Raw genomic sequence first — 72,089 nt, 5'->3', positions numbered from 1 at the left:
AGAACCAGTGGATCTGCACATCACTCATTGTGAGGTATGTGTCCCAGCGAGATGCCCATTTCACTTCACTCTCCTGCACAGATGAATAGATCAGCCATTTATGAAACCAGACAAACTCAAATCAAACAGACTTTTTGATGACAGAGCTGAATCTCACCTCCCAGCGCACTGAGTAGGTGAAGAGAATGCTGTTCTCTTTGGATGGATCAATCTCCTGAGGGACCGGGGCAACGGTTTCAGGTAATGTACATGTGCCTCGCTCGTCAGCTTTTATATCTAGACAGAACACATCATGTAAATATTGTGTAGTAAACAAAACATAGGAAAATATGTGATTGTGAAAGAAACAGTTCTCATAAGCATGCTTAAGGTTATTAAAGACCTCTAATTCCTTATTGCTTCCATAACATTTTTACAACTAAATAAAAGAATTAAAGGACAAACATTTACATCTAAATGCCCTCCTTTCACCAGAAATAACAGAACGTTATTTTAACAACAAAAAAAATATCTGCTACGGGTGCTGGACCGTGATGTGGTAATAAGGTGTTTTGACATAGCTGAATGCTGTAATTACTAATCCGCATTCAAAATAGAAACAATCCATTTTGTAAAAGGTTTTTAAACCACAATGCTGTCCAAAAATGAGAGAGGACCAAAAGCAAAGCAGAAATGTCAGAGCATAATTGTCTTACCTTCTAATTTTACACTCTTTGGCATCACCTCAAAACGTACAACACGATAATTGTGTTCTTCCTCCTCCTCAACCTTTTCTTTGTGGTAGTACAGGATGAAGGACAGGTGGTTGTGCAAATAGAACTGCAAGGGCAGCATAATACAGCATACATCAACCAATTATTCCAAAGTAGGAGTGAGTGCAAACTATGACATCACCTAATCATAAAAAATTATATAAGTAATTAATTTCTTAAAAAACAAAAAACATAAATAAAAAAGTAGTGATTCTCTGCCAAGCCCACAGGAACAATTATGTGTTATTGGAAATCAATGTCCGTAAATACATCATTGTTGAAATGCAACTGAGAAAGAGGTAAAGGGTCGGAATAAAACTGTGTTAATAGGAAAAGATTATTTTAAGAAGTACCTTCTTGTTTTCAGTGAAGCCGATCCTGTAGCCGTGCTCAAACTGAATATCTTTCATGTTGTCTTTCCTCTGTTCCTCTTCTGTTCCTTCCTCTTTGTTTGGGTAAAGTTCAAGCCGAGTGGCCACAGGGAGATTATCTGCAATGCTGTTCATATGTACAGACTTGTTCATCAAAACAGTATCGAGAGCAACCGACTTCAAAAACAATGCATGTCCACATACTACCAGTTTAGGCACACTTGACTGAATTGGTTTCTCGTGATACTTTTTTTTTCTCCACAATTTGGAAAGCCCAATTCCCAATGCGCTCGAAGTCCCCGTGGTGTTGTAGTGAATCGCCTCAATCCAGGTGGCGAAGGATGAATCTCAGTTGCCTCCGCGTCTGAAATGTCAATCCACGCATCTTATCACGTGGCTTGTTGAGTGCATTACCGCATCTGGAGGCGTCACGCTATTGTCCACGGCATCCACACACAACTCACCACGTTCCCCACCGAGAGCAAGAACCACACATTATGTTAAATGGTCGGCACTTATATAGCACTTTTTTTAACCTTAGAGGTTACCAAAGTGCTTTACACTGTGTCCCAATCACCCATTCACACACACACACACACACACACACACACACTCATACACCAATGGCGGCAGAGCTGCCATGCAAGTTGGGGTTCACTTCACCAAGGACACTTCGGCATGTGGAGTCATGTGGGCCGGGAATCGAACCACCAACTCTGCGTTTAGCAGCCGACTTGCTCTGCCAACTGAGCCACAGCCGCCCAATTAAAGCGACCATAAGGAGGTTACCCCATGTGACTCTAACCTCCCTAGCAACCGGGCAAATTTGGTTGCTTAGGAGACCTGGTTGGAGTCACTCAGCACACATTGGATTTTAACTTGCGACTCCAGGGGTGGTAGTCAACGTCAATACTCGCTGAGGTACCCAGCCCCCCTAGGTTTCTCATGATTTTAAAAACTTCTAGTGTGTAAATGCTTTTTTCACTAATTATCACCTTTTCTTTTTTTTGGTCACCACAAACTTCCATTTGTAATATTTCATAGTTTTAAGACTTTACTATAATTCTGTTTATGTTTACCTGTAAAAATGTGTAATTAACTATTTGAAAAAAATAAATAAACATTTTAACAAGTATATATTTAAATAAAAGAAATGATGACTAACCAATTTCTTGCATGTTCTTTGAGACAAAGCATGATGTAAATATTTATGCTTATATTTTAATGTTTATTTGAACATACATTAATAGCGATTAATCACATGTGTGATTAAAAAGTTAACCTAAATAAACTTCAGCTAGAGTAAGGAAAGAAAAATAACGTTTTAAACATTTTATAAAATCAATTTTAAAACCTATCGGCCAATTAATCGGTTATCTGCCTTTTTCACCACCATAGTTATCAGTATCTGCAAAATCCACTCGGTTGACCTCTACTGAATATATAGAAATTTGTACTGCTTGTATATCATGAATGCATCCCATTCAGTGTTGAACAGTAGTAGAGGAACTCACAGGTGGACATAGTACTCTTCCTGGATGCGTTCAGCTAGCAGCTTGCTGTCATCTACGCTGAGTTTGATGGGGTCATCTGGCTTTTTACACAACACCTCACACTTCTTGTCCAGGTTCATGAGAACTGTGTACAGAGTGCTGACAATACGGTCTCCTCGCAAGACCTCACCTAAGTGAGAAAAAATTATTCACAGTAATAAGAAAACCCTCTCACAAAGGCCTTTGTTTTCCTCTATATAGTTTAGATTAAATATGTTAGAAGTAGGGTTGCAAAGGAATGAGATTTTCACCGTATGATAACGTCTCTGAAAATATCACGGTTTAACGGTATTTCACAATTAGTATTATCAGTGAAAACAGAAGGGTTATTTATTTATTTTTGAGCAAACACTTTATTATAATTGAAACCATTTATTTTATTGACGTATGTGTAAAAAAAAAGTCTCCCTTTTGAAAATAAATAAATAGAAAAAAATAAGAAAGCTAACAGAATTATAAACATGATACAAAATAGCATGTAACTGTAACATGTTATATAACTAAAGCATGTTAAATTAACTACTAAATGAAAATTAACATCAGCTGTGTGAGCTTTTGAAGTAGTCCAATGATTATTAACAGTTAACATGTACTGCTCCTGTCTGTACCTTTAACTCAGTGCTTCTCAACTGGATTTGCTTCAGGACAGATTTTACATTGGACATTAAGTGTCGACCTGCCATAGACATAACTACTGCACATAACCTGTATTTAATGTATCTTGGGTTACATTTCCTTTTATGTTGCATAGTTCATGGTTTTCCAGTACAAGGACATGCATCAAGTGACATTACTTTTGTTGATGTCAAAATCTACAGGAATTGTCTCTCCCCCTTTTAAAAATTGAAGAGCATACTTACTTATTATCCCATTTGTTACCTAATATTACATATTTATTACACCGAAGGAAAGGCTCCCCTTTACCATGGTTAGGTCAGTGTGCTAGTCTTAAATAATAGTAATAATAAATTAATTTATGAAAAATAAATACTAGCTGAAACACATCTTGAAACTTTAACTAAAACTACCACTGTTGATATAAAATGAGATCTAATAGATTCTACCTTTAGATTATTTCATATGAAACTATAAAAAAAAAATCAAAATATAACCGTTTCTTTTACTCACGTAAAATCTTGAAACAAGTTCGTAAAGGTGATGTGTGTACTTATTAATATTTGTAACTATTTTGGTAAAGGGGCCACATCGGGCTTTAAGTAGTGCATGGGGAGCCACATTGTATTCCTTTTGAGATATAATGTTCTGCATTGATTTGGTTTCTGTATCTTTTAAGCCCAGAAATAGTTGTGTACTCAATTTTATGAAGTTTATCTGTGACTAATGGGACTATTCTGCAATTGCCTAAAATATTGTATCTACAAAGATAGATACTTTTCTATCAAGCATTAAAAAACTGAATAAAGGCTGAGCTTATACATTTATTTGACCATCTCTACTTCCCTGTTAATTATTCAATTTAACAATCTATACATCCGGGGTCTGTTTTAATATATATATTTTTAAAAAAATAATTTATACAACTTTTAATGTTTGGGCAAAGCAGGCAAGTTTACTTATTTTTTTTCAAAAACTTCTCCTCGATGGATTGACTTTCAGCACACAACTGAATAACACCAGCTGCATGACTATGATAAATGATTACTGCAAGAGTTAGATTAACATACAGGCGTGAAGGGACTTCAACATTTCTAAATTGCACAAATAAAAAAATACATATATATATTCGTCTCTGGCTTGCTTTTGCTCGCATGTCAATGATGCCGAGATCTACTTTTATATTTAATTTAATCACTGAGAAGGTTTACCTGCAAAATTAGTAGCACCAAACATCACAAGCAGTCTCAAGAATGGACACAGAGTAGCCGTATAACACTTTTCCTTGAGCAGAATATTGCACTACAGATCGCCAAGTTTGTTCAAAGAGAGACAGAAAAAGTGCACTCACGTGCATGGTTGCCAGATTGCACAAGTATAACATTAGACAGAACATTTCCAATTTGCACAAGAAAAAAAATCTCAAACTGGGGGTGTTGCGTCTCTTATCTGGCAACCTTGAGCACATTAAACGCTTGTAGAAACGTGTTAGGTCCCAATGCAAGTTAACTGAAATATCCAATGAAAAAATGCTTTTACGACAAATGAGCTGCGGGCCACATTAAACCATGTGGAGGGACTGATACAGCCTGCGGGCCGTATGTTGCCCATGTCTGCTTTAGCTGTTTGCGAGATTATCATTAAATCTGCCTCGGCAGTCCTAAATGGTCTTTCACTTGGGCGGCCGCTGAATATCTTCAATGGGAGAACCATGGCATTGTTCTATCCCTGTTGTCCACGACCCAGTCCGAATAGACTGAGATGACAATAGATGAGAAACACTGCTTTAACACACACACACACACACACACACACACACACACACACTCACTCACTTATGACAGACCCCCTTGCCTTCTCTCTGACATTTTCTCCGCTGCATATGTGTGTGTCGCAAGTTGACGAGTCTGACAGGCAGACGAGGAAAGGAGATGCGCACGCGCATGTGAGATTCTCCGTCCGGTTGAAATTTTTTTTCTCAATACCGTATATAAGCAAAATGTACATGGTATGATAAGTAAATTTTCATACCGTGGTATACTGTGAAACCGATATACCACTGCAACCCTAGTTAGAAGTGTGACTGAATGCACAGCAATGATAATAGAATTACGACACATGGTCCTACAACTTACCAAGGTTCTCTGCTTTGTAGACAACGTTGTCAGGCTTACAGAAGGGGAGTGAATAGTACTCATAGGGCAGCTGGGTTCTAGAGCTTGTCAATTTCACAGCCTGATAATTGGAAAAAGGTAAATGTGTTAAACAACCTAGAACTACAGAGACCTCTAATGATAACTAGGGGAATCTGTAGAATGGGTGATTTGCATGATCAAGGTTTTGACGAAGCTAACTGATACAATTGTTTGAGGAAAATTGAGGGACAATACATCAGAAATCAGCCCCAAAATCTCCACAAATGTTTTCTGCATTTAAGTCTAACAAACACAAGCATAAATCTGTAATATTCTTTAGCATAAAATTGCTTTGAGCAAACAACAAACACTCTTTCTAAATAAAATAAAAAAGTCTCACCTTTATTTCAACAGGGCTGTTCTGATGGAAATTCATGGGCGCAACCCCTGGCACATAAAAGGGTGTTACTAAATGCAGCATGGACACTAGCAGCAGTGTCCACATCTCCTATAAAGACAAAGACACAAAACCACTATATATTGATATCCCAAAATTTTACATGAAAATATATACACTGTTGAAGAGGAGACCCTCACTTCCAAATTTAAACTCTACAGCTGTGGCCAAAAGGATTGGCAGTGACATTCATTTTGTGTTTTGCAAAGTTTGCTGCTTCAGTATTTGTTTTTTTACTATGATTTCTATGGTATACTGAAAAAGAATGATAAAGCATTTCACAAGTTTTTAAGGCTTTTATTGGCAAAAACATTCATTATATGCAAAGAGTCAATATTTACAGTGTTGACCCTTGTTCTTCATAACCTCTGTAATTCACTCTGGCATGCTGGATATCAGCTTCTGGGCCAAATCCTGACTGATGGCGATCCATTCTTGACCTATTAGTGCTCGGAGTTGATCACAATTTGTGGGCTTCTGCTTGTCCACTCCAGACTATCAATTTTTCAGATGTCCCAAACTGTCGCAAGGGGGCTTCATCAGAGAAAATAGCTTTGCAATGGTCTTCTGCAGTCCAATTCTTGTACTTCTTGCAGAATTTCAGTCTGTCCTTGATGTTTTTCTTGGAGAGAAGTGTCTTTGCTGCCCTTATTGACACCCGGCCATTGTCCAAAAGTCTTTGCCTCACTGTGCATGCAGACGCATTCATACCAACCTGCTGCCAATATCGAGCAAGCTCTGCACTGGTGGTGACACGATTCCGTAGCGGACTCCTCAGGAAGAGACAGTCCTGGTGCTTGTTGGACACTCTGGGACATCCTGAAGCCTTCTTCACTGCAGTTGAATCTCTCTCCTCAAAGTTGTTGGTGATCCGGTAAATGGTTCTTTCAGGTGCAATATTCTTTGCAGCAATTTCCTTGCATATGAGGCCATTTTGATGCAAAGAGAAAAAGGCTACACGTCTTTCTTTAGAGGCAACCATTGCTAACAAGAACACAATGATTGGAAGCACTTCTTCCCTCATTTTATAGCAATCAGTCTGCTCTTATAATCCAATCAGAATGATTTCACCTGACTAGTACTCGTTCACACTTTCCCAGGTGCTGTGATATGATTAGTAAAATTATGTTAGCTGGTCATTTTGTGCCAGGGTCAAAAAACTGTGAAATTCAGTTTTTTGTGATGTTAATTTTTTCAGCCAATTAAGCTTTTTGCAATTATTTAAAATGCATCTGATTACTCTGTACAATAATCTAGAAACAACGTGAATCATCATCACAACAACTGAAGCAGAAAACTACGAAACACAAAATGTATGTCACTGCCAATACTTTTGGACACGGCTGTAAATATAAGCAGATTTAAAACCAGGAAATTCCTGATCCCTAAACCACCTCAACAGCTAATACAAGTGAAACTCATATTGCTCAACAAACTGTTCCACTTCCACCCAAATGAGCAGTATGAGGTTTGGTTGTATCGAAAACGACATAAACAGTCCCCGGAACTCTCCTCAAATCTCCACGATGGTCAATTCCATTAGATACATAAGAGCAAAATATCGCGATAATCGTGACTTTAACTGTTATCCCCCCCCTTTTAATATATCATATTTGCATATATTACGAGTGGCACTGAATGCTAAATAAGCCCAAACACATTAGCCTGACTGATACGGTTTCTCAAGAGTGTCTGAAATCAATGTGATGAAGTTTGCTGTGAAACACGGTAGTGTACGTTAATAATGAGAGGTGTTTGCTTCAGGTGGTTTAGTTTTTAGTGTATTACGGACATTAATGCACTATCACTCTTAGCAAAAACTCGATAATTAGCTTCATGCTAACAGTTTAAGCTAGCCGGGGCGCTAAAAAAAGAAAGCACATCATATGGCACACTTGCAAAGAGCAATACAAAAGGTCATCATTTAACTATAGTCATCTCTGCTAATGTGGATTGAGACATCTCGTGAAATATTGAAATAGAAGAGACTTTAGCATCGGCACTCACCATCGACGCCGCCATCTTGAATCCACGTGTCATTGCTGACGTCACAGGAAGAATTTCAGTCTCAGTGCTTAATCAGGCTTCTGTCATTCACTTTCAATGCTCTCGTGGAAGTCAGGGCTTATGAATATTTACTCAACAGGGTGCGGGGGTGTCAACTGTAAACGTTCAAGAACTTCTAAAACCTATACCAAACATGTATGGAGTTTTAAAGTGTTTATAAACATAAATTATAAACATAAAATATTATGGGCATGCTTTTTTCCATAGTGTTAATTTTTCCTCACTTTGATGGCAACAGATCTAAGCATCTGTTAATCGGGTTTTTTAAATTCCAAAAATGGATTAAAAAATGCTAAATAATCATGTGATTTTAAAATGTTTCTCCCCATATTTAGAATACATTTGTGGATGAAACACTTAGAATTACAGACAGGTAACATTAATGGGAAAATATTTGCACACATTATGTACTTTGAAACGGCTAGAGAGCTATTGAGAAAGTAAACAGTTATGTTAAACAGATTATAACAACATGAGCGCATTCCAGTTGTGAATACAGACAGTGGCGCCTGCAGATGTCCGTACGCTTTAACCACCACGCAAATCACGCAATTGCGTAGCGCCCCGAGCTTCGGGGAGCCCTCGCCCCGGTAGGAAAGCTCCGCAAAAAATATTGAGGGGTGACATGTTGTTCTGGTACACTCGCGAATACGCTGTTGTCAGCGCTCTTAGATCAGTTCACGTTAGAGAGCTGGTGTCGGACATGTGAGTTTTTTTTAAGTAGGGTTCGGGTTTGTAATTTACGAAAAAATATATAGGCCGTCTGTTGTTTCTCGCACGCGCTCTCACTCACAGATCCGCGATACGCGCGAACGGATGCGTAAGGGGCTGTTCACACCGAATGTGTTTTTTGCCTGCGTCTGCTCTGTTTTGCCATTGTTTTCCTGTGCAAACACGCGCTGGATTAACGTCCATACCTGCTGCACTGCATCTCGCTGTTTCTTCCGTGTCCCACAGAGGACTGGCACATTTTTAGACACAGTGTCAAGTTAATAAGAGCTTTAGATTTCAAAAATGCATTCCGAGACACCTGCGTTCTATGTACTGTCTTGATTGTTTTTTTGTATTTTTTTTTTAGCGTACGTGTCACAAAGATTTAACGTTCCGAACAAGTTCAGGTTGCAAAGAGGGGACTGCTACAATGTTTAACTTTATTCCAGATTGTTCTGCAACAAGCAAAGTTTTAGCGCTTTATAAACAGCAATGTTTTTTCCCCTTCTGCTCTAGTGTGCTGAGGGGCAGCCGTGTTTTCTATGTTTATTGTTACAGTTACAAACGTTGCCTATAATGCTTCCATAAAATACAGCCTCAGCATCAGAATATAAACTCCAGGTGAAAGTAAATAAAACAGGAATATATTAATATTGTATGCAACAAATCCTCAAACTAATAATAACACTGTATCATAATGGCGAACCGGACAACAATACATACTTTTTGGGTTATAAAATTAATATTTAACAACTAAATTCCAAAATGTTACTGGGTGAAGTGGTAGCTTTTGCACACCCTGTTAAAAAAAATTACATAATTGTTTTGTATACATTTATGTAGGTAAATATCGCTTTTTTTTTATTACTGTATTGTGGAAAATTCTGGGAAACATGCATTAATTATCTTTAACTAGATTTTTATTTAATTAAAAATGTTGAATGTTCTGGCTACAATGATTGATAGGAAGAATTTAAAATTATGATTTAAAATAAATTTTATGTAATTTTTTAAGCATATAATTTCAAAATGGGGCCCCAGCTTGGCCGGTTGCTTGGGGCCTCAGAAATTGTAAATCGTAAACCTGGCCATACGCACTGTGCGACTGACATTAGAAATATTTACTCCCAGAATATTTCACCAAACATGAAATGTGTCCCATATTTCTGTTGGCTGTTTAAAAGGACTATGCCCAATTTGCAAACGAATAAATCTTTTGAGTCGGTTCTTTTCAGTTAATTGGCCAAACAGGCTTGCAAAACAGTCTGAATTGATTCACGATTCGTTCAGAATGCTCTATCACTGAATCATTTGGAGTGGTTCACACAGTAAAACAGTATCAGGATATTTGTCAATACAGTAATAATAATCCAAAAATAATCGTTTTCCATGTAAACATTCTCTAGATCGGTGATTCTCAAAGTGTGGGACATGGAAGACTGACCCGTTCTCAAATCACTTTCACATATTCAGCAAAAATAGTAACACGACTGTTTGAAGCAGGGGTGTCAAACTCAGTTCCTGGAGGGCCGCAGCCCTTTATAGTTTAGTTCAAGCCCTGCTCCAAAATGCCTCCTTGTAATCTTCAAGCACTACTGAAAACCTTGATTAGCTGCTTCAGGTGTGTTTAATTAGGGTTGGAGCTAAAATCTGCTGGACTGTGGCCCTCCAGGAACAGAGATTGACACTCCTGGTTTGAAGATTCTGCATCCTTTTTTTTTGGTGCTGGTTCCGCCTAGCAGCTGGAGTTTATTTTGTAGAGTGGCACACTTTTGGGACAGTTTTGTGGATGAATCGTCATCCTCATTGTGCTTATTTCTCCTGTTGGCTGGGGTTTGTTTTGTGGAGTATTTCTTGCAAAGTCAATGGAGCGAGTAAGTCATTTGTTCGCACTGATGTTGCAGCCATGTGGACCAGCTCACTGAACATTAATTTGACTGTTTGAAGAATCTGCACATTCTTTTTGTGCTCACATATTCAGGACAGTATTATGGATGAAGCTACATGCTCTTTGTGCTAATTCCGTCTATTGGCTGGAGTTTGTTTTATAGATTATCTTTTGCTGTGTAATTCTGTCTCAAAATTTGTATAGAAACACCAGACTTCAAAAGTTGACTGCAAAGTTGTCGCAGGGGTTCTCATAGACAGTGGACTGGGAAGAGAAATCGTTTTCCATTTCTGCATATCGGTGCCCCCTTCAACATATCACTGCACAGTTTTGTCACTCGTTCTGCATAATGTGGTGGCTCATTTCAATGTAGTCCCGGTTCTCCCAATGGCCAGTTTGCCCTTGATCAGCCCAAAGTGCGTCGGCCCATTGGGAAAGTGCCTGGCATGCCAGATTACCAATCCAGTCCTGCTCGTAGGCAAACATGGACTGTTTGAGTTTGGAGGGATGGACGCCAGCTGGCGCTGTCATGTGTGGGGTTAATGCGCAGGGTGTTTTTTTGTTGTGGGGGATGTTCAGGTTTTGATGGGTGCACTAATATTGGAATGTGGTCATTATAATCTTGTTTTTGACACACAATCTATTTTATATGTCAAAATATCAAATGTTAATATGAGTGGATTGTCTCTCTCCACATGGAATATGAATGTGTTGGGGCACCCCATAAAAAGAAGGAAGGTTATTTCTCTTCTTAAGCATAAGAAATATGATATAGTGTTTCTTCAAGAAATGCATCTTTCTCCACAGGAAGCTAGAAAATTTGGAAAGATATTTGGTGTGCATTTTTTATAGTGCTGGCTTGAGTAAGCACAGGGGAGTCATTACACTGAAAAATACACATCTACAATTCAAATGTCTCAAACAGAGTAAAGATAAATTAGGAAGAGTCATTATTGATTTAGCTGAAATTCATGGACAAAGTCTTATTTTTGCTAATATTTATGCACCTAACTTTGATGATCAGAGCTTTTTTATAGATCTTGAAGGGATGTTGCAAGCCGCTGGCACCCCTCATGATATAAAATTGGGAGGAGACTTTAAAATTTTGATGGACTCAGTCTTCGATCATAGTGAAGCAAAAATGTGCAAGCCCCCTAGAGCAACAGGATGTGTAAACATCTTAGTCTTACAGCTATTTGGAGACTTTTGAACCCATATGGTAGGGACTGTAATTTTTTTTCATCAGTCCGTAAGATTTACTCTAGAATATATTTTTTATATATAAGTCCCTCTTCCCATCTGTTGTTGATTGCTCAATTGGAAACCTTTTAGTTTCAGATCATGCCATGGTGTGTTTAGAGGTGTTGCCACATATGAAGAAAAGGAAATCATACAGTTGGCACTTTAATGTATCCTTTTTGCAAAATTGTGAATTCCAAACAAATGCTAAAGGCTGAAATCAATGTTTATATTGAGACCATCAGGTCCTCAGTATCCTCTGTGGCTGTGGTTTGGGAGCCACTTAAGGCAGTTCTTAGGGGCCGGATCATACAGTATGCTACATTCACCAAAAAATCCAAAAGCACAAGAACTCATGGAATTGGAAAGGAATATTAAAAGTGCTGAAGCACAGAATTTCATCGAATGGCCTCAGAGAATTGACCCGATTAAAATATAGATGTAATACTATTTTGTCATGGAAGGTAATGTTTTGCCTATTCAGGGCAAGACAGTCATACTTTGAGTTGGGGGGAAAAAGCAGGGAAGCTTCTGGCTCGATATATAAAACATATAAAAATGTTTCTACCATTCCCTCAGTGAAATCTGCCGGTGGTAAAATATTTACCTCAGCCACAGATATTAATAATGCTTTTAAAGAATTCTATCTTGATCTTTATAGTTCCACATCTTCATCTACTGAAGAGGATATTACAAACTTTGTGGAACCATTAGAACTTCCTAAACTGTTGGCTGAGCAAAAAAATGGTCTTGATTCTGAAATAACCTTTGAGGAGCTTTGCAAGGTAATTAAGGCCTTGCCTTCATTGCAAGGCTCTGGGGCCAGACTGCTTTGCCACTGAATTTTTTTTATCTTATGCTACAGAACTGGCTCCACATTATCTAGAAGTTTATACAGAATCATTAAAGAATGGATAGATTCCGCCAATCATGACACAAACCTGGATCAGTCTGATTCTTAAAAAGGACAAAGATCCAAGTGAGTTTAAGAGTTACCATCCAATTTCCTTCATCCAGCTAGATGTTAAAATATTGTCAAAAATGTTGGCTGTTATGACATCTCTTATACATATAGATCATGTGGGGTTTATTCGGGGCCATAACTCTTCTGATAACATTAGACATTTCATCAATGTCAGTGGAGAATGATAAGAATCCGGTCGCTGCCATCTCACTTGATGCTGAAAAGGCATTTGTTATGGTAGAGTGGGATGATCTTTGTAAGATTTTGGAAATGTATGGGTTCGGGAATACTTTTATTGGATGGATTAAATTACTTTATAGACACCCGGTGGTGGCGGTTCAAACAAATAGATTAATTACAGATTATTTTACTCTGGATAGGGGCACCTGGCAGGGTTGCCCTCTTTCCCTATTTTTGTTCTGCCTTACCATGGAACCATTAGCAGCCATCGTGATATGAAAGGAGGGTGATTTTCCAGGGGTGATGGCAGGAGGTGTGACGCATAAGCTTTTGCTTTACTCAGATTATATTTTATTATTCATCTCTGACCCCACTAGATCTATGCCTTACCTCCATAGAATTATTAATTCCTTTTCTAAATTCTCAGGATGCAGAGTTAATTTGTCTAAATACGAAGCTTTGTCTATGACAGCGTACTGCCCAGTAACAGCTTTTCAGCTGGGTGCCTTCTAGTGGCCCAAACAGGGCATTAAGTATTTGGGTATTTTATTCCCAGCAAATTTGGGTGATTTAGTTGGTTAATTTTGACCCTTTAATAAAACATTTTTCGAGCGATGTGGGCAGATGGGCTTCGTTACAGTTATCTATGATTGGGAAGGTTAATGTTATTAAAATTAACTGTTTTCCAAAATTCAACTACCTGCTACAGCCTCTCCTTGTAGATGTCCCCCTCTCTTATTTCAAGCAATTTGTTAACATAGCAAAGACCTTCGTTTAGAATGGTGTGTCCCAGATTACACTCCAGTAAATTACATAGGCCAATAGAAAAATGTGGGCTAGGCCTACCCAAGATTTAGTTTTATTATTATGCATTCGGTCTCAGATATTTGGCTCATTGGTTGCTTCAACCTGAGAGAGCCCCTCCCTGGTTTTGTATCGAATCGAAGTTAAGTTACACCCTGTTATCTTGCATTTGCATTTGGTATGGACAAAAGTGTCCAGAGTGTTTAATTCTGACATTTATTTAAATGTTGCTTCGAGCATATGGCTGAACCCAAAATGATGTATTAATAAGTCCCTTTTCTGTGGATTGTGAGGGAGGATAATATGCTCAGTGACCTATAAGAGAGTGGAGTGTTGAGGTCCTTTGAAAATATGGTTCAACATTTTAGAGTTCCCATGGTCTCAGTTTTTTAAGTATTTACAGCTGCACCACCTGCCTTGTACTATTTTTGGGAGTAGCATACACAAGTTGCAGATACTTTGGGAGTTGTGATTACTGCTTTTGGAAAAGGTCATGAGGCATCAGTGATTACTCCCTGTTAGTTCAGAGTCTGGGGGACGGAGCTTCAACTTCTCAAGAGATTATGGGAGAAAGATTCTAAAAACCTTTAAGTCTACATCTAGAGGGGGCATGGATAGCTCAGTAGTAAAGACACTGGCTACCACCCTTGGAGTTCATTAGTTCGAATCCCAGGGCAGGCCGAATGACTCCAGCCAGGTGTCCTAAGCAACCAAATTGGCCCATTTGCTAGGGAGGGTAAAGTCACATAGGATAACCTCCTTGTAGTCACTATAATGTGGTTCATTCTCGGTGGGGCGCGTGATGAGTTGTTCATTTTATTTCTCGTTGTTAATAAACACAGTGTCTCTGTGATGATATAAAATTCCTTTTTGTTTTGAGTGACCCGGGATCTTTTTGTTTGACCAACAGCAAACAAGGGGCGTAGTCAGAAAGCTGTTTTGATAACATTGTTTATTTTTGCAATTCCATTCAGTGGCACTGGTGTCACAGAAAAGACATATTTCAGCTTTATAATCTAAAAAAAAAAAAAAAAACAGTTTGTCTTCCACACTAGGCTTAATATTTAACAAGATTTATTTGTTTCTGATCTAATAGTAACAATATATACAAAAGATACAACTGGTGTCATTGTGCAGATTTAAAAGGCCACTATTTGGAGTAAAAACTTCTTAATTATTCTAAACTGTATAATCAACACAAATCATGTTACAGAGATTGGAATAATGTTAATGGTTCCTCAAAAATCAGATGGCAGGAAATTAAAATGGAATATAAAAGAATGTCACAATTCTGTACAAAATTCCAGCCAAATATAAACCAAATCCAAGATATACAAATACTTAAATACAACTATCAATGGATAAATAGCATTAGGTTTATAGAAGTACCAAATAAACCTTAAAAAGCAAGCAAAAACTTACAAATGCAATACATTACAATATAAGAAAATATAGCTCCCCCAAAAATGAAATTGTCAACATTTACTCACCCTAATGTTGTGCCAAACCCATATCACTTTCATTTTTTTTTACTGTGGATCACAAAAGTTAGGCAGTATGTTAGTCTCAGTCACCATCCGCGTTCATTCATTTTTTTTCTTTCAAAGAAACATAATTTATCACAGAACCCATAAAATAAAGTTTAAACTTTCCTTTGTAAAATGGATATTTATACCTTTATCAACCTTACTCTTTTTTTTCTTTTTTTTTTTTTTTTACTAAAAAGCTTTTTAGAAAAGCTCTTAAACTCCTTTAACATTTTTGAAACCTAATGTAGGTTGACGTTTTAGAATTCATCTCCGCTATTTTGATCACAAACAATCCACATTACATTTAATTTTAATGCTCTTAATGTTTGCTCACATTTTCAATACAACCACAAATCTTTAGCTCTAAAATACAGTTCTTGTGACATTGAACTTTCACAAATAAATATCTGAAAAGAGGTTGTAAAGGAGACAGATTTAAGGCTTTTTAAGACCTTTGTCAAGACCTGATCAAATAAAATTAATACTGTATTCCCATATCGGGGGACATTTTATTCATAGTGTAGAACTTTTAACTTTAAGAGCTTAAATACACCGGGGACTCTTATTTTGAAATGTTTGCGCTTCACTGCTTCCAACAGCTCATTTAATCATATAAGGGAAATAAATGTGCTCTATAACATATTACAATATAAACAATTATAAGTAAACATTGTCAAATTTCATCAACATTATATCATCATCATCAACATTTGATTATTAGTGATTGCTTGTCATAAATTTCCGATATGGCTTAATGATTGGGAACTGCTTTGCAACGTGTGCTTGGAGAAAAATACAAGTGCCACGTTTACGGATGCAGGACAGGGATTTATTTAATTAAATCATTTTCAAGTTTGATAATCACATTAGGTCTTATCACGATTCCTGTCTTTCCGATCCCAAATTTAAGACATGATTAAATGACAAATAAGAATTTTGTAGTATCATTTACGATATTTAAGACTTTTTATGACCTTAAATTTTGGAAAACTGAATTTAAGACATTTAAAGACTTCAAGGATCCGCGGGAACCCTGCATTATACAAGTTATAACTTTGTATGGCACCTGTGTTGTGCAACACTCAAAGTCGAAGACAAAAGGCTGTGCTTGATAGGAATAAAACTGCTATTGTACTCTTTTAAAAAAATGTACTCCGTTAAATGTCATTTAAATAACACACTGCAACACATTTTATATCACTACATATATAAAATCAACATAAGATGGCATGTCTAAGATAATTATGTGTGAGATTTCTTAAGAGTTCCTGGTACAATCCATTTGTGCAAGATGTCATGTCAAGGTCTCCGTGTGTGAGAATGTGTCTCAGGGCTGTTGCTGATATTGGCTCTCAGTGGCAGTATAAAAGTCCTCTAGTACACTCTGCAGGTACTCAAAGGTGGGTCTATCCTCTGGCTTGTTCTTCCAGCACTCCAACATGATGTCATAGAGCTCTTGAGGGCAGGAGTCGAGACGCTGCATGCGGTAACCTCTCTCCAGAGCGCGGATCACTTCTGGGTTTGTCATACCTTAACATACCATAAACGCAGATTAAAATGTTCTGTGTGTACAAGGACCTACATGATGACATTCATGTTGCTATGTTTCAGTCTACTTTTAATCACAAAATTCACATTTTTACCTAAATTTTCAATTTAAATGATACAAACTAACTTTTAAAGAGATTTAAACCATTCTCTCATCATTTACTCAATCTCATGCCAACCCAGATGTGTATGACTTTCTTCCTTCTGCACAACATAAATATTTTTAAAAGAATATCTCAGCTCTGTAGGTCCATACAATGCCTGTGAATGGTGACCAGAACTTTGAAGGTCCAAAAAGCATAAAAAGGCAGTACTCCAGTGTTTAAATCCATATCTTTAGAAGTGATATGAAAGGTATGGGGGAGAAACACATCTCTATTTAAGTACCTTTTTTACTATAAATATCCACTTTTACTTTCACATTTTGAAAATGAAAGTGAAATGGGAGATTTATGGTAGACCGATTGAAATATTGATCCGCCACCATTCACTTGCCTTGTATGGTCCAACAGAGCTGATATATTCTTCTAAAAATCTTTGCGTTCAGCAGAAAAAAGAAAATCATACATATCTGGGATGGCATTAGGGTGAGTAAATGGTGAGAGAATTGTAATTTTTTTGGTGAACTATCTATTTAAATAACATTAAAAGGGCAGCTGTGCCTCAGTTGGTAGAGCGGGTCGACCAATAATCGCAGGGTTGGTGGTTCGAATCCCGGCCCACACGACTCCACATACCTAAGTGTCATTGAACCCCAAGTTGCTCCCAATGGCAGGCTAGCACCTTACATAGCAGCTCTGCCGCCATTGGTGCGTGTGTGAATGGGTGAATGAGTGTAAAGCGCTTTGAATACCGTTAAGGCTTAAAAAGGTGCTATATATGTGCAGACCATTTATCCTTTAAAAGGAGCAAAGGTAATAAGAAAAAACAGCTAACATGATCAGATATACCTCAACAGTGAAATAACAGGAATATCAGATAAAAAGACAATTTTATGCACAAAATATAGCCACTGAAATAAAACCCTTTACATTTTAAGAAGGGGGGGGGTGGGTTGCGAACATGCTAGAGTGTTTTCCGATGGAACTTACAGATGGTAACGAGTGGCTCTGTCTGAGTGGATCCTCGTTTTACCTCACGATAATGGTAAGATCCTGTAATTCTTCTTTGATATACTGTATGATTGTTGACACCTAAATTACTACATCGAATCATCTTTTATCTGAAAACTAAACCGTCGCTAGAGTTTAATTAATATGCAAACCATTAATATGCACATTGTTTTGCCGGTATTGATCTAAAACTAAAACTGGTTGATAGTGAGGTTACAAGTAAAGTTAATACATGAATTCTCTGTGGAAAAAATATCTTTGAGAGTTGATGTAAGGGGACCCCCCCAAGAGCTCCGACTCAAATTGAGCACTGAATACAAGCTCTTAGGTCATACAGCACATTGATTAAAAGTATTATTAAACTGTGGTGACCACTTACCTGGGTATGGTGTGCGACCATAACTAATGATTTCGGTCAACAGAATGCCGAAAGACCATACGTCTGATTTGATGGTGAAGGAACCATAGTTTATGGCCTCTGGAGCAGTCCACTTTATTGGGAACTTGGCACCTTAGATTGTTAAAAACAATATTAATACACCCTCTGTTGGAATACCATAAACATAATGTTTTTTTTTTCATCTTATCCACTAAATAAATGAATACTTAAAATTTGGTTGGCTGCTTATCAGACTAACCTTCTCTGGCAGTGTATTCGTTGTCCTCTATGATACGGGCCAGACCAAAGTCAGCAATCTTACACACTAAACTCTTATTGACCAGGATGTTGGCAGCACGAAGGTCTCTGTGAATATAGTTCCTATGCTCAATGTAAGCCATGCCTTCTGCTGTCTGCAGTCAGGAAAGAAAAGAGAGTACTAAATAAAAAGGTGTTTGCTTGAGTAAAGAAACAAGCAAAATAATAATGTAGACATTCATGTACTTTTAGGGTATTTAATGATGTGTATATGATGGGTTTGCTTCTCACTGAGTGCAACTGAACAGGAGTTTGATAGTCAGCAATGGCACGATAAGCTACAGTATAACGAGTGTGTGTGGACATGTGGATCCCCTTATCAGTCAGGGTAGATTCACATCTCTCTTCTTAAGTATTTGCAATTCTCTTCCTCTTTCCAACTCAGTGTTGCACCCTTTTATGCAATGCCATTGCCATGCACAATTGCTTTCAAAAAGCTTCACTTGAACAAACCAGTGATTGACAATATTGTTATGTGTTATGTCTATTAGACACATCGCTGGTTACACGTGGTCCCTTAAATGCGTCTCGTGTGACCACTTGTGTTTGGATGTTGAAGGGAGGATCTCTGATTGCATGATGACATACAATCACTAAATCAGTGTGCTTATGCATGATAATTATCCACAAGTCATAAGAGACAAAGAAAGCACAAATAAAATTGTTGCTGTGTTTCTCATCTGTGTCAGTACATGTTGACACACTGAAGAAGTTCTCATGCTTGTGAATGTTTTTTGCCTTTTCAAATTGTCAGATAGGATGGTTATTTCCTTTTAAAACCATTTTTAAATTTGTGTTTTAGCAGTTGATCGACTGGTGAGGGATGGTGCTTTACAGCTGTCTGGGACGCATTCAGGACGGATTAGCATTTACACCTCAATTACGATGCAGTCACATGTGTTTTGACTACCTCCATTTGTGGTTTTTGTCAGGGGTGGAAAGAGTACTGAAAAATAATACTCAAGTAGAAGTACTGTTACTTCTTAAAAAATGTAGTTTGAGTAGAGTAAAAGTACCTGTCCTAAAATCTACTCAAGTAAGAGTAAAATTGTAGCTCATTTGAAATACTCACAACTCGTGAGTACTGAGTAGTGAAATCTACGCCCCTTTAAAATAAATACTCAACGCTGCAATTTAAAAATGTATTAATTTATATTCGCTTTGACTGTTTGCCAGAAAGAATAAAAAAATATAGGTATTTTATGAGCGTTTGTGACTGACAATGTTTAAAATACTTCCCTTATCTATGATACTGTAAACACTACATGAATCTGATGGAGAAAATAAAAAGGTGACATTATAGCAGAAATGAAAAGATGAAAAAGTTATTTTCAATACAATGATCCCCATTTTATATCATAATGTATGAAACAATTACATTAAAATCAGTTCATGTGTTGGGTCTAGAGTTACTGTTGCACATAAAACATGTTCAAAACAATGCAAGGAATTCAAAAAACAAAAACAACACAAAAAAAAAAAGCAGGGTCACACTGAGCACCATAAACGGGGGTAGAGCAATTGTTTGGTACAGGGGCCACATCAGCCTTCAAACTAATAATTCACACAAAAATGAAAATTCTCTCATCATTTACTCACCGCTTATGCCATCCCAGATGTGTATGACTTTCTTTCTTCAGCAGAACACACATTAGGATTTTAAGAAGAATATCTCTTTTGGTCCATACAATACAAAGTGCATGGGTGACACAAATTTTAAGCTCCAAGAATCACACAAGTCAGCATAAAAGTCCATGTAACTCCAGTGGTTAAATCCATGTCTTCAGAAGAGATATGATAGGTTGGGTGAGAAACAGATCAATATCAAAGTCAATTTTACTATAAATTCTCCTCCCTGCTCAGTCAATCTCCACTTTAACTTTCACTTTCTTCTTTTGTTTTTGGTGATTCACATTCTTCATGCATATCGCCATCTACTGGGCAGGGAGAAGAATTTCTAGAAAAATGGATGTAAATATTGATCTTTTTCTCACCCACACCTATCATATCTCTTCTGAAGAAATGGATTTAACCACTGGAGTCACATGGATAACTTTCATTCTACTTTGATGTGCTTTTTAATGCGTAAAATCTTTAGCATCCATTCATATTGCATAGACCTACAGAGCTTAAATATTCTTCTACAAATCTTAATTTGTGTTCTAAAGAAAGAAAGACATAGACAGATGGTGTAAAAGAAAATGATGAGAAAATCTTCATTTTTGAGTGAACTATTTATTTAGCACATGTAAGTAGCACATGGGGAGCCGCATTGTCCTCCTTTTGAGATACAATGTTCTACAATGATTAAGTTCTTGTATCTTTTAAGCCAAGAAATAGTTGTGTTCTCATTCTCATGAGTGTGTGAATGGTGGAATATTCTGCTGAAGTATTGCCCTGCATAGGTTGATACTTTTTTATCTTTATAAAGGATAGGCCTAATTATACATTATTTTATCAACTCTACTTTCCTGGTCATTTATTATACAAATTATCAATCTCTACATCAGGGGTCGATATTTTTTATTTTTTTTTACAATATTATTTAAAAATAATATTATTAAAAATGTCTATGTTTTATTCTATTAAACTAATACTTTTAAAGCTGCTAAAGTTATTCGGCCAAAAGTAGTGAGTGGTTTTCTCATTTCCTTGTTATTGTTGTTTGATTAATAGCCTTAATATGACATAGCCTACTAGAAGTGTACATGTAACGAATTGAGCACTGTCAAGTCCAACATTTTGATGCAAATTTGCTTTTTGTCCCACTGTTTACATTCACTTTAGACCAAACCGACTGAGTTTACATTAATGCCTCATCAAGACGGGCATTGACCGTTTAGGCGCGTGCAAGTATATCACACAAACATTAACCGCCTGTCAATCAAACAGCACGCAGCTACAGACATCAGGAAATAAATGTATTTTATATTAGATATTTAGATATTTTATCTAGATCAACCAACCAGTGGTGCTCTTGTTATTGCGATCGATGTAATGAACACCCCTGTTCTAGATGTAGCACATAGGCTAAGTATAGAATATTACTCAAAAGTTTATCATCGATATTGAGGACATCTCTCTTTTTCAGATAAACATCATGATTGTTTTATTGCCCAGTCCTATTGATACCATTGCATTAATCTCTCACATCAACCCAATAATCTCAATGATAGAAAGCGAATTTACAGGCTACATTATTGTTACAGAATCTAGTAAGCAGAAATATAAAATTTACCTCGATATGTTTCTTCAAATTAGAGGCAGGATTAATGCTGATATCTGGCTAGAGCAAGTTAAACTCACATGACAACAGTCAAGCAATTGGCCTTTTTCACTGCGAAAATCCCTTTCAGGTGTGGCCGAGATGTTCAGGTGTTGAAAATATGTTTGAGGCATCCTCCACATCCATAACAGTTGGCGCCTGATCTACAGCTGTCATTCAAGTTTTTTACCTGTTATTTGATGAGTCACGAGACTCTCCCTAGCCAATCATGTTGATAGATATAAATAAAATCAGGACAGGGAAGTACTGTACAATTCCTGGGAAAAACTACGTAATTACAGTAACGTGAGTATTTGTAATTTGTTTCTTTTCACCCCTGGTTTTTATGATACGGTCACAAAACATTTTGCACCGTTTACACCTGTATTCAGTGCTGACACTAGTGAGGGGATCACCTGGAAGGCATCTTATTACCAGGTGTAAACAGGGCCAAAAGGTGACCGAGGGCAGTCATTCTACCTAATATCTCCTTTTATGTTCCACAGAAGAAAGTAATGTTTTGGAACAACATGAGAGTGAGTAAATGATAAGAGATTTTCATTTTTGGGTGAACTATCCCTTTAAGGAATCACTTCTTTGACAAAGAAGGGATCAAACTGATATTATCTTGGACAAAGAGTGACAAAGAGAAACTTAACAGTGACAAAGAGAAAGATAGATTAGCATTTTAATGGTAGACTCCACCCTTTTGAACAGAACAACACACACACCTCTATACAAAAAAATTGCTGTCTGTCAGTTATCACATTTGAATATTAAAATACAGGGTCTACAAGAACAAACCTGCCTTTCACATCAAGGGAAAACGTGACTATGTATGTGGGAGGAAGGCACATTCAATTACAGTCCTCTGCTATAGGTGCACTCAGTAATTATTCTCTCATAAAAAGTTGTACCCCTAAAGAAATGAGTAGTCCTTTTTAAAAGTATGTTTATGAGAAGAAGACTTCTGTCATATAAGTAGCCTTAGAAAAGCGCTCACTTTATTTCATAACCACCCTGTTATCAGACAATTTTGTGCACAAAATCAATTAATCATGGCTGACTGTAATTAAAGCATTTGTGCAGTGGTATCGGTAACTGAAAACTACTGCATTTGTGAAAAGCTGCATCCACACCACTAGGTGTCAATACAAGTCCAAGATAGCTGCAAAATCGGCCAGTGCAACATAAACAATCTTAACAAACAACATCTTCTATTAGTAATAAAGGCTGTGTTTGGAATGGGATACTACCCATCCTACTTTTACTGCTTGGTAGTATGTTGTATGCTATTCCAATCTCAGCCAGTGTCTCACCTGTGCTGAAAAGTCAATCAGTTTAGGCAACTGGACACGATTTCCTTCATCGCTTTTAAGGAAATCCAGTAAACTACCTATAAAGCACACACAAACACACACAGATTGTAAATAAAGATATCTCAAACCATTTTCCCTGTATGCACATGGGAGTGGCTGGACTTAAACAGACCTTTCTCCATGTACTCTGTAATGATGTATATGGGCTCCTCCTTGGTGACCACAGCATTGAGACGGACCAGTTTGTCATGCTGGATGGATTTCATTAAGTTAGCCTCCATGAGGAAGGCCTCCACAGACATACTGCCTGGCTTCATAGTCTTCACTGCCACTTTTGTGTGCTTGTTGTATGTTGCTATGGACCAAATAGATGTGAGATTTATTACTGTTCTTGGTCATGACAAAAGTATTTAGATTGGGCAGACATTAACATACACTTATTTGAGGTTCCTAAGGAGCTGTTTATCTGTGACGTCAATTTGTAAGCGAACCCAGAAGCTAATTCACCTGGATCTTTTCCATGGGCTTTTAAAATGGGTTTCAAGTCTGTTTCTAGCTATAAGTGGTATAATCGACTGCTTAGGGCCCCTGAGCCACCAAAGGTCCCTGCAAAGCAAAGTCGTTTTTGTATTTTAATTTTTTTTTGCTTTTATTTTTTAAATATACACGATAAAATCAATGAACCTCGCACACCTGAAAAAAATAAAACAATTCTGCAAACTACCATAGCTTGCAAAACACATAAAAAAAATTATTAGCAAAGTTTCTATCACACAACCTTCATCAGGCTTCTATCAGGTCCAAGTAGGATCCTCAAAGTTGGATTTCGCTAAGGGCCCCCATATGCTCAGAAACTACACAGATTTTTTCAATTGTATTATTATGTGTAAAATAACATCTGATGTAAACATTTCTTGAAGATACTTGGACATTAAATTACACACAGTAATATATCAAATGTACATTTTTGAAGCCGTCATGTTTTTTTTATTTTGCTGCTCACAAGCAGCTAAAAAAGGACAACAATGACCAAAAGCATGTGAGTGTACCTGCCAGACGCAACGGAAAAACCATCATAGTCCTTATCTAGAAACTTGGACAGCTTCAAAATTCATGTTTTGAATTCATGTTGTAAAACAAAACATATCTTCAAGTAATGTTTACCACAGACCTTATTTTACTCATAAATCCAAAACTGCCATAATAAAAGCCATTAGGAAAAATTGCAAAAACGGTCATTCTCTTAAGGGTTTTTTACTACAACCAAAAAGAACTTTGTATTCTTATGTACACTGAAAAGAAAGTAACCTAAAAAGTTAGCTTTTTGTGGTAACATCTACATTAATTGGTTTGATTCAATTGAATCTGCTTCAGCCTGAATTCATTAGGTTACAGCATCAACAAGAAGGGTTAGGTCAGGTAGGCCAGGTAGAAATAGCTCCTTTGGTGACAATTGTAGGTTGCCACTTTTGATTTAAAGAACCAAGAAACCAATATACCAATTTAAGGCCACGTCTATACCAATATGTTTTCGTTTGAAAACGCGTCTTTTTCTCTACGTTTTAACCTTCAGTCCACAATGAGACTGCATTTGTGACAGCAAAAACAGGGCTTTTCGAAAACGCTCTTTGGAGTGGATACATTTGAAAAGCCATATTCACACTGTAGTGTGGACAGGGAAACTGAGATAACTGAAAACAATGAAGTATTTGTTGTCATGTGACAGTCATGTTATACATTCAACCCAAAACAATCAAGATGGCGGCCAGTGTTGTTGTGGCGTGGATACATTTTACAACCTTCACATTGTATTCCTTCAAAGGTGACAGGAAGTTTACTAGTAATTGCTGTTCGGCGACAGAACACAAGGACAATTGCATTTCAGATGTACATGGAACGGTGATCTTTTTGCATGCTTGAAAACGGCAGTGTGGACGGAGAGCGTTTAGAACATGAAAATGCTGTTTTTAAATGTATCCAGATTAATGTGGACATAGACTAAAAAAAACCATAATGTAACATCAATAACTTTTTTAATCTCCAAAGGACAATACCCCCAACCCTACACATAAAAAGGTTCTTTATAAGAAAGTTTTCTTTGCTGAACCTAAGGTGCCACAAAGAACCATTGAAATCCATTCTTTTTGAGAGTGTAAAGGAGATGCATATTAGAACATACATATTATAAAGAAAAACCAGTGTGTCTTCTTACCCATCCAGACCTCGCCAAACTGGCCTGCACCCAGGCGTTTATCCAGTTTGAGGGACTCACGTGGGATCTCCCAGGCATCTTTCTCCCAAGGTTTCTGTGGTTTGGGACTGAGACAAGGAATTGTAAGAGCCTGACACAGCCCATCACTTTGCTCTATAGAGACAAAGACACAATACGCTATCAGACAGATGTTTTTCTTTAGTATTTTTATGAGAAAATGTCATGAAAAAGTTCTCTTATATGTAGGGTTATGGTTTGGGCTAATCTATAGTAATTATAAAAAGCTTTCTATAAAAACAGTTGAAGTTTATGTTGTCATCATTTAGATGCCATGCAATCATTGTGTCTCTTACTCTTGTAGTGGCTGATGAGATCCTGCAGAGTGCTAAATGTGATACGGGGAGAGATGTAGAAACCGCCATTATCCAGCGTACGGATCTTATAATGCTTCACTGTATCTCCTGCTTGTGGGTCACAGTCTCTGACAGATAAGGAGTAGCTTCCTAAGAGGAGGGGTTAAAGATGATGTCTTGAAGAGCAGATTAAGATCAAGTAGATCTGAAGCTAAATTAAAAATGTTTCCGATAACCGATATAAGAACAAAAACTGTTAATGACTAAACTCTTAGTATACAAACAGTTTTGAAATGTGGCTATATATGGGATCCTGTCTGTTCAGTTCTATCAACGCAATTCAGTGTAAGATTGTAACATACCCTGGGTGGTCTCACTGTCTCGTATCATAAAGGATCCTATTTTGTTTCCAGAGGCCAACAGCTGTCTCTCTGCATCCTTTCTGCTGACACCTTTAAAAAACCATCTAAAAATACATGCATTCACATAAAGTAGATTAAACCTTTGCTAATGTTGACTTCAGATGTACTGTCCTTTACCTACAGTAGCTGCATGTGTTCCATATTCCATAGAAACATGTTCTTTGATATTTCAGTTAGTGTTTATGAACCAATAATTGAAATAAAGATGTATGCCAAGCTTTCATTATTGTCTTTGAACAACTTTTATTTTCTATAGTGTTGTTTGATAATTTTCTTACGATATTTTGGGTAACCTGCGTAATGGTTAAGCTTGACAAAAACAGTCTACAATTTGTGTAATTATTGAGAAAATGTATTGAGATTATTTAGTATTATTTAGTTTGCTTTAAAAAGAGTCCACATTACACAACAGTTACACACATCAATCAATGTACTGAATATAAACAGGAGCATTTACTCACTCTTCAGTTTCCAGAGTATCTTTGGCAACATAGTTACTGGGGATAAAGCCCTCCAGACCACTGCTAATAGATGCAGCTTTCCACCACTCACCTGACCTAATCAATCAATCAATCAATCAATCAATCAATCAATCAATAAATCAACCAATCAAATCAATCAATCCATCCATTAATCAAATCAATCAATACATACACAAATCAATCAATCAATCAAATCAATCAATACTACTTACTCTTGCAAGATTTTGAGTCGTTCTCCCTTCTTAAAGCCCAAATCACCTTCATGCATAGCTTCATAATCATACAGAGCGATGGCAATTTTATCTGAACCTAAGGGCAACAGAGATGCTCTCAAATTTCCCTCTAAATATACTTAGATTCCTATCAAAATGCTCTTTATTTTCTTCTAAGGAAAGAAAACAACAATATGTAAAAATAACGCTTCACTAACATTTCCCAAACAAAGCATTCCACATTATAAAGAAAGAAATACACTAAAATAGCACCAATTCAAGTAACATTAAATGTTTCGCAAAGTCAGCATGTACGTGGGAATTGTACTAATTGAAAGAACTATGCAACCTTATGTTGCATATTCATTGCAATGTGCATTAAATCTCTAAAACTCTCATCCTCCACAGACTGTGACTATCCCATTTGCTACATTAATCCTGAAAGCCACATTCACGATTCGCGTCAGGGCGTCAACGGCGCTTTGAACTCCATATTAAAAGTGCTTGCAAACAACATTTTCTGAAAATGTAGGCTTGAAGTGCTTTTGTGGTAATTAAATTACATTTAAGAGTACTTAATTACAGAGTATGTTACACAGTAATTAAATTGCATTACAGAGGCTGCAAATTACTTTATTTCGGTCACAAGTCCCATCTGTGCTAGTTTTGTTCAACAAATAGTGTTAAGAGTTCCTTTCCCCATCACTTGATCACTGACGCAGCTGTTGTGTGTATGTTGGGCATCAATGTATTGAATCCAGGCAGACACATTGTAAAGGTTCCAACGTATTCAAAGTACTCCGACAAATGTTTATGTTTAACACTAAATGTGTTAATCGTGATTTAGAAAAAAATACATGTAAAACTTTATTTATTAATCGCATGCGTTAACACGTTAACTTTGACAGATCTAGTTAAAAATACTTTGTCCAGTCCCTGCTAAATTTGCTGAAACAACTGTGAGCCATTTGTTGATTCCCTAGAAAAGTGTAAACATTGTAGCTTTGTGGCATTGTGAAAAGATTGCTCAAATTCTTTACCAAACCAGCCTGACATAGCAACACTGACTCAACCAACAGTGTAAGTTTGAAGTGGGACTATCTGATTGTCCGACCAATGGTAGAGAGTTCAGGAAGCTTGTTTGTCTTTATATTTGCAATTCGGTTTGGTGACGTTAGTGGCACAGAAATGATTTATCTGTTCATCTATTATTTATGTTTAAGCTGCAGCACGTTTTGAGGTTAATAAAAAAATGTGGCAAACAGAGTTTACAATAAGCAACTCCACTAAACCTCATAAGAAGTTACATTTCGACCTACATGTTCCAAACCAAATCGGTATGTGTTAAAACAAAAAGGTAAATAGTTTTATGATTGTGACTGTATGTTTTTAATCAAGAACTTTTATATTTTACAATAACACAGCATTCTGTAAATGATTTCCACCCATACTTAACGTGCTAATCAAAGAGAGGATTTTGTAAAGGTGCAAGGTCACTTACTGTCTGTGACAAAATTAGCCAGGTTGGAGTTGCTTCTGTTCTGCAATTAAAAAAGGAGCAGAATTTAAGACCAGTGCTTTTATGTAGTGCTGACACCAGGCATCTCACTTCACTTTTCTGAGCAGAAAATACCTATCTGTTCCAGCCAGAAAAATAAGTAGAGAATATCAGTTTAAAATTACATTTCAAACTCTTTTCATGGTTAATGATATGTAAACCATATAGAAGTAGCTATAAAGCAAGTGCAGAACCACATGATAAATGGTGCATATGTAAATATGCAAAGAACATTTACGACAGTTTGTAGAGACTTTCACATTCTCAAAAGTGATTTTTAAGCTGTTGTGTGCTTTTGTAATATGCCAAGTTAAGGACTACAACTACCACAAGGAGTTTAAGTGCTTGACGAATCAGACATCTGTCTTTGTCCTTAGGTAGCAACTTGTTAGCAGCGTTAATTTTTAAAGCACCCTACTGTTTTTTAAAGTCAGTTTGAGTTACGACTGTCTAATTTCTGTAGTGCAAGAGTCAGGCATGTGTTTGCAATCAGAATTAGAAATTACAAATATCTTTGCAATCCAGCAGAATTGTGTTGGGGCACTCAGTCGTTGTCCAGTTTTCGAGATGGCTTTCACAACTCAGTCTCTTAGAAAGCAGAAGTACAGTATGCTATTACACAAAATGTTCTAAAACAAGACATCGATACTGATGATTCGGTACAGCTCAACTCAGCATTTTTTATCAAAAGAAATTTCTCCATCTCAGAATAAACTAGAATGAACCTGACAACGCTTCTACTTACAGCTTTGGTCCCAGTCGTGGGGTCTTTCACATAATGTGGTGTCTTGTTGCGACAGTCATCGTTGCCCATCGACTTGCCACTATCTTGCTCAGGCTTTGTCCCCACACAGCCCATAATGAAGCCTGAAGGGGTCACCACAGAGGACACTGGTTACTTTACAGGGTTGTCCTTGTACATTTAGAAACTGTACATCCCTTCTAAAATAGAAAATAATATGCAAAACAAGGGTTGCTCTGAGTTCCCTTTAACAATGCCATGACTGTTGCTTCAAATCCACTATACAGTGTGTACAAGAAATGTTTATTTTCTAACCTTATAAAAGCACAGTTTGCTGTAGATTTTGTCAAAATAAGTTAACTATAACATCTAACTAACATAAAATGCACAAGTAGTTGTAATTAATGAAGCACAGTAAATGCTTTGTCTAATGTCATGGGAGATTATGCAGTTTTAGAGTCATGTTAAGTGTTTGCAAGGTTGATTTTAGATTATTATTATTTGTATTTTTTTATCTAAGTGACCTCATGTTAGCTCCAAATGTTGAATAAATGCTATATAACAGATAAAAAAAACGTACAAATTCACCATAGGGGCATTTTAGCCATCACATTTTAAATATCGGGGGCAATTTTGTTTCTTTCAGTGGCATTTCTATACAGTACAAGCAAGTTGAAACTAATAATCAAAACAATAAATGTTAAGATGACACCTCAAATAAGTATTTCCATTCAGGGCTGAAGACAATTTTGCAGGATCCAAAACAGCCGAATCGAACGAGCCAGACTCAAATGGACTTTACCGATAATAGTAGTAGAATTAACCGGTTCGTTGCTCTGACTCCCACGTTGGTAAGATGCAGTTTAGTTTCTCAGTCGCCTGTGGTTTTGACATTAACTAGCTCACGCACACACGGAAGCTGCTCAGTGGAAACTGTGCTTGGTTAAAGACTAATGTTCAAAGCTGATTCAAATCAGCTACCCTAACACTTTTCTGAGTAGCAGAACATGAAGATACAGAAATTTCACTTCCCAAAATACACATAACTTCCTTTATCACTAAATTATTCAATCTTACTTGGTAACCAATAGCTGGTATATATATTCCAATTTTTTATGAGATAATGGACAGAAACAGAATATTTCTGAGTTCTTTTAGCCTCTCTGCAGCAATCAACATCTTTAAGAATGAAGGACTCTAAACTAGCCATTTGAGTCATATTCATGTCTCACAGCAGCTCACCTGCTGTTATGCTATAATGTAGGTGAATGCTTCCTTTGGTGTTTGATGATTTACACATGTGCTCTTTATCGGGACACACATGATCCCCACGCAAAACCACAACCAAAACACAAGTTTTTGCATAAATAAGCAGTCTGTTTGTCCTGATGTCTCAGCGGTTAAGGCTCTGGGTTACTGAACGAAAGGTCGGGGGTTCAAGCCCCAGCACCGCCAAGATACCACTGTTGGGCCCTTGACTCTATCTGCTCCAGGGGTGCTGTTTCATGGCTGACCCCGCGCTCTGACCCCAGCTTAGTTGGGATATGCGAAAACAACTGCATTTAATTTGCTCTGTACTCTGCACAATGACAATAAAGTTGAATCTTAATCTGAAGATAACCATATGGAACAGGTAAAGGACGGGCAAGGAGGAGGCGGAACCGGCATAACAGTCAACGTAAATTTTAATAACTGAAATGAACTTTAATATAAAACAATGACACAGCGGCTGTGTGTGTCTCACTCTCTCTCGAACTGGCATCTCTGGCTCCCCTTTATCTCGCTCTCCTGCTGATCAGCTGACTCAGAGCCGGCCGTGCACCCTCACGGCCCAGCCACGCCCTCCTCCTTGTCACACCAGAATAGAAAGTGGTAAATATTGCCTATGATATTGGAGTGTCTAATCAAAATGAACAGATTTAATTCAACGTTCACCTGTAATTCAAGAACTCCTGCTCATGTCTTTAGTGAAGTTTCCTCATTCAGTAGAAGCCATTAGTTTTGAGAAATGTTTATGTAATGCAAAAAGAAGAACTTTCCTTCTAACTGTTCTCCCATGTTCTGCTTTCTATTTCATTTAAATTGTCCACGTAGTCATTTTCTTGCATTACTTTGGGTTGCTTTTGATTTTGAATGCTTTTAAAAAGTACTTTAGCCACACCAATCGACTATTTTATGAGGTCAGGTTCATGTTTTCTTAATCTCGGCTGTGATCTCTAGTACATTTCCTTCTTCCTACTAATGTTCTGATAACAGATCTTACCCGGTAGAGATTTTTCAGATTTTCCCATCCCATTCACAGATTGTTTTGTCCCACAAAGCCCTAGAGCTCAGAGGATCCACCTCCGCTTTTACCAGAGGAACAAGATGGGACTCAGAACTACTATTTAATTGAACACAAAGATGAAAATATATGTCAATTCCGCCTTGTCAGAACTCGCTGACATCTCGGTCTTTGTAAATCTGGCTGAACTGTGAGAACATGACAATTCAGCAAGACCAGCCAAAATAGAAATATGAAATGTAACTGTAAAGAATGTTTTGCATCTGTAAAGTGTCCTTAACATGGTGAGAGAGGACCTTGTGAGTTGGAAGATTAAAAAAATTATATTATATAAAACAATATTTTAATGTGACTGATGGTATTATGTTCTTCAAAAGTCTAGTGAGATATGGAAGTAAGTTCAAGTGTAACTAAACCTAAAGACTGATTTTATTTCAAAGAGACGTGGGTTCCTCAAACACAGGTAGCAGTTCTAAAGGAAAGGTATATGGGATTTGAAACCATTCATGGCATGGTTCAGAAATGAGTACAAGTGAAATTTGAAGAAAGAGAATGAACACACATCTCTACATTCTGAAAGAACTAGGTAAAAGGAATATAAAACAGCATTTGTGGCATAATGGTGATTACTATAACAATTAATTTTGACTTGTTCCCCCTTTCTAAAAAAGAAAAGAAAAAAAAAACAAAGGGAAACATATCTGAGTTACAGTGATGCACTTACAATGGAATTGATTGGGGCCAATAAAAAAGCATTTAAATACTCACTCTTTTACAAGTATAGCCACGGGACGTAAAAAAATATGTGCATAAACATGATTTTAGTGTGATAAAATAGTTAACTGACCTTTTCTCCAATTTTACATATTTGTTGCCATGACGACATAACCATTTAAACCCTAAATCCGTCGTAAAAAACGACCAGCGTTACAGCTCAAATAAGACCTCAAATACACTTTTTTGGTAAGTTTTACCAGAAGAAGTGCTTTTATAAAATTATAAGCTTTACATTTCTGCCTTTAAACAACCCAAATAATTGGCCCCATTTAGCCTACTTCCATTGTAAGTGCCTCACTGGAACACAGATATTTGATTTTGTTTTATGAAAAGGAGGGACGAGTGGAAGTTATTTTTTGTGGTAATTAACATTATGCCACAAATGCTGTTGATTTAGTATTTTTTTATTAACATAAACCAATTTTAATCCGGAATATTCCTTTAACTTTACAACCAAATTAATAATAAAGGGAATATCTTGTAGTTAACTACCCGTCAAACTACCGTTAGAACATGACAGTCAGCAAAGGCAGACCATTTTAATGTGCTATAGAAAAGTTTTAACTACAAAAGGAAAATGTTCGCTTCAGTTGAAATTTGCCATTCAGCGTGTTCAAAGAAATGGGTAAAAGTCAGTAGGCAATAATTTACTTAAATAAAAAATAAGATATATTTTAAGCGAACTCACCCTTTAAATGCCACTTCAATTTAAAAATATATTTCCGTATTCACAAAATCCCGACAACTGACCGAGCAAGAGAAAATGTAGTTGCTTTACACCGGCTCCTCCATCACAGTGACGCGAGTGGTGAACTGTTGCGCTCCGTTACTGTCCAAGAGGAAGTTACAGGATGTGTCTCAATACTCCTAACTGACTAACTAGACATCACTTTTGGACGTCTGTCTTGCAGGTGTTTACATAGAAAAACAACGCAGATGGACACAATACGCGTTCGGTGTAAAAGGTCCACAGGCACCTAAAAATGCTGCGGCTTTGACACCTAAAAATGTTGACTATGTAGGCAGCTCACTAGATTTTGAGTTACAGCCCAAATCCAACGCCACTGAGAGGAAATCTGTCATGAATATTCTGCTTCAATATCCGCCTCCCCAATTCACGCAATAGTCTCAATACAACCAGAGGTTTTGTGTGTGTGTGTGTGTGTGTGTGTGTTAAGGTTGTATAGAATTTCAATATATATATATATATATATATATATATATATATATATACAGGTGAAACTCGAAAAATTAGAATATCGTGCAAAAGTTCATTAATTTCAGTAATTCAACTTAAAAGGTGAAACTAATATATTATATAGACTCATTACAAGCAAAGTAAGATATTTCAAGCCTTTATTTGATATAATTATGATGATTATGGCTTATAGCTTATGAAAACCCCAAATTCAGAATCTCAGAAAATTAGAATATTACATGAAATCAATAAAAAAAAAAAGGATTTTAAATACAGAAATGTCGGCCCTCTGAAAAGTAGAATCATGCATATGTACTCAGTACTTGGTTTGGGCTCCTTTTGCATTAATTAAAGCCTCAATGCGGCGTGGCATGGATGCTATCAGCCTGTGGCACTGCTATGGTGTTATGGAAGACCAAGATGCTTCAATAGCGGCCTTCAGCTCTTCTGCATTGTCTGGTCTCATGTCTCTCATCTTTCTCTTGGCAATGCCCCATAGATTCTCTATGGGGTTCAGGTCAGGCGAGTTTGCTGGCCAATCAAGCACAGTAATACCATGGTCATTGAACCAGGTTTTGGTACTTTTGGCAGTGTGGGCAGGTGCCAAGTCCTGCTGGAAAATGAAGTCAGCATCTCCATAAAGCTTGTCTGCTGAAGGAAGCATGAAGTGCTCTAAAATGTCCCGGTAGACGGCTGCGTTGACTCTGGACTTAATAAAGCACAGTGGACCAACACCAGCCGATGACATGGCTCCCCAAACCAACACAGACTGTGGAAACGTCACACTGGACTTCAAGCATCTTGGATTGTGTGCCTCTCCATTCTTCCTCCAGACTCTGGGACCTTGGTTTCCAAATGAGATGCAAAATTTGCTCTCATCAGAAAAGAGGACTTTGGACCACTGAGCAACAGACCAGTTCTTTTTTTCTTTAGCCCAGGTAAGACGTTTGACATTTGAAGCCCATGTCCAGGACCCGTCTGTGTGTGGTGGCTCTTGATGCAGTAACTCCAGCCTCAATCCACTCCTTGTGAAGCTCCCCCACACATATGAATGGCCTTTTCCTGACAATCCTCTCCAGGCTACGGTCATCCCTGCTGCTTGTGCACCTTTTTCTTCCACACTTTTCCCTTCCATTTAACTTTCTATTAGTGTGCTTTGATACAGCACTTTGAGAACATCCAACTTCTTTTGCAATTACCTTTTGAGGCTTTCCCTCCTTGTGGAGGGTGTCAATGATGGTTTTCTGCACAACTGTCAGGTCAGCAGTCTTCCCCATGATTGTGAATTCAACTGAACCAGACTGAGAGACCATTTAAAGGCTCAGGAACCCTTTGCAGGTGTTTAGCTGATTAGAGTGTGACACTTTGAGCCTACAATACTGAACCTTTTCACAATATTCTAATTTTCTGAGATTCTGAATTTGGGGTTTTCATAAGCTGTAAGCCATAATCATCAAAATTATATCAAATAAAGGCTTGAAATATCTTACTTTGCTTGTAATGAGTCTATATAATATATTAGTTTCACCTTTTAAGTTGAATTACTGAAATTAATGAACTTTTGCACGATATTCTAATTTTTCGAGTTTCACCTGTATATATATATATATATATATATATATATATATATATATATAGGCTAATAAACACAAATAATGGCCTTAAAAAATAGTTTTACATTATATAAAAAACTATGACTGAAAATTAAAATAATAATAATAAAAAAAAATAATATATATATATATATATATATATATATATATATATATATATATATATATATATATATATATATATATATATACACACATACACACAAGGAAATAGAGAAGGCTACAAGGAGGGATTTAGACAATATTTCTAGAATAAGGCGATACATAATATAAATATATACACATTAGCACAGATAGAGACACAGATTGTCTTGGATTAGAAACAGTTTGGTCTATTTGGTCCTTACGGTTATACAAGGACTTAAAGGAAAAACGGTGATCCTTTTAATCCCCTATCAGATGCCAGGGTTAAACTCCATATTCTTTTGATATGCGATAATCATCAAAACAGGCAAATAAATAAATCTAGTTTTCCCCGGCATATCTTTACTATACATATACAACAGATCTATCATCTATTAACTGACAAATCTCAAAAGGCAAAACAGCATCTTCATTCATTCTAAAAGGTCACAACATGTCAAGTACTAAATATGCAAATATTTCTGGCAGAGAGAGGAAACTGAACATCTAGTAATGAGTTCTAATAATAAACCAAGAAATATTGTGCATAGATCAAATTTACCAACCTGGTTGCCTAGATGAACTTAATGCAGCATTAGCACATACTATATGCACACATTTGTGGACCACCAAACTGGAAAGTAGAGGATGTGATACATTGATCTGGGTTTTTTTTTATTTATTTTTATAGGATTTGTACATGTAAATTTGTTAAATTTATCTATAATCAAGTTCCAGCATTGTGGTGAAAGCATATTATAGAGAATATTATTCCCATTGACACAGATGTGCATTTCAAGGTCAAATCATTTGCCTTATTCCTGTAAGCACTGAAAGTGTTTTCCACATCTTAAAGAGTTCATCCGGTTCTGTACTTCCCTGTCTTGCTCCTTAACCACACAGGGCATGACCTCTCATACAGCCATCAAGAAAGGTACTTTAATTATATTTGTATTTATTTCAATGGACATTAGATTAACCATTTTGTCCTGCTATAATGTAAAACTTATATTTTACATTTTTTGAAAACAAACTCATTTTCAAATCTTGTCTTAAAAGCGCTTTGGGAAGCTTGGCAGACTATCAAAATACACTAAATATGTGTCAGCTTTAGTACAATATCTTTATCGGTTCTGGCTTTAAAACTTTTGTTTTTACCTCTGTGCAAAGCAATGATGTAGAACTAAACACAGCTATTTGAAGTATATTTTGTTCCCCACAGATTCACCCTTCTTCAGTTTGCACTCTTACTACTGTAAGTGGAAAATTCACTATTACAAAATATGTGCTTACCATTTAAAAAAAAAACCAAAGGGGAAGCAGTGGGTTTTCATTTTTGTCACATGCACAAGAAACAGACCATAGTGCTTAGACGTGACAAAATTAGACCTTTGACAGCTGTGCTTTTGAGAGCTCTTACACGGAAGAGAGACTGAACGCAAACTGAGCGCAGACATGAAAATGGACAGAACCAGTAAACTGAGCGTGAATCAAAGCACAAAGTGTCAAATATAACAAGTGCACATCATTAATGTTCCATGAACAAATAAAGAGAAAGAAGAAAGTGAAATGTGAAAATGAATGAATAACTGGTTGATTTGTCCTTATTGACAAGGGGCTGTCAATGAACACAGTTATTCAGTTCCTGTTTTGGTAAAGCCAAAGACTGGTGTGAAATCGACCCGATAAAAGAATCAAATCCCTTGTATTTTAGAGCTATATGTTTGGAGACTTATGAACTGTTTAATCTCAAGTTCTTCTCATTTATGAAATCAGAAAAAACAGGAAACTATCTTATTTGTGCACACTAACACTAGATCTATTTCAATTCTGGTGTACTGCAGTATAAATACTGCTTGTTAAATGACATTCATGTTGACAGACGTGCTGAAAAGGGTCAGTGTTTTGGATAACTCAAGCAAACACCACAGATTTGGAGGATGGTGACGGAGGATGAAGACAAAATGCCGGGCCGGATAACCACAATAACCGCATGATTCGTATATATTCATTGCCTGTAAAAACAAACAGAAAGAAACATCTGAAAAATTCCATGATAATGGAATTCAACAACCTAAACACTATTTGAGAACACTGACAAATAGAGACCTTCATCTTTGATCTGGCTCTGCATGGTTATTTCCTCTGCTCAGCCTTATTTTCTTCTCTTTTAGTGAGCGATGGGAAAGAGCTAAGACAGGACAACAAGTCAAATAAGTGCATTTCAGGTGATACTAAATGTATAAAATGAAACACAATTGCTTAAACGAAGATAATGTATGAATAAATGATGATTACTCACCATCAGTATTCTGCCCTGATCTTTTTCTGCTTGTTTCATAGTTGTTGTTCTCCTTCTCCTCTGGCTCCATCGGTGTGCTGCCTGGATCAGCGACTTTCACTGTCTAGCATTTGTAAACCACAGTGAAGCAGAAGTTAAAAATGATCTCAGAAGATCCGAAAATCTTAATAAAATCTGTATTTCATATAATGACAACATACATGTAATACTGATACTGTATATCTAACATTCTATCAGTATCCGTTTTGGTTACAGTAGTAACTTTGCGTCACAAATTAATTGAACCTATAAGGTATCTTTTACCTGTCCTCCAGGTTTAAGTGACTCCATAACCACAACTGGAAGGCAAAACATGCATACATATGTAAACGTAATGAACACAGTACAGTACAGACTAATTCAATTTAAACAGACCAGTGAGTTTGAAGATTTACCCGGTTGAAGGGAAATGGTCAGTGATGGGATTTTCTTGTTTTCTGAGTTGACAGAAGTTTCAGGTGCTGGAGAAGTTTCATCTTCCTTTACCTCTTCCTGTTCCTTGTGCTTTACCTGTGCTACCTCCTGTGTAAGCAGTCAATATTATTTACACGTTAGTAAATAGACACAAACACACACACACATATATAGGTACGTATACATACTGTATGTGGTTGACATGAAATATTGTTGGGATGTCCCAGCACTGTGACATGCTGTACTTTAAACAGAATCTTACTTTTTTTTTTTTTTTTTTTATAATTATTATCGATGCAGTATTTATGACCTCATATTAATTTGAGTGCTTTTAAAAATGAATTTGTCACACTGTCTCGATGTTGATATAAAAACATTTTGCAAAAAGAAACACAGTGTCTGTGTCCAAAATTGCTTTTTGTCAGAGTTTTGCACTTGATAAAGAACGCACTTCTCGGTCAGTTATAGAATATTTTTATTTTAGTCTTAATAATAATAATCATTTTTATTTATATAGCGCCTTTCAATGAAACAAGAACACTTTACAAAGCATAGAAAAAAACAGAAATTTACATATATAGTCATTTCAAGCATGTAAGCAAGTATACAAAATACAAATAATTAAATAAAAAAAAGCAATTTGAATGTATTCCCAAACATGATACTTCATCCGGGAGTGTTGGCATTGTCCCGTGACCCGAACATATGTTTGGGAATTTGTTGGGTGTAACTGGATTACAAATTAATTAGTGTAATCTAATTACTTTTAGGTGAAAAAAGTAATGCATTATATATATATATATAAATGATTGTAATCAGATTACAGTTACTTACTTTCAATGAAAGTCATTTTAAGTACATTACTTGGGTTGCAAATATTTCTAAAAAAATATTATTAATGTGGAATACAATTGAAATACATATGTTCATTTTATGTCTTTTTGTGTTTCTGTGACAGCTGCAACAATGAACAAGAAGAAAAAATACTTTATTTTGAATTTGTTTTGCGGAAAATAAAAAAACTATTTGTGATAAGTGTTTTAGAAAGTAACTTATAAGACAATTAGTAATGTGATTACTTTTTCAATTAAGCAATCAGTAAAGTAATCTGATTATACTTTGAGAGAAGTAGTTAGTAATTTGTAGTGAATTACTTTTTTTGGTAATTTACCCAACACTGCATATGCCAAAAGAAAAACTCTGGTTTTGTAAAACAAGCATGATTTTAACCATTGGAACAACTTGGTATATATAGCAATGTCACGCTGTTCTCTGCAAGATTTTTTAATTCAGCATTTTGGATGTCTCCTCAGCTCCGGTGGCATTATGGGATAGTACAGTATCCAGAGGATGCACTCTTCAGAATCTCGCCGGATGTAGTAGGACATTTGGGCATTTCTCGATGACTTTTTTATGAATACTGATGAATACTACTTCATTGACATATTGTTTTTGGGATACTACTTAGCAGGGATGTATACATATTCGGACGCAGCCAGTGCTGTATTGTATTCATGATGCTATACATCTCAAAAAGGCCTCTGATGTTAATTTAATTTATGAATTTGAAATACTGTGTACCTGTGTATAATTATCTCCTGTCTGCAGGTCACTCTGAGGACTTGATGGGTACTGAGACGATGATGAAAGTGGAGCAGGTGGTGAGGAAGATGAAGATGAAGATGCATCGCTCTGTGACTGTGTTTTCTCTTTCTCTTTGCTATTGGAGCGTCCCGACTCCGACAGATCCAAAGGTACTTCCTCTTCGTCCTTTCTCAGGTTCTCTCCAAAAATCCTCTCTGGCTGCACTGCTGAGTTCCTCCACTCGGGTGGTGTTGTAATGGCTTCCACTCCTGCCACTCTCTTTTCTTTACTCTCTGCATGCTCTGAGAGATGTCTGCGTGGAGACTGCTCTGACCAAGTGTGCAGACTATCAGGGCTTGGGCCATATGTGCGAGACTGGAGGCCATTGATTGGTGAGACCAGTTTAGGGAATCGCAGTATATTTGAGCTTGGAATTTGGGTCTGGCTTGAGTGAACTGCTATCCCACCACTAAAACCAGAGCTGGGTGTTGATACTGTTACCCAGTCAGTGGATTCTGATAGTGGCCAGGGGAGGTGACCAGACTTGATTGGAAGCGGCCGGCAGGGAACAGGGGTGTGGATTTGTTGCCGGGTGGTATGTTCTTCAGAGGCAGTTGATGAAGAAATAGGATTGTTCTTCAGTGGCCTAAAAGTAGTGGGGAGAGAAGGAGACAAAGGGGAATGCCCTTGCTCCACCAAGTCTACACTGGAAGCTCTGTGGACACACGAGGAGAAGGATTAGGATGTGTGACAATCTTTTGTCTGTTCCCAGTGTCAATGCGTCTACTTTCTCTGCCTGCCTCACCTCCTTTCTGTTCCATACTCTGATCCCCATCTCAATGGACTTGAGATGGACAATTTGGGCTTATTAGAATCCTGAGGGACAAAGACAAAAAATTCAGCCATCATTGAGACACAAATAAATTGAAAGAATATATATATATATATATATATATATATATATATATATATATATATATATATATTTATTTTTTAGCAATCAATTTATTAGAACAAAGAACAAAAAGAACATTTACAAGAACAAATGTTTTACTTACAAATAAAAATGCTCTGGCCCAGCCTTGTATAAGTTTGTGTTCAGAGACTTTCTCTGTACAGAATAAAGAACATACAGATGTTTTCATCAGTTAAGATGTGAACAAGCCAAAGGACCTAGATGCAATATCAGTCAAAAGTTTGGACAGACTTTATCAGAATCAGAATTGACTTTATTGCCAAGTAAGTTTTCACATACAAGGAATTTGCTTTGGTGTTTGAGGCATACAATAACAATAAAATAATAATAAATATATGACACATATGATAACATATGATAACATATGATAAATAATAAGCTATAATTAAGATACAATATATAGAGAAAAATTAAACTGACTGGTTTTAATAAAGGAGCTGTACAGTTGTGCAAAATATGTGCAGTTGTGCAGGAATGTGCAAAATATGTACAGAATATGCAAATGTTCACTGTTCACAGTTGTTCACAGAAAAGTTCACAGTTTGAGTATAGTAAAATGTGCAATAGACCAGATAAATGTTCTATACATTGATGTAAGACAGATGTGGAAACTATGTTAATGTAACATGTAGTGTCTATGGAGGTGGGATAAGAGACAGTGGCAGGGGTTCTAGGCCTTGTTTATGAGGCCAGCTTCAGACGGGAAGAAACTGTTCCTGTGGCGTGAGGTTTCTGTTTCTAGTGATCTTAAAAATCTTTTTATCAAAAGGCTTAAATGCGGAACCAAAAAAATCATTTTATAGAGAACTTGTGCTAATGTTATTTAACATTATGTTATTTCTAAACAAACTACAACAAAATTGCAATTTTAATAAAATAAAATAAAATACAAACCCTGTGAGGGACTTGCCACTTGTTCTCTTGTGTGACAAAACAAAACAAAACAAAAAAAACAAAACAAAACAAAACCAGTGAATGTCCAACATAGACATGAATTTGTGTAAATTTATTTTTATAATATGTCATTTCTAAACAAATGTACAATTTTAATTTAATAAAATAAAATAAAAATTAATTCAATTCAATTGAGTAAAATACAAGCCATGTGATTAATTTTCCACTTAATAGAAAAAACTAAAGAAAACAAAAGAAAACAAAATAAGTGAATGTCCAAAGTCTGCAGAGAGTGTGCTTTAATCTAGTCAAAGTGTGGCTGTTTTCAGGACGCTAAAATATAAGATTGATTTCTGCGCTATTCCAACTTACCTAGGCAACAAGTTGGACTGTTTTCTGTCTCACGCTTGAAAGTCTCTGCATGTATAGTGGCGTCCCCTGGTGGTGGCTGGCTAGACTTTAGCCCTGAGGTCATTAGAGTCACCGCAGCCACTGTATTATCAGGTGATAACTTGACCTCTGGAGTGATTGAGCCATCTGAATTACCATTCTGCCGACTGAACGATGAAGAACTAAAGTAAATATATAATTTTTTATGAGTATTATATGCAAAATATTAAATATTTAATAGAATACTATTCAACATTGCAGTGTTGGTCAAATCTAGCCTGAGCACAAGCCGCATCAGAATCAGAATCAGCTTTATTGCCAGGTATGCGTACACATCCGAGGAATGTGTCTTGGTGACAGGAGCTTCCAGTGTAAAAACAATACAAAACAGCAACAAGACAAGAGATAATATTACAAAATAATAAAAAAATAAAATTAATAATAATTTAATAAAAATAAAAACTGAATAGAAAAGAAAAGAAAGTATTTAGAGAATACACAATAAGACAAAAATATATATAACAATATATATATATATATATATATATATATATATATCGTAGTGCAAATACAAATCTGTTATATACAGTGCAAGGGAATATAAAGCAGGATTAGTTGATCCTTTGTTGATGTAGGATTAATTTGTTGACATAGGATTTGTTGGATAAATATAAAAATAGAAAGACTAAACTGTGAATTGCACCTAATTATTGCTCAATGGGTCACTTTTATCTGTTCATGTGATGGATAGCTTGAGGGAAAAAACATCTCGGTTACTGATGTAACCTCAGTTCCCTGATGGAGGGAACGAGACATTGTGTCGACTAGGGGTTGCTCCTGCGGAGCCCAGACATCTCTGATCTTGAGAAAAGGCCAATGGAAATTGGTGTGTGGAATTTGCATGCCACTCTCCCGGATATATGGGTATAAAAAGAGTGACGCTGCAAACACACATCAGGTATCGCACTGAGGAGCCGAGCCAAAGACCCAGCCATTTGAGTGGTTGGTTCAGTGCTGTGGCAGGAGGGACACAACGTCTCGTTGCCTCCATCAGGGAACGGAGGTTACACATTCCCTATCTGTCTCTCACTCGACGTTGTGTCGATGAGTTGACACTAGGGGTCCCAAAGGAAAACGCCGGAGCTATGCAAGATCTGAATCCAAAATGCAAGAGCTGAACCGAGTTACGCAGACTGGCGGTGCGAGACGGACAGACCTCTGTGTGCCTCGTAGCCAGCACAGCAAGCCGTCGCATAACTACCCCCAACACACTGGCAGACATGAAGCGGTCCCCTGCACCTAGGGGAGTGCTAACTGCTCAGGAGAATAAGGACTGGCTGGCCCAGCCTTGGCCTTCTCTCTATTGTTCTCCCCCCAAAAAAGGAAATAAATCATTTGACTGGGGGCCAAATATATGGTCCAAGCTGGGGGGTGTCCCTCCATAGAAGAGGACACCACTGAGACCACACCTGGCCTCGGGGGCACCTCCCCACTGAAGGAATACAACACACTGTCTTTTCCGGTTAGGAGCGGAAGCACATCGTGCATAGCGGTGTCATGGTAGATCCTACCCAAGGGGGGAGGAGTTACTACAAACACGGCGACAAAGGACAGAGGGCCCTCTGCCCAAGGAAGAAGCGGTTTACCGGCAGGGAAACCATTTTGCGTAATATACATGACATGGGGTTGCCTAGGGAACAACCAGCACATGTGGAGCACTTACCTCAGTAAGTGGCCTGGGTGATGCCTGGGGTGGCAGCGAGCCTCTCCGAAGACTCGATGGCCGCTAGGCTAGGGAGGAAGAACATTCAGGGTTCACACTTCTTGTGAACGCAACTGGGGAAAGAGCGCACATCTTCGCCTCAAGGGAGGGGAAAGGCACTATGCACAAGCAATACACTCGGCCAGCTGACCCAAACTTACCTGTTTGTGTCACCTGATAACACACGGGATGAAACTGGCTCAACCCTGAGGATATAGAACCTTGCAAAGATGTTAGGTGTTGCACAGCTCGTGGCTCTAAATATGTCTGCTAGAGAGGTGCCGTGGGACAATGCCCAAGAAGCAGCAACACCCCTGGTAGAATGGGCTATGCCATAGTGATCAAGTGTTGGGGTGTTCCTAAAGTCTACAATCATCTCCCCCGTTTGGAGCGTGTTCTGCTCCAAGTTGTTTTGACTACACCAGTGAACCAGCTGTTCAACCTCCCTTCTGTATACAGACTCATCGTCATCATGGATGAGGCCGATGACAGTAATGTCATCTGCAACTTCAGGAGCTTGACAGAGGGGTCCTTGGCAGTGGAGTTGTTTGTATACAGGGAGAAGAGTAGTGGGGAGAGCACACATCCCTGGGGGGGCACCTGTGCTGATTGTACAGGTGCTGGAAATGTAAGCGCATTCTAGTTCAAGCTGGAATACTAGCAGCTGTATATCATCGCACTATTAGCTAGGTAACTCCTAGCCAATCACATGTAAGCCATTGCTTTATAAGTCTGCTCACAATCTATCACATTGCTGTTTCAGTGAGCTAACACAGCAACTTCAACTACCCCACCATGACCAGTTGAGTCCCGTCCGGCACAGGGGTAGGCACCTCGCCCCTGTCTCCTTTCTCTGGCAGGATCTGATGGTTCCGAGTACAATTTCTTCAGACCGCCAGACTGGAATTATGCCAAAGAGAGACATTACATTCCTGTTTTATATTCATCAAATAAATGTAATCTAAAACTTTACACAAATCTGCGTGTCTTCCTGATAGAAGTGAATTTCCCGTCCCACTAGCTATTGCATGTCCGTCAGAAAGCTGGTTATCCACTGACAGATAGATGTGGGAACAGAGAGTTGGTGTAATTTAGTCTGGAGAATAGCTGGGATGGTGATGTTGAAAGCTGAACTGAAGTCCACAAAAAGGATTCTTGCATATGTCTCTGGCCTGTCCAGATGTTGCAGGATATGATGCAATCCCATATTGACTGCATCCTCCACAGACCTGTTTGCTCGATAAGCAAATTGAAGGGGATCTAGAAAGGGTCAAGTAATTTCCTTCAGGTGGGCCAACACTAGTCTCTCAAATGATTTCATGACCACATACATCAGGTCGACAGGTCTGTAGTTATTAAGTCCTGTGATTTTGGGTTTCTTTTTTTTGCATTTGAAGCAGCATGGAACTTCACACTGCTCCAGTGATCTATTGAAGATCAGTGTGAAGATGGGGGCCAGCTGGTTAGCACAGGATTTAAGACAAGTGGGTGAAATCTGGGCCCTGTGCTTTCCTTGTCTTTTGTTTTCAGAAGACACAGCACACCTCTTCTTCACAGATCTCAAGTGCAAGTTGAGTAGCAGGAGAGGGGAGGAGGGGGGTTGCAGGAGGTGTTGGTGTTGGTGTGAAGTGAAGGTCAGAGTGGGTGTGAGGTGTGAGATTGGGACTTTCAAATCTACAGTAGAACACATTGAAGTTGTCAGACAGTTTTCGGTTCCCTATAATGTTGGGTGCAGGAGTCCAGTAGTTTGTAATTTGTTGTTAGGCCACTCCCCACTGATGCAGGTTCATTAGCTGAAAACATGTTTTTCATCTTATCAGAACAGTTTCTTTTAGCCACTCTGATTTCCTTATTCAGTGTGTTCCTGGCCTGATTGTACAAGACTTTATCCCCACCCATTTAAGCATCCTCTTTGGCCTGACGAAGCTGCCTGATTTCTGCTGTAAACCACGGTTTGTTGTTGTTGTATGTTATATAAGCAATCCTCACAGAAACTGATATATGATGTAACAGTATCTGTGAGCTCATCCAGATTTGTGTCTGCAGCCTCAAAAACACTCCAATCAGTGCAGTCAAAGCAGGCTTGTAGTTCCAGCTCTGCTTCATTGGTCCATCTCTTTACATTGGAGAATAGCTACTTTACTAAAAGACTATTTGGTGCAGACCAGATTGTGTTTGGTAGTGTGGTACTGGTTTTATATGGTTCCTCAAATACAGTATACTAAATAAGACCACAATCTGAGTGGACACTGTACTTTCCCCATTAAAACAACAGGAAAAACTTTTGGGAAAATCAGTAAGCTAAAAAAACACAAAAGAGCAATGGAATGTGTTGAGTGAATACCACTCACTTGGTTTGTTCACTTAGGATCTTCAGCAGCTCTCTCAATCTGTCATTTTCTTTCTTCATAGCAGTAATCTCAGTCACTACAGCAATGCACAAACAGGAAATATAATTAATATGCACATATTCATCTGTGACCTAGTTGGGGTTTGAAGAAAGAAGAAGATATTGCAAAGGGATATCAATTCTTAAACATTTGATCATGCAAATAGGCTAATTATATACACAGTGCACCCAAAATATATTTGTACACTTAAGACACACTTTAAAATATGTACAGAATGCCTTTACAAAATATACACTTGTGGTTTCTGTGGGAATTTATTAATTAAAATTACCTTAGAAAAAGTTGGTTAAAGGTACAGTAATAGCAAAAATAGTTCTGAGAAAATGACTAGCATAATTTATTTGCAGATAACACTTGTTTTTATATTTTATATCTAACGCAATAACTATAATACATTTTTAAGTGTGCTTTAACTTAAGTGTCCAAATCTTTTTGGGCCACTGCAGGTCTGTATTTAAATATGCATTTCAACAACGTACGGTCTATTTATAGCTCACCTAGTAGTGAGATATGCTGTAAACTCTGAAGCTGAGAGTTTTCATACACTTGCTGTCTTTTTTTAGCCACATCCTGAGTGACTGTACACCTGTCACACAAGCCTGCTCGTAACCTGGGGATCGACAAACATATCCAGTGTGGGAAATGGTATGTGAGATTAAAATTAAGAGCATGCTCAAACGTACTGTACATGCACACCTGTTCTCCAGTATTTTTACATTCTCAGTGAGCATCCGTTGTTGTTCTCTCATCTGTTGGTTCCTGCTGTAAAGTTCTTCTATACGCTTTGTATCACTGCAACAGAACACATACACAAAACATTAATGATATTGATGTCATGGCCAGCCAATGTTTGTCAACTTTATTTGCCATTGATATATAAAATTACTTTGAAACTTACACATTCTTTTTATTTGTCAGCTCTAGTACTTTCTCCTGCCACCCTATTGAGTGAGATTAAGACAGCACTGTCATTCACAAAGGGAAATGCATTCTCAGATGAAAATCTATCATATCATACCATATCATATCATATAATCCAATAACCACTTAGTAGCCTTCTTTATAGTCTTTAATTTAGGAGTTTCAGCATATGTAACATGTTGTCAATTCTTAAGGAAAGTACTATTAACTCATCCCTCAGTATGTGAAAACAAACAAAAGTCACATCGACAGTAATGTAATTGCAATGGAAGCCTATGGGGCAAGGTATTCCAGTGGATTTAAAAAGAAGCATGTAGCTAGTTTAAGCACTTACATACATTTTTCCATACAATAATGTGTGTTATTCAAGCTGTTAAGTTAAAAAAATTGTCCTTTCATCAGTGGGACTAGGTGGTCTAGGTGGATGAACGTCTGGTTATGCATTACACATGTTTCTCTTCACACTTTCTAGTTTCCTTGCATGTTCTGAATGCAAAAAGTATGCAAAAGTTACCAGCTTTACAAACTCATGACAGGAGTTGAAAGATTGGATAAAACATTTCACTTCCAGTATATGGTTACTAAGTGATTTTATCACAATAGTCTTATGCTAACATATATAATGGTCTTGTGGCTATACAGTTCATATACACTTACACGTGCTCATCTACTCAACAACACTTACCACTTTGAGTAAGCACAGACTGATTTGAGCTAAAGAAAAGACAACCTGCTGTTTCCAACTTTCCATGAGATCATGTTGTGTAAACACTGTTTTTTATACTGAGGGACAGGTTGAAATTACATTCTGTGTCAATGGCATGTCTCTGATGCTGTCCATAGAGCTTAACTTGTTTTTCACTCTGAAAATTCCTCTCATGCAGCAAGGCCTTTGATATGCAACTCTACATAGACACAAACAATTTTCACCTGATGTGAAATAAGAGTTTAACACAACATAAGTGCAAACACACGTTACATTCTTCTACTTTACAGAAAGGCCAGTGTTGACTTTTTTTATGTAAGAACTGCAGATGTAGTCATATGTGTTTTGGACAAATAATGAATGATTGGGTCACACATATAGTATAAGCATGTATCTAACATTCTGTCTTACCTTCGAGTTCATGCTCATGGACATCCCGCAGTTTCTGCAGAAGCACTGAGAAACTCTCCACAGCCATACTGGTGCTCCTGAACACCTGCCACTTGATTCACTTTCCTAAAGTAAGCAGAGAGGGAAAGAATGAGAGCGGAAAGAGAGAGAGGGAGAGAGAGGATTGTTAAAAAGGAAAAATTTGTATATATGGAGAGCAACTCAATCAAAGCAAATCGCTTATATGTTTAACCTGCTAGCTTGAATTTCTGAGCTCATATATAGCAAAATATAAAAACCTTGTCTAGCCAAACTGGTTCTGCAGGGTGAGCACCGCAGGCCTAACTTTATTTGTCTATGCATGTGTGTGTGTGTGTGTATGTATGAGAGAGAGAGAGCGAGCGAGAGAATGCGAGAGCAAGAAATAAGTAGAGACTGCAATTTCACAGCATGTGTGTGTGTGTGTGTGTGTGTGTGCAGGCACTTAAAACAAACAAACAAATAGGATCAGGAGCTTATTAATGGCCCATGTAATGTGCCTTCAATGGGAGTAAGCAGGACAGACAATCTTTTAAGGGGGTTCAATTTCTAAATATGGCATGGCATGTTATCTGCAGTGACCTGTGTTATCTGCAAACATCCACACCTTTACCTCATAAGTGATTGTGAAGACCTGAAACAGTTTAAAATATTTACCAGACTGCTGAAACACAAACACATACTCTCTATTGCTGAAGTTATCACCTGATCCCATTGATCCAGTTTTACTAAATGTAACTCCATGAAACTTGGCTACATGTTAATTAATGGTGATTGACCGATAGCACAAAACAGTCAAGATGGAGAATTGCAGATCTTTATCAATCTAAGTGAAACTGACCAGTTAAAAGTGCTAATGAAACTTTGCTAGAAACAAACATTTCCTTGTAGGACTGCCTAACTACAGTATACAGCTGTGGCCAAAAGTATTGGCAGTGACATGCATTTTGTGTTTTGCAAAGTTTGCTGCTACAGTATTTGTAGATTATTTTTTCATATGTTTCTATGGTATACTGGAAAACAATTATAAGTATACATACGTTTTAAAGGCTTTTATTGGCAAAAACGCTCAATTTATGCAAAGAGTCAATATTTACAGTGTTGACCCTTGTTCTTCATAACCTCTGCAATTCGCTCTGGCATGGTGGATATCAGCTTCTGGGCCAAATCCTGACTGATGGCGATCCATTCTTGACCCATTAGTGCTTGGAGTTGATCACAATTTATGGGCTTCTGCTTGTCCACTCGCCTTTTGAGGACTGACCACAGGTTCTCTATGGGATTAAGATCCAGGGAGTTGCCTGGCCACAGATTCAAAATTTCAATGTAATGATCACAAGCCACTTCATTATCACTCTTGCCTTGTGACATGGTACTCCATCATGCTAGAAAATGCATGGATCATCACCAAATTGCTCCTTGAACGTTGGGAGAAGTTGCTCTTGCAGGACGTTTTGATACCATTCCTTATTCATGGCAGTGTTTTTGGGCAGAATTGTGAGAGAGCCCACTCCCTTGAATGAAAAGCAACCCCACACATGGATGGTCTCAGTATGCTTCACTGTTGGCACGACACAGGACTCATGGTAACCTTTCTTCTCTGGACTATCGATTTTACAGATGTCCCAAACAGTCGGAAGGGGGCTTCATCAGAGAAAATAATCTGTCTTCAGTCTTCTGCTGTCCAATCCTTGTAATTGCTGCAGAATTTCAGTCTGTCCTTTATGTATTTCTTGGAGAGAAGTGGCTTCTTTGCTGCCCTTTTTGACACCCGGCCATTGTCCAAAAATCTTCGCCTCACTGTGCGTGCAGATTCACTCACACCAACCTGCTGCCAATATCGAGCAAGCTCCACAATGGTGGTGACACGCTTCTGTAGACTCCTCAGGTGGAGATGGTCCTGGTGCCTGCTGGACACGCTGGGACGTCCTGAAGCCTTCTTCACTGCAGTTGAACCTTTCTCCTCAAAGTTCTTGATGATCCTGTAAATGGTTCTTTCAGGTGCAATATTCTTTGCAGCAATTTCCTTGCATGTGAGGCTATTTTGATGCAAAGTGACGATGGCTACACGTCTTTCTTTAGAGGTAACCATTGCTAACAAGAACACAATGATAGGAAGAACCTCTTCCCTCCTTTTATAGCAAACAGTCTGCTCTAATAATCCAATGATTTCACCTGACTAGTACTCGTTCACACTTTCCCAGGTGCTGCTGATATGATTAGTGAAATTATGTTAGCTGGTCATTTTGTGGCAGGGCCAAAAAACTGTGAAATTGTGTTTTTTGTGATGAAGTAAAAAAAATTGGATAATGAAGCTTTTTGCAATTTTTTAAAATTCATCTGATCACTCTGTACAATAATCTAGAAACAATATGAATCAACACCACAATAACTGAAGCAGAAAACTTTGCAAAACAGAACATTTATGTCACTGCCAATACTTTTGGCCATGGCTGTACTGTCCTAGAAAGGCAAACACAGCAACAATACCAATACTGAAACTGAGAAAAATTACCTATAAGTCGGTCTGAGTTTGGAAATCACAGCAATTTATTGCAAGTTTTCTCAAAGTTGAGCCAAACGAGTCTGCCTCAGGACATATCATAGTCTAAGAATGGCGATTTTGATAATATTTTGACAAACGATTTAGTTACTTTTTTCTTTGCATGGCAGCATATACATATCTTAAAACTGACATACAGATGCACAGAAGAAAGTTTATGTGTATATGAGGTAATTCTGATGCATATGAATTCAATATAATTAACTTTTCAGGGATTAGAGTCCAATCCTTTGTGCATGAATTCCAACTGGGATACAACATGCTTGTAAGGGCACCTGAAAGGGTGTGGTTACCCCTCCCACACCGCAATCGGTTTTGCATTTTGATCTGTGTGATTTATGCCTGCTCCTTCACTCTCTCTGCATGTTGGTATATGTTAGCTAATATTTCTAAACGTTACAGCAGCGGGAGCAAGAGGGAACCTGTCTGTCAGAACTGAAAACAACTTTCACACACACACACACACACACACACACACACACACACACACACACACACACACACACACACACACACACACGCACACACACGTTTAGGGCCGCATATGATTCGAAACTCTTTAGATTTATTTCACTGATCAACTTTATGTACTCGATTTACCCTACAAACAGGTGCAAATCAGTTCTGACCTGACTTTTAGTGACAATGACATCTGGGGTCAAAGGTCATACATTCAAATAGTGGCATATAATGGACACACTTTACTTAAATTGATCCAACATAAACAAAAATAAGCCAATTAGACTGCTGGACAAATAGAGACTGTCTTTGAGCAGGCCTAGGGCAGAGTAATAATATGAATATACATGGGAAAATATGTTGGGTTGGTGGATCATGTCTGACATTGCGCAATTACTGCCTTTGATTTTTTTAGTGGGTTTTTCAGTTGGAAGTTGATGTTTGTTTGTACTCTGAATTAGTTATAAGCCTATTACATGATGACGTCTGGATTTAAGACTCCAGGGAATTATCATATTAACTCTAACCTGTCACTCAGGACAAAGAAAGAGAAAGAGAGAGGGAGGGAGGAAGTTGCGAGTAAACATTACACTTCATAAACGTGCTTAGTTTATGATACAATGTCAATGCAATGACTGAGGTTTTATTGGTGGTCATTTATGCTCATTTATCCAAAATGCCTTGCAGATTATGAAATGTACGTTCTCAATATTCCTACAAATATGAAATAGCAACAGAGGAAGTGATAAACTTTAAAAACAGTTGTAGAATAAAACACAACTCTATGAAAAGATAAAGGCATATTCCTGAATTAAAAAAGAAAAATCATGTCACCCCACCCATCTGAAATAGCTTGAATGATGAGTGATTATGTTTCATCTGGAAATAGATGAGCAAAACGATCATGCTTAATTCTTTTGGTGACTGAAGGCAGCGTGCAATAGCTCAATTAATCCTATCATAATGGGAAATCGAAGCATTACTGGTAAACACACACAGTAAACCTAATCAACAGAATCAGTTTAGGTAATATGAACTTGCCTCCAGCTAAACTCACAAGCTATTTCCTCACTCACCCCGTGCCACCTTGTGGACAACGAACAACCGAGCCTAGAGATGTCAATCACGCCACTTGCAAATCACCCAATGCTGTCTGTCTCCTGGTCCTCCTGAGCCCCCGGGAGAGGCACATCAGATTGGAAAATATATTGAATGAGGACAAATGAAGAGGAGAGGTAAAGAGGAGTTTTTCATACGCCCTGCTTTCCTATCCTCCGCCTCCCCACTGACGAGGAAAACAGGTTTGTGCAGTTCTGCGCCACGGCACACAAACACCAGTTCTCCCCTGGATAAACCGGTACTGCTAAAATCCCACTAAACCTGCCTGGCCACAAAATAAAAATAAAAATAGTCCTCTAAAGGATGTAGAGTACCTATAGATACACAAAGCCGCTTTATTCTGCTTTGATTTGCTCTTTTAATCTGAAGAAACAAGAGGAATTTTCATAATTAAAATTTATCGGGCATATAAATATGTTGATTGTATTCATTTGTAATGGAAATAGCTTTGTGTGGGACGTCTGTAATTTAAAAAAAATCTTTATTCATGTTGTCACAATTCAAGATATCGGCCATATTTATGATCACCATGTAATTTAACAAAATGATGTATATTTGGAGTGTAAATAGTGCTAAACAAAACTATCAAAATGAGGATCAAGTTTCCCATTGTCCAGGTTCAGGGAATTCAGCTAAAGTAATTTGAATGTTTTGCTGCCCTCTACGTTTACCGAAATTCAAACGACTGCCCCAGTGGCCGAAGCTGGAAGTGTTATTGAACATTTGGGCATGTGTGAGCTCCAGTTTCTCCAATGTGAAATGTACACAGGGTGGCATGAAAATGTATTTTATTTTCTGTTGTATGTGATGTAATACAGTCTACGGAATGCATATTATAATTACTCTAGCCCCTAAACCAAAACCTAACTGTAAATAAAAATGTAACTTTAGAGTGTAAATGCAACCTCCGAATCCCTAACTAATGTTTATGTGAACACGATTATTTCCAACCTGGTCTCATGAAAATTAAATGACCTAAGCAACATTTTTGCAAAACGGAATTACGTGCTTCAGTGAAATATCCAGCAGGGTGCGCCAAAAGCGAGTTAAATGGTGTTTTAATCAGACAAGGTTTTTATTAGATGGAGGTTTTAATGATTAAAATGTACCTTCCTAACCTAAAATTTAAACATAAACCTAACCAATAGGGATCTAATATGAAATAAGAGGGGCCATAAAACAGGCATGTTTACCCTTAACAAACACCTAACCTAAATGATAGTGTCCAAAAACAAAATGAGAAATGAAAAGCAAATTTTCTGAAGCAAACACATCATCTTGTGTCACTTCAATGACAATATCGTCTTAGGTGTCAGCTTACATGCTTGACTGAGATCTTCCAATTCCAAAGTCCAACACTTTCGCTAGTAAAAGTGTTTAGATATCATAACAGTGTGTGAGTAATAATGCAAATAATTGGTGTTTATTAAGTCATAATCAGCCATTGTAGTCGTAATTTGTGAGAAAGTAAATAAATCGCACAGTTGTTGTAGCGTCCCTAGTGTAACATTCACCAGGAAACTGTGGCTAAACATGGAACGCAGCACGTAGAAGTCAGTTTGCAAATTTTCTTTATAGTAACGTTCATTCTGTGAGACTTGCTTGATTACTTCCTGGTTTCCATGGGACTAGAACTTAAGTAAGTAGCATCATAAGGAAAGGCTATCATGCTAGAATTTATGCAAAAATATGTGATGGGGTCCATATGACTTATGTGCTATATTCGGAGTCTTTCAAAGCCATATGATAGCTTTGTGGCAGGAATAGACTGAAATGTAACTATTATGCACTGATAATCTTCAACTCCATTGCAGCTCCCAAATATCATTCACGTTTGTGTATATTAAAATATGGCATGTCATAACATGTAATGCTTGGTTGGTCGTCACTTAGGCCAAACTTCCATGGTTCTTGCGTGTCTTGTAATCGATCACAATTTTACAATAATATGTGCATATTTTAAAAAAATAGAGCTGTCAGAATGAACGTTTTAACGCATGTGATTAAATAAAAAATTTTAACGTGTTAATTTTTCTGAATCGCAATTAACATATTTACCGTTAATACCGCATAACCAACATAAACACTGATTTATAGGGTGGAACCTTTGTGATGTGTCATTACACTGATGCACACTTCACAATACACACACACAACAGCGCTTCCATGTCAGTGATCAAATGATGGAGAAAGGAGCTCTTAATATTATTTGATGTACAAAGCCCAGATGGGACTTGTGATAGAAATCAAGTATTTTTCAGTCTATGTAAGGTGCATTTTACTTACCATAGAAGCACGCCAAGATTTAAAATGGTCATATGTGGAACCAGCCATATTATGTTGGCCAATCAAATTGTACCTGTATTGGCAAGGACTCCACCCGGATGTATATCAGGAGCCAGGTGGAATTGGGAGAACACTTAAATGTGTAGCTCATACAATATGTTCAATAAACGCATAGTTGTTAAATAACGTGGTTGTTCCCTCTCGTGACATGGTGTCAGAAGTGTACGTTGCACCACGATCAATTTCGCCTTGTTTTGAGTGGTATAATGTCAAAGTTTAACACACCAGAGGCTTTCGAATTGCACAGCCTGCGACCTGGCCTGCATGGATCCAGAGGTTCTCCCAGTAGTACGTTTGCCGAAGCTTCGCATGCAAATAATTATGAGACTGTTGTTGGCAAATTTAATGAACATTTCGTTCCCCGGAGAAATGTTATACATGAGAGGGCCCGTTTTCACCAGTGTACACAGAGATCGGGAGAGACTGTTGAGGCTTTTGTGAGATGCCTCTATGAATTGGCTGAATACTGCGAGTTCGGTGCGAGCAAAGAGGAACAAATAAGGGACAGAGTCATCATAGGGATTGTAGATCGTGACGAGAAAGGTTACAAATGGAACCTGAACTGACTTTGGACAAAGCGGTCCAGACTGGAGTTAATTAAGACCCAAAATGCGAGCGGAGGAGCAGACGCTGATGTGAACGCAGTGCAGCACGGACAACGGAAAGGCACAAAGCACTTTACGAGTCCACCATATAAGGAAAGGGGCGGTGAGAGGAAACAAACCATATACTGCATACGCTGCAATCGCGCACACACCGAATATTTGCCCCGCACAAAATAAGCGATGTAGGAGATGCAATATGTTAGGACATTTTGCCATTGCATGTAAAACGAAAAATGTCAAAGAGCTGGTAGTGTGTGACACTGAAGCTTGTGATACATTTTTCCTCGGGTCTGTAATAAATGAGTCTGATTCTGAGGACAGGTGGTGTGTTACTCTGCCTATACAGGGCAGGTCAGTCAAGTTCAAAATTGATACTGGGGCTGACATCACCATTAAGCACATGCAGTCCTTAGGGATAATCTCTGAAGTCACTGAACCAACGAAATGGTGCACTCCAATGGTGCCGATAGTAAAAAAAAATGGTTTTGCCAGGATATGTGTTGACCTCAAACGTTTGAATCAGGCTGTAAAACGTGAGTGCTTTGTTCTCCCAACTTTAGAGGATATTGCCCCCAAACTCTCAGGAGCCTGTGTATTTTCTACTCTCGATGCATCCTCAGGGTTTTGGTAAATCCCTTTGGACTCAAGCTGCGTGAAGTTGACCACATTCATAACTCCAGCAGTACGGTTCTGTTTCAATAGCATACCGTTTAATAGATCTGGGCTGGTATTTTGGCTACACAATTGGTCATGAAGGAATTAAGCCTGATGCAACCAATGTTAAGGCAATCACCGATATGCCTGGTCCCGCTAAAGTGTGACAGAGCTTAGGCAAATTCTAGGAATGATCAATTATTTAGGCAAATTTGTGTCAGAGCTTTCCATGGAGCTCCAGCCAGTTACAGCTCTGCTGAAGAATGATGCAGTCCATGAGCAGGCTCTGAACAAAGTAAAGTGCAAGTTAGCCACAGCTCCTGCTCTTGCATATTAAGATCCTGAGAAACCCACTATGGTCAGTGCAGATGTGAGTAGTTTTGGGTTAGGAGCTGCCTTGCTTCAAGTTCATGGTGATGCAGCACGTGCAGTCGCATTCTGTTCCAGATTCTTGACCGAAGCGGAGTGCAGATACTCCCAAATTGAAAATGAGTGCCTGGGAGGTGTGTGGGCATGCGAGCGGTTCGCCCATTACCTTCAAGGCTTGGATGCGTTTAGCCTCTAAACAGACCACAAACCTTTGGTCCCACTCAATAACTCTTATGATATTGATCGTGCCCCATTACGGTGTCAGCGGTTACTTATGAGCCTCATGCACTTCAATGTGAAAGCAGTGCATGTCCCTGGTAAATGTTTGGTGGTGGCGGACACACTTTCTCGGAATCTTCTGAGAGGCCACTGCCACTCAGAGATGGAGGATGAGGTGAAGGCATATGTAGAAGCAGTCGTCACATCTAAAGAGGTATCACAATCAAAGATAGATGTCATTAGAGAGGCCACAGAGGAAGATGCAGATCTCCAGGCAGTGATAAGCTTTCTCAGCAAGGGTTGGCCAAAGTATATACCCTTCAAGCTGAGTGGCTATCACACTGCTAGGGCTTCCTTGTCTCTTGTCAATGGGTTACTCCTGTATGAGGACAGGATTGTTATTCCTGAGTCAATGAGGGAGGAGGTGTTAAGCCGAATTCATGAAGGGTATCAAGGTCTCTCCAAGTGCCGTCAGAAGGCAAAAATGTCAGTTTGGTGGCCTGCAATAGGTAATGACATTAACAGGAGGATCTCAATGTGCACCTTTTGTAGGGCCCACAAACCCACACAAAGGAAAGAACCTTTAATCACTACCCCCTTGCCTACTGGCCCCTGGTGCAAAATAGCAGCAGATTTATGCAAGTTGAATGGTAAAACTTACTTGATAGTTGTAGACTACTACTCGCGTGACATTGAAATAGCCCACCTTCAGACACCATCCAGCTTCCATGTTATCAGCAGACTGAAGTGCATGTTCGTAAGATGGGGAATTCCCAGGGAGCTTGCATCTGACAATGGAACACAGTTCACCTCGACTGAATTTCAGCAGTTCAGCACAAACTACGATTTTCACCACACAACCTCAACCTCAAGATTCTCCGCCAACCTGATCCCCATATGGCACTGATGTGCTACCGGGCGACAACCATGGCTGTAACTGTACTAAGCCCTGCCCATATAATGACAGGCCGACAGATCAGAACCAACCTGACAATGCTTGTGGAAAAACACCTACCAAAACCCATTTTTTTACAAAGCCGTTGAGTGGAAGGATAAGGCTGCAAAGCAATCCTACAAGTTCTTCTATGATCGGAGACACTGCTCGTGTTTTACCAAAACTTCAACCTGGGGAGAAAGTTCTTCTTAAACTGGATAGTGAGAAAGGCTGGAAAACACCAGATGTGGTGCTGACCAAAACATCTGAAACAAGATCTTACATGGTGCAAACACAGAATGGAGCTGACCTACGCAGGAACCGTAAACATCTGCAAGCGATGCTGTGGAGCGGAGGGGGGGAGGGGCTGGGTCGGAATATCACGCGCCCGGTCCCCAATCGGCCCGATGAGGTGCGCGAGTGATAAAGGCGGCCGGTGATGATGGTTCGAGAGAGAGAGAATTACAGGCATGTCCGTCATGTGTGTGTTTATGTTTGGGTGTTTTGGTTTTGAGTTTCATTAAATATTATTTATATTGGCAAGCCGGTTCTCGCCTCCTCCTTGCCCATCCTTTAACTGTGTTACATTGGTGCCGAAAGCCCGGAAGGAGGAGGGATGCCCGTTGCAGAGTCCTCGACACTGCCACCCACCCAGGGGAGCGCCGCTGCCATCTTCCGGATGACGGAGTAGCCCGACCGCCCGGATGCGGGGAACGGCTGCCGCCCGCGGGGCAAGTGAGGACTGGATACCCCGACCGCCTGGAGCGAGGGAGCTGCTGCCGGGGGCGGAGGAGTGCCCTGCCATCCTCAGAGACGCGAAGCGGTCGAGGGAGACCGCCGCCGTTCGGAATATCGTGCGCCCGGTCCCCAATCGGCCTGATGAGGCGCGCGAGGGATAAAGGCAGCCGGTGACGATGGTTCGAGAGAGAGAGAGAATTACGGGCATGTCCGTCGTGTGTGTGTTTGTTTATGCTTTTGGTTTAAGTTCTCATTAAATTATGATTTATGTTGACAAGCTGGTTCTCGCCTCCTCCTTGCCCATCCTTTAACTGTGTTACAGATGCCATTGCAACCAGATGCTACTGGGTGCAGTGAACCTTAAGTTGGAAAGAATTCAGGCACTCCTGGGGCAGGAACTGGACATTTAAATACTCCTGTGGTTGCTCCTGCTGCACCTGTGAAGACACCACCAGTTGTAACTTCCAGCGGAAGAGTTGTGAAAACGCCAAAACTTTACTTTGAGAGACTGAGTGTTACTTTAATCTATTGTTCGTGTTTGAAAAAAAAAAAAATAAGATAAAAGAAAATTACACAAGAAATGTTATATAATATTGTTCTTTAATGTCTTCAAAATGTAAAAAATAAAGAAAAGAAAAAACACTGTGATGTAGTTTCATTGTGTTGCATTGATTTGTTATTGTGTTAAAGAAAAATAGAATATTATTTTTCAAAAGGGGGGCAGATGTGTGGAACCAGCCTTATTATGTTGGCCAATCAAATTGTACCTGTATTGGCAGGGACTCCACCCAGATATATATCAGGTGCCAATGGGAATTTGGAGAGCATTTAAATGTGTAGCTCATACAGTATGTTCAATAAACGCATAGTTGTTAAATAACGTGGTTGTTCCCTCTCGTGACAGGTCATGACACAATAAATTACATTTTCTTTGATCTTTTGACATTCAAGTGGTCATTGTACTATTAAAAACATACTGTAAGATGCCAGAACTGAAAACTTCCTCCATAATAGAAAAAGAGCATTTATTTAAACCAAACTCCAAAAACAGACTGGTTTGGGATTTGTAGAACTTGTGACATCACAAACACCAAATACATCTGCATATGACTGCATCTTCAGCAAGATATCAGCACCTATTTTTCCGTCATTGCACCCTTGGCCCTGCCCACTGGCACTCAGTCAGTCACACAGGTGAAGAGGAGAGAAATGGGCCTGTCAAGAGAGATTCATCTTCACCAAAGTTGACTTACACAGGACACCATCATGTGCCTATCTGGATTTAAATGTAAAGTTATAACTCTAAAAAAGATAACCCCTTTTTGTTTTATCTTGCTGTTTGCTGTCTTGAAAGTGTTCTGGACTAGATTTTGCACGCATTTTTTAATTGTTTACATGTAAACATTCACTAGATGGACTTATTTCATCTTATTGATCCATTTTGATTGTATAGCTTGTTTACACATAGAACATGTCGTTCTGTGTGTAAACAAACTGTGAAAATGTGAGATGTCACTCTGCTGAATACCAGCATCTCTGCTTTGGCCTGTTGAAGTCAGTTGAAGCACCCCAACATCACCATGGATTGTATTATGCGTGCGTATTCAGGAGATTTCAGGGTGTTTGCGTCTCATATCAGTATGGATTTTAGCTTGTGAATTAATCACAATATGATTCTAACTTTGCAGAGGAACTGTTATTGAAAGATGGGAAATTTATAATTGGACTATTGGACTATTGGACTGCAAGACTGTAAGTAAACAATTTAATTCACGAATGTTTCAAATGTCATGACTACTTGATGATAGTTTATGATGTGCTTGAGTGAACAGTTTGATATTTTCAGATAAAATGTGTTGGGTGTACATTGTGTTAACCCTGAAATGTAGTATTATACATTAGTGTTGTGTTTGTTAATTTTTTTTCAGATTAAGTTTAAAATATGGCTTTGCAATTAATCACAATTCAAAAATGTTATAACAATTTTTTTTTTGAGAGCAACAGCATACATTCATATTTCCAGTAAATAAAGACTTAAGCTTCGGTCTGTTCTTTAAAGTTATATGTTCTATGAACTATTGTTATGATACATTTATGGTGCTTTTTGTAGAGATTGACAGCCTCTGGTAACCATTTACTTTCATTTTATTGAAAACAGCAGTGTTAATATCCTGCTTTTGTTTTCCATGGAAAAAAAAATTTATTAAACAGGTTTAAAATGACATGAGGCTGATTAAATAATCAACAGAATTAATCTTAGGGTAAACTATTTCTTTAAATTTAGGGTTTACATCTGTAACGCTTGAGCAACGAGGCAGACGAGGAGATGCGGATCCAAACGCAGTTTAAACTTTATTTAATTAACAAACAAACAGGTAAACACTAAGGAACAACCCACAATGGGGAAATCAAACATAAAAAAACTGCTAACTAAACACGATGTAAACAAACAGAGGACTCGGGAAGGAAACACACACCAGGCTGACATCAAACAATGATAGACAAGGACTGAACAAAGAAACAGGGTATAAATACATAAACATGGGAAAAAGGGGCCAATGAACGAACAGAACTCAAACAAGATAACAAGGTGATTAACAGAAGCAAAAGGCAAACTAATGAGGGCAGGTGAAAACAATGACAGAAAACACGAACGCTAACAAGGGGACTATGGAGTTACATAAGGGACTAAAGTGAAAACTAAGAAATGCAAAAGGACAAAAATGGCAAACAAAAGGGCAACAGTGAAACAAGACAGGGTAACATAACAGAGCCCCCCCTCAAAGGATCGGCTTCCAGACGATCCTAGAAGACAAAGACAAAAGACAAAAAACCCACAGAGAACAAAATGATGGCACCGGGGGCAGACAGGCAGACCAGGGGGGCACAAGAACAAGGAGGCAGTCCAAGGGGCACAGAGGGCAGGCAGGAAGTCCAAGGGGGGCCACGAGGGGAAATGAGACAGTCCACGGGGGCACAAAGGGAGATGAGACAGTCCACGGGGGCACAAAGGGAGATGAGACAGTCCACGGGGGCACAAGGGACAATTAGGCAGTCCATGGGGGCACAAAGGGACAGGTTTAGGAGGCCGGGGTGGTATCGACCGGGCAGGGACAGGTTTCGATGGTCTGGGAGCTGGCCACCGGGCAAGGGTAGGTGCAGGAGGCCTGGGAGCTGGCCACAGGGCAAGGACAGGTTTGGGGGACCTGGGAGGAGGCCACTGGACAGGGACTGGGTCAGGAGGCCAGGGGGGAGGCCTCAGGACGGGAACAGGGTCAGGAGGCCTGGGTGGAGGCCACAGGACAGGGACTGGGTCAGGGGGCCTGGGAAGAGGCCACGGGACTGGGACTGGGTCAGGAGGTCTGGGAAGAGGCCACAGGACAGGGACTGGGTCAGGGGGCCTGGGAAGAGGCCACAGGACGGGAACAGGGTCAGAAGCCCTGGGAGGAGGCCACAGGACAGGGACCGGGTCAGGAGGCCTGGGAGGAGGCCACAGGACAGGGACTGGGTCAGGGGGCCTGGGAAGAGGCCACGGAACTGGGACTGGGTCAGGAGGTCTGGGAAGAGGCCACAGGACAGGGACTGGGTCAGGGGGCCTGGGAAGAGGCCACAGGACGGGAACAGGGTGAGGAGGCCTGGGAGGAGGCCACAGGATAGAGGCCGGCTTTGGTGGCCTGGGAGGTGGTCATGGGCCAAGGGCCGGTTCAGGGGACCTGGGAGGTGACCATAGGACAGAGGCCGGTTTTGGTGGCCTAGGAGATGGAGTGGCCACAGGGGAGGCCGGCAGAGCCGCTTGAGGCGGAGCCAAGGAGGACCTCTGAGGCGGAGCCGAGGGAGGTGATGGCTCAGAAGGCCCAGAAGGCAGAGCTGAGGGAGGCTCAGGAGGTGGAGCTGAAGGAGGCTCAGGAGGCGGAGCCGAGGGAGGCGGCACCGTGGGAGGCTTTAGGAACGGAGACCAGGAAGACTCTGGAGTCTCTGGGGGCAGAGACGTAGGAGGCTCTGAGGGTAGAGCCGTCGAAGGCTTGAGTGGCTCGAGAGGCAGAGCCGTAGGGGGCTCGGGAGGCGGAGCCGTAGGAGGCTCGGGAGGCTCTGAGGGCGGAGCCGTCGAAGGCTTGAGTGGCTCGAGAGGCGGAGCCGTAGGAGGCTCGGGAGGCTCTGAGGGCGGTGCCATCGAAGGCTTGAGTGGCTCGAGAGGTGGAGCCGTAGGAGGCTCGGGAGGCTCTGAGGGCGGAGCCGTCGAAGGCTTGAGTGGCTCGAGAGGCGGAGCCGTAGGAGGCCCCGGAGGCGGAGCCGCAGGAGGCTCGAGAGGCTCTGGGGCGGAGCCGTAGGAGGCTCAAGAGGCTCTGGGGCAGAGCCGTAGGAGACTCGGGGGCGGAGCCCTGGAAGGCTCGAGAGGCGGAGCCCTGGGTGGCTCGAGAGGCCTGGAAGGCGGAGCCCTGGAAGGCTCGAGAGGTTCGAGAGGTGGAGCCCTGGGAGGCTCAAGAGGCTTGAGAGGCGGAGCCCCAGAAGGCTCGGGAGGAGGAGCTCTGGAAAGCTCGGGAGGCTGAGCCCTGGGTGGCTCAAGAGGCCTGGAAGGCGGAGCCCTGGAAGGCTCGAGAGGTTCGAGAGGCAGATTCCTGGGAGGCTCGAGAGGCTTGAGGGGCAGAGCCCTGGCAGGCTAGAGAGGCTTGAGAGGCGGAGCCCTGGAAGGCTCGAGAGGCTTGAGAGGTGGAGCTCTGGGAAGTTCGGAGGGCAGAGCTCTGGAAAGCTCGGGAGGCTTGAGAGACGGAGCCCTGGAAGACTTGAGAAACTTGAGAGGCGGAGCCCTGGGAGGCTCGAGAGGCTTGAGGGGTGGAGCCCTGGTAGGCTCGAGAGGCTTGAGGGGCGGAGCCCTGGAAGGCTTGAGAGGCTTGAGAGGTGGAGCCCTGGGAAGCTCGGGGGGCGGAGCTCTGGAAAGCTCGGGAGCCGGAGCTCTGGAAAGCTCAGGAAGCTCAGAAGGCGGGGCTCTGGAAAGCCCAGGAGGCGGAGCTCTGGAAAGCTCAGAAGGTGGAGCTCTGGAAAGCTCAGAAGGCGGAGCTCTGGAAAGCTCGGGAAACTCAGAAGGCGGAGCTCTGGAAAGCTCGGGAAACTTGGAAGGCGGAGCTCTGGAAAGCTCGGGAAACTCGGAAGGCGGAGCTCTGGAAAGCTCGGGAAACTCGGAAGGCGGAGCTCTGGAAAGCTCGGGAGGAGGAGCCCTGGAAGACTCGAGAGACTTGAGAGACTTGGGAGGCGGAGCCCTGGTAGGCTCGAGAGGCGGAGCCCTGGAAGGCTCGGGAGGCGCTGGCTCTAGGACGGGCATGACCACTGGCGCTGGCTCTTGGACGGTCCTGGCTACAGGCGCTGGCTCAGGGACGGTCGAGGCTACAGGCGCTGGCTCAGGGACGGTCGAGGCTACAGGCGCTGGCTCAGGGACGGTCGAGGCTACAGGCGCTGGCTCAGGGATGGTCGAGGCTACAGGCGCTGGCTCAGGGACATCTGAGGCTACAGGCACTGGCACACTGACGTTTGAGGCTATCGGCACTGGCTCACTGACGTCTGAGGCTACAGGCTCTGGCTGGGTTACCGTGGTATGTGCCGGCTTGGGTCCGCCGGGCGCTGAGGGCAGAGCCAAGGGGGGTTTAGGGCATGGGGCTGCGGCAGGCGGAGGCTGGAGTGCAGAGACCACTCCCTTTCTCCTCTTCCTCCGGGCTGATGCGACTGGCGAAGCTGGGATGCTGTTCCTGGTCAGCGTGGCTTCAGGCTCGCTGGCCGTGGTTAACGAGGGCTCAGGCTCGCTGACCGTGGTTGACGAGGGCTCAGGCTCGCTGACGGTAGAGGCCGTAGGTGCTGGTTCGCTCACTGTGACATGCGTGGCCGCTGGCTCGCTCACTGTGACAAGCGTGGCCGCTGGCTCGCTCACTGTGACAAGCGTGGCCGCTGGCTCGCTCACTGTGACATGCGTGGCCGCTGGCTCGCTCACTGTGACATGCGTGGCTGCTGGCTCGCTCACTGTGACAGGCGTGGGCTCTGGCTTGCAGACCGGGGCAGGCGTGGGCCGGGAGGCGGAAGCCTGTCTTTTCCTCCTCCTCCGGGCGGACGAAGTGGACTGTGCAGGTTCAAGAGAAGCCACTGGCGTGGGGGTTGCTCGCTGACAGGTGAGGCTGGTGTGACAGGGAGCGGTGAGCTGCACGCTAGTAGGGTCGTCTCCAGGTAGTCGCGGAGAGTGCAGCCGCGCGTTGCCTGTGGCACCCGGTCCCTCAGCAAGGGATTTAAGCTGTCCTTAAAAAAAAACACCAATGCGGAGTCCGGGAAGTCCGTAAAGGTCGCCAGGAGGAGAAAGTAGAGAGCGTGGTCTACCAAAGGCTGGTCTTCTTGCCGCAAGTTGAGCAGCCGGCATTTGGCCCGTATAGCTGCTGGATCCATGTGTGGTCTATCGTTCTGTAACGCTTGAGCAACGAGGCAGACGAGGAGATGCGGATCCAAACGCAGTTTAAACTTTATTTAATTAACAAACAGGTAAACACTAAGGAACAACCCACAATGGGGAAATCAAACATAAAAAAACTGCTAACTAAACACGATGTAAACAAACAGAGGACTCGGGAAGGAAACACACACCAGGCTGACATCAAACAACGATAGACAAGGACTGAACAAAGAAACAGGGTATAAATACATAATACAATGAACGAACAGAACTCAAACAAGATAACAAGGTGATTAACAGAAGCAAAAGGCAAACTAATGAGGGCAGGTGAAAAAAATGACAGAAAACACGAACGCTAACAAGGGGACTATGGAGTTACATAAGGGACTAAAGTGAAAACTAAGAAATGCAAAAGGACAAAAATGGCAAACAAAAGGGCAACAGTGAAACAAGACAGGGTAACATAACAACATCTCAGTTCAATGCTATACAATTATAGGCAGTCTGAATGTAAAATGCTGACATAAACCTGGGTCCACAAAGGGGAATGAAGAGTACAGGTCATTGTCATGACAATTAAAAATATGAAACTAGGGCGGGGCTTATAAATATAATAAATTCACAATAGTATTCCTCATAGGATTTAATCACTTGACAAAACCAGGTCTACATAAAGGCTAATCTTTATAATCTATCTATGTTAATGTAATGACATACCTCAGTTTAGAAATTGTAACAAACTGTTACAAATCAAAACATTCTGTAACAGATGATGAATGTTAATGCAGTAATATTAGGAAAATGACTAATTGACTAAATGTAGGTTTAATGAATTATAGAGAACAACTATGACAGTCTTCAGAGAATGAATTAAAATCAAATCACTCAACCATATACACAATTGCAACAGTGGGTGAAAGTCTTGGGTGCTGTTCTGAGCAACATAGCAGTCATGACAGTAATGAGACATATACCAATTTACAATAAACATCAGATTTACACAACACAATTTATATATCTAATGTACACATAATTACACACAACACAACATACAAATAATAATTTACAATACACACAATATAGAATACTGTGTGTATTGTATACTGTACATTGTATATTATTATTTGTATATGGTGACAGATCTGTGCAAACAGGTTTCTCTAGGTTTATGAAGCAAAGCAAAATGTGATATCTTTGAACTCTCAGTAATGTGATCTACTTTGTCAAGTGGGGGTTGTAATAGCATTCTTTTACACTGCCAGTGTAGTTTGCACATTAAAAAAATAAAAAATTTAAAAAAATGATTCCAGGAAGTAGTCAATTATATATGGCAATCAAATACATTTGATTTGCCATTTACCAATTTGCATAGTTTAAAACATGAATTTTCTTTACTAACTTTTTGAAGTTCATACCATCATTACATTTAATTAAATGATTGTATTCTTTATTAATAATAGGTACATTATGTACTCAATTCAGTTTGATGAAAATGTATATACATTTGAAGCCATTTATATATACACATGGAAACATACATATGCATAAGATGGTGAATCAGAACAGAGATTGTAATTCAATTTGGAAAGTGCTATTTTAATTATTAATCAACTTACATAAGCATTGGACTTATGCTTTTTATGTAATATGGGCTTAACTGCAGCATAAATTACTAGATGTGCCTTGAATTGACAATTGTCTTGACTTACTTGCTTGTTTGTTTATACAGAACAATAAAAGTGTTATCTAAAATAGTTTTAGATGAAGTATAACACGTCACACCACATGACTAAGTTGTCACCATGTGATATCAGCAGAACTAAGATCAGTCACTGGGTTTCAAAATACTTATTTTTATACACACTTTATAGAGATTACGGTTTAATTTTCTGTTCATGCATGATTTTCTATAAAGCTGCTTTGAAACGATGTCGGTTGTGAAAGGCGCTATACAAATAAAAATGGCTTGACACACACTCTGAGGACTGGGATTTCATAGGATTACCCAGCACTACGATCAATGTCTTGAGCCAGATAAGACTTCAAAAATGAGACAGATTTACAAGACTGTGAATACCCCTTTAAAAAATACTGCTGCATAAATGTTTATTTAACTCAAGAGATGTCCAACACTGTAAAAACAAACTCAGCTCCATTAAAATGGAGACTTAAATGAAAGAAAAATGGGTTACCTATGTTTAGGAATAAAGCAATATTACTTTGACTATAAACTACAGATTGTAAATCATTACGATTTACAGCTGGTTATGCCGAAACTACAAGTGATACTCATGGTAGCTGGCTGTGATACTAAATTAAATGTTCACATTGCTTTTGTGAAGTGTTTTCAATAGTCATGGATATACTAAAACCAATACATATTTTTTCAATACATAAAAATTTCATAAATCTCCTTAAATTCTCATGACATCATAGCATTTTTACTTTGATTACATGTTTTAAAAGGCAATAACTTGTTATTATCCTCAACAAATAACCTGAAGCAGCATCACTAACCAGAGTAATCATGCTATGACAGAAGCATCTTTAATAGTCTCACATTAAGTGTCAAGGAGTCTTTTGGGAAACAATACGCCTCAGTTTGAATTGCAGTTCTAAAGTATAGCCACAAGAGGGAAGTGTGTAACTCACTTCCATAGCAATTCACCTGTGAAGCCTCCAAACAACCAATGATGCCTATAATGCCTGGAGCAACCACTTAGCATGATTCATCTCAATGGTAGTTGCATGGCTGGTGCAGGCTCCCCCAGAAGTATGCAATTTGCAATCTGCCATCTTTGCTCATGGGCACTCAGTTCTGCATACAGGTTTTTTGACCACTCACTTTTCTCCATAAGCCACAGGAGCCACAGGAAAACATGAAAAAAAAAAATCCATGAAATGCTTTAAAGTGTATTAGATACTGGCAAAACACTATAAAATAATGAAATATTTGTGTTTATATGTTGCTTGCAAAAAATAAACAAATAATAATAAAAAATATATTTTTTAGGATATATGTTTACTTTTTAACACACTATGTTATAATGACAGAATATTTTTTCCCATTTTATTTTTTTAAATATAAAAAATAGCTCTAAAATAATAATAATAAAATATATATATATATATATATATATATATATATATATATTAGTTATAAAATTGGTTAATTTTGCCATATTATTTTCTTGAAATTATCAATTTCTCTTTGAATTAAATTATTACAATTATCATAATGCAATTAATCATATTACATTATTATTAATATTATAAAATATTATAATTAATATTGCTTTGATTAATGTATGTATTTATACACTTGGAACTCCTACAAACAAAAATGTATTAAATCATTTTCATGCAATCTTCAATATTTTTCGATTATTAATGTCCATTAACGTCTCTCCATAAAACATTGCCATGTTCATTTGTGTATGAAAAGAAGAAATACAAATCATTATTGCATGAAGCCAATAATAACATAGCTGCAACTATCTATTAAAACAAATAATATATATATCCCAATGAGAAAATTAATTAGTCCATTGTTATATAGATTTGCCATATGGCAACATAGAACATTTTCCATCAGAGTACAGTGTTGCCTTTTCAGTTTAACTATGTTAGATAAAGTAAATCAGTTCAAAACAACATCTAATTAATTTATCAAAGATGCAGCAAAAAAAATAAAAATAAAAGCCATGATGTAGCCCTGGTCATGTGGCACACACAACACAATTTTGGTTACTTTATAGACTGCCCTTTTATTTCCAACAATGCATTATATTTCAGATTTTTCTGAAAAGGTGAGAAAGTGAAAGATTTTACCATACCATACAGTGATAAAGGTGTATTTTGCCCCCATAATGGTGTAGTTATTGCATCTACCAGCAGGGGATAACTGGCCCATGCTAACCATCCAAACCTTGACCTGTTGCTTATGTAACCAGTCTTGCTCTACCGGCTCCAAGAGGGATTCAAACCAGCGTCTCTGGCATGGAAGGTAGGTGTGCTAACGAGGAGGCTAAATGCTACAGTCTCAAGCATCAGTCGCTCGTGTGCCTCTTGAGACCAGGGAAGTGAGGTTTACACACTGCACAGCTACCTACCAGCTGGTTACTGTTACACTTACAGCAATGACACAAGCTGATCATTCTAAACTCACAATGAGTATGCCTTTACAACTTTATCTGCAGTAATGCTACACACAAACAAACACACTTGCACACACCCATTCATTATAGCAGCAATAAATTACTCCCCATGGGAAGCTGTGATGTCGTTTCATGCTCTTAAACTACTTTTGATAATCTCAACCATATACTGTATGTCCTCAAACTTGTCGCAACGGGAGAGATGAAAAGCAGGCCCATTACTGTTTAACAGGATGAGGCATGGCATGATGGCTCTGTATACTGCTACGGAGCAAAGGAATGAACTTTTCTGGATAATTTGTCTGTAGTGCTGCCAGAAAACAACATGATGGAGCAGTCAGTCAGTCCAAGACCCGGTACTGTCCAAGCCCACCCAGACACTCCACTTATACAGTGACATCAAACAAGAATGACAGAGGAAGGGGAGAGCGAGTGAAAGATACTGGACCGGGGTCGGGAACAGGGGAGCTTTGCTTTCCAATCCCCATAGAATACTGTAATCTTAACACAGAGATTCGCAAGTCACAATTTCTCAGTTTCTAATGATGGAAAATAACCGTAGCATAAATAGATATATTTCACATTATGTGTATTTCAAATGTAAGCCTATATACTAAATCATTAGCACATTTGTTTGGACATACCATAGATTTAGGATCTTTTAATCTGTCACGAACTTTGGCAAATTTCAGTGCGTTTTCCAGGTCACAGGTGACCTCACTGTGCCAGACTGTCTCTGTTTGCCCTTCAGTCTAAGTGGCAAAGGCTGAGCTTGACTGTTATGTGTGGGAGGCTGTATGAATGCATGTACAGTATGTGTGATGAATGAGTGATAAATGTTTACCTAGCGTGCAAAGTAGTGGTATCCTAACCTCTGTCTCTAGTTTAAGAGCCCAACACTCTGAAGTTGCCACAATATTAAGAGTCACACCCCATAGGTAAACACTGACATGCTTGGGGTTACTCTAAAGGGTGTAGAGTAAGAATTTTTGAGTATGGTAGGTGGCAATAACTTGCAGCATGCAAGTCGGATACTCACACACTCACTTGCACACACACACACATACATACACATGTTCCGCCTTTGAGGTGGGGAGGAAGCTGGTGGGTCTCTTGTCACTGAACAGACACAGGAAGTTCTTTGGCACAGAGAGGAAGTTGACTAAAACAGAGCACAAAACACCCCATCCTGATTCCTGAGTCCCAGGACGTTTGTCTACCCACAGGACAGACATCAGTGTCTATCTCCACCTCACAAACCTCCAGACACATCATCTCTCTTTTTGCAAGTGTGTCTGAGAGCGTTTTTAAAAGAACACTAAATGTTTGTATACTTATGTTCACCCAAAAATAATTAAATAATTTATACGACTTTCTTTTGTGGAACCCAAAAAAAGCTGATTCTTAGTAGTTTTTTTTTTTTTTAAACAAAGTAGAACTGACCAACTCCAAGAGCTGTCAAGCTCCAAAAGTGACAAAAAAAACGCATACAGTATAAGTACTGTGAATTAGTCCATACTCATAGGCTAAATGTTATATATTCAGAAGTCAAATGAGAGCTTTGTGCTTGTATACTTCTAGGTTTTTTTTGTTTAGTTTTTTTATGGTGCTTTTTGTTCATTTAGGAGTTCACTATATGCTTTCATTGTTCATGGCCAAAAGTGTTTTCAAGCAGGGGGGATCACCAAACTAGATCATGCAACCTTAAAGCCCAGGGCATCCCTGGGTAGTCTAGGGCCCCCTGGTAGTCAAGGGCCACTGGGCACTGGCCCCATTGGCCCGGTCGGTAATCTGTCCCTGCTAACATCACATTTTGAATTCAATAGAAAGTAATAAAGAAATTGATCAATTATGATGTCATTAATTTCTTTTAGGTTGTTTCTGCAACTCTGGTCACTTTCATGTCCAAGGGGTTTATTTTTATTAAAAAATATTTCAAATTAGCTTATTGATATTTGAAGGACTCCGGCTTCCTCCCACCATCCAAAAGACATGCAGGCTAGGTTAATTGGTGTCTCCAATAAAAATTGCCCTAGGTGTGGATGTGGATGTGGAGGTGAGTGTGAGTGTGAGTGTATGTCTGTCTATGTGTGGCCCTGCGATGGACTGGCGACCTGTCCAGGGTGTCCCCCGCCTTTCGCCCAATGTTAGCTGGGATAGGCTCCAGCCCCCCGCGACCCTGTACACAGGATAAGCGGTTGACGATGGATGGATGGATGGATGGATATTTGAAGGTCTCATTAAAACTGAATTGGAAACTTTTTTCCATGCCTTCATAATTTATTTTTTGGTACTTTTCAAATCCCTTTTATGCATAAATGTTAAAGTTTTAGCCTTGTCCCAGACCCAGACTTTCAATATTAAACTATGAAAACCCATTATAAAAATACAAATGATAATATGCTTAAAACTATGATAATGTAAACAAAGCGTAAGATAAACATAATCCATTTTAATATTTATTGTGTAATAGAAATTGATTAGAAAATATTTTTTATAAATTTTTCAGAAATTACGACTGTCCCACATTTGTAGCGTCATTTCCACCACACCAAACAATTTTGCCCCTAATAAAATGTTCATTTCAAATCATGTTTAATTTTGCCAAATTATGTAAAACGTATGAAAATATTATTTATCTGTGTTTGTTTAGTATACATAAAATGTTAGCTATAAAATCAGCCATTGCAGAATGATTGAGTCAGCCATTTTATTTTAGAAATATTATAAATGTAATTTCCATCACTGTCATTTCAACCATGGAATCAATTAAACACAATACAGAATTTGAGATGTGCAGAAAATGGCACTGTGGTGGGAATTATCATGATTTTAAGAAAAAAAATTAAACAAATGACAAAAATCTTCTGTGATGCATGTACATACATTGTTGGACATTGTCAGTTGACCAAAAAAAATATTATTGAAAATGTGCATGAAGTTAAAGAAACACCCATTGATGTTTTTGTGTTTAGATGTGGACAGGGCTTGTGCTGGATGTTTTAATGTGTTAATTCAGTGTGATTAATTATATACAAAAATAACAAGTTAAAACCAGTGCCCGAATTGATTCCAGTCTTATGGGGGTCCCCACCCCTTGAGGTTTTGAGTAGGGGAGTGGGGGGTTATGTGTAACTGGCAATGTTTGACAACAGAGCAAGTATGCATTGAAAATTACTCAAAATATTCTTGATACATGACAAAGTACACCTTCTCTGATAAACTATTTCCAAATTATATATTTTTTTTATTAAACTAACAGGCAGCACCAAACTACCTCAGTCCTGATGGATCTCCTTAAGCCACTAAAAAACATCGTGGTTACTGTGAAATGTAAAATGTACTAGCGACATTTTTTCAAAAAAGCGACTAGCGACAAATCTAGCGACTTTTTGGACAAACCTTAGCAACTTTCCAAATTCCAAATATCGCCAGTACTGCAAGCGTGAGGTCTTCCCCGCTGCGTCTGCTCTGTTCAGTGAGCGGCTGAGA

At 39.1% G+C, this 72,089-nt stretch overlaps 3 protein-coding genes across 6 annotated transcripts in view; all 3 read right to left on the bottom strand.

Moving 5' to 3' along the window:
• Positions 1-7,926, bottom strand: part of LOC127619319 (transmembrane 9 superfamily member 4) — an 18,548-nt gene extending 10,622 nt beyond the window's left edge. Inside the window, exons 1-8 of the mRNA XM_052092197.1 lie at positions 7,891-7,926; positions 5,827-5,934; positions 5,427-5,526; positions 2,638-2,806; positions 1,106-1,250; positions 696-819; positions 158-276; positions 1-73 (exon numbers count right to left, since the gene is read on the bottom strand). The exon at positions 1-73 is cut by the window's left edge and continues 39 nt beyond it. Coding sequence (XP_051948157.1) covers positions 1-73; positions 158-276; positions 696-819; positions 1,106-1,250; positions 2,638-2,806; positions 5,427-5,526; positions 5,827-5,934; positions 7,891-7,923 — 871 coding nt within the window. The 5' untranslated portion in view covers positions 7,924-7,926. The remainder of the gene's footprint in view (positions 74-157; positions 277-695; positions 820-1,105; positions 1,251-2,637; positions 2,807-5,426; positions 5,527-5,826; positions 5,935-7,890) is intronic.
• Positions 7,927-14,679: 6,753 nt separating this feature from the next.
• LOC127619318 (tyrosine-protein kinase HCK-like) lies at positions 14,680-33,126 on the bottom strand. 3 transcript variants are annotated; one of them, XM_052092196.1, is made up of 13 exons: positions 32,937-33,126; positions 29,191-29,387; positions 28,389-28,428; positions 26,888-26,984; positions 26,655-26,750; positions 26,134-26,237; positions 25,772-25,921; positions 25,419-25,571; positions 23,379-23,561; positions 23,207-23,283; positions 18,564-18,717; positions 18,305-18,436; positions 14,680-16,795 (listed from the first exon to the last, which is right to left on the bottom strand). In XM_052092196.1, exons 2-13 carry the CDS (start codon positions 29,302-29,304, stop codon positions 16,593-16,595), a joined length of 1,503 nt encoding a protein of 500 aa, XP_051948156.1. In that variant the 5' UTR covers positions 29,305-29,387; positions 32,937-33,126; the 3' UTR covers positions 14,680-16,592. The 3 variants fall into 3 exon arrangements, with proteins under 3 accessions (XP_051948156.1, XP_051948154.1, XP_051948155.1); XM_052092194.1 differs by having other exon boundaries at positions 29,191-29,312; positions 32,937-33,124; XM_052092195.1 differs by lacking the exon at positions 32,937-33,126 and adding an exon at positions 29,900-30,053 and having other exon boundaries at positions 29,191-29,312.
• Positions 33,127-35,294: 2,168 nt separating this feature from the next.
• LOC127618925 (RBBP8 N-terminal-like protein) lies at positions 35,295-52,282 on the bottom strand. 2 transcript variants are annotated; one of them, XM_052091628.1, is made up of 15 exons: positions 52,109-52,282; positions 47,993-48,097; positions 46,853-46,895; positions 46,651-46,746; positions 46,452-46,564; positions 45,895-45,970; positions 41,764-41,948; positions 40,580-40,632; positions 40,327-40,397; positions 39,519-40,236; positions 37,919-38,045; positions 37,788-37,822; positions 37,485-37,587; positions 37,292-37,373; positions 35,295-37,197 (listed from the first exon to the last, which is right to left on the bottom strand). In XM_052091628.1, the coding sequence occupies exons 2-14, from the start codon at positions 48,057-48,059 to the stop codon at positions 37,294-37,296; spliced, it is 1,767 nt and encodes a 588-aa protein (XP_051947588.1). In that variant the 5' UTR covers positions 48,060-48,097; positions 52,109-52,282; the 3' UTR covers positions 35,295-37,197; positions 37,292-37,293. The 2 variants fall into 2 exon arrangements, with proteins under 2 accessions (XP_051947588.1, XP_051947587.1); XM_052091627.1 differs by having other exon boundaries at positions 41,764-41,963; positions 52,109-52,280.
• Between the last annotated feature and the right edge of the window lie 19,807 nt (positions 52,283-72,089).

This window comes from Xyrauchen texanus, chromosome 25 (genome assembly GCF_025860055.1).
Source record: "Xyrauchen texanus isolate HMW12.3.18 chromosome 25, RBS_HiC_50CHRs, whole genome shotgun sequence".
NCBI classification, from domain to species: Eukaryota; Metazoa; Chordata; class Actinopteri; order Cypriniformes; family Catostomidae; genus Xyrauchen; species Xyrauchen texanus.
This window is presented reverse-complemented; position numbering and strand designations above follow the sequence as displayed.

Excerpts from the sequence above, each read along its gene's own strand:
- LOC127619318 (XM_052092196.1), bottom strand. The coding sequence starts at position 29,304 with ATGGGCTGTGTGGGGACAAAGCCTGAGCAAGATAGTGGCAAGTCGATG. Across the intron at positions 26,238-26,654 it reads GATACTCTGGAAACTGAAGA|ATGGTTTTTTAAAGGTGTCA; the intron begins GTGAGTAAATGC and ends ATGTATTTTTAG. Across the intron at positions 23,562-25,418 it reads GTTTGGCGAGGTCTGGATGG|CAACATACAACAAGCACACA; the intron begins GTAAGAAGACAC and ends TTTGGTCCATAG.
- LOC127618925 (XM_052091627.1), bottom strand. The coding sequence starts at position 48,059 with ATGGCTGTGGAGAGTTTCTCAGTGCTTCTGCAGAAACTGCGGGATGTC. Across the intron at positions 45,971-46,451 it reads ACAGCATATCTCACTACTAG|TGACTGAGATTACTGCTATG; the intron begins GTGAGCTATAAA and ends GCATTGCTGTAG. Across the intron at positions 37,823-37,918 it reads GACCATTTCCCTTCAACCGG|TTGTGGTTATGGAGTCACTT; the intron begins GTAAATCTTCAA and ends TTTGCCTTCCAG.